Source organism: Vigna unguiculata, chromosome 10, assembly GCF_004118075.2.
Source record: "Vigna unguiculata cultivar IT97K-499-35 chromosome 10, ASM411807v1, whole genome shotgun sequence".
Classification (NCBI taxonomy): domain Eukaryota; kingdom Viridiplantae; phylum Streptophyta; class Magnoliopsida; order Fabales; family Fabaceae; genus Vigna; species Vigna unguiculata.
The window spans coordinates 13,713,880-13,785,968 of NC_040288.1; the positions used below are offsets into that span (position 1 = coordinate 13,713,880).

General features: G+C 35.4%; 2 protein-coding genes, 1 non-coding gene and 1 pseudogene across 4 annotated transcripts; all 4 read left to right on the top strand.

The window, feature by feature from the left end:
* Positions 1-2,173: 2,173 nt before the first annotated feature.
* LOC114165271 (glutamyl endopeptidase-like) lies at positions 2,174-2,530 on the top strand. The gene has a single exon (XM_028049929.1). The coding sequence runs from the start codon at positions 2,174-2,176 to the stop codon at positions 2,528-2,530; it is 357 nt and encodes a 118-aa protein (XP_027905730.1).
* An 18,347-nt stretch (positions 2,531-20,877) lies between these two features.
* LOC114166685 (disease resistance protein RPS6-like) lies at positions 20,878-25,341 on the top strand. Of its 2 annotated transcripts, XM_028051447.1 has the most exons (6): positions 20,878-21,484; positions 21,571-21,660; positions 21,747-21,833; positions 21,930-22,031; positions 25,018-25,122; positions 25,209-25,341. In XM_028051447.1, exons 1-6 carry the CDS (start codon positions 20,952-20,954, stop codon positions 25,312-25,314), a joined length of 1,023 nt encoding a protein of 340 aa, XP_027907248.1. In that variant the 5' UTR covers positions 20,878-20,951; the 3' UTR covers positions 25,315-25,341. The 2 variants fall into 2 exon arrangements, with proteins under 2 accessions (XP_027907248.1, XP_027907249.1); XM_028051448.1 differs by lacking the exon at positions 25,209-25,341 and having other exon boundaries at positions 24,815-25,100.
* TRNAW-CCA lies at positions 23,550-23,623 on the top strand. The gene has a single exon. It is a non-coding gene; the product is annotated as a tRNA-Trp (tRNA).
* A 152-nt stretch (positions 25,342-25,493) lies between the features above and the next one.
* On the top strand, positions 25,494-46,510 carry LOC114166684 (annotated as a pseudogene).
* The last annotated feature ends 25,579 nt before the right edge of the window (positions 46,511-72,089 follow it).

Sequence of the window (72,089 nt, forward strand, 5' to 3'; positions counted from 1 at the left end):
TATTTTGAGGTAGTCTTAGGCTTTTCTTATTCTAGCTAAATTATTGTTTTGGAGAGTGTGGGCATACTTGGCTTCAAAGGATTAAGAGTATTTTCTGTGTGTTGTAAAATTTGCACATAGTGATTTTTTTTCTGTATTTGGAGTTTCCACGTTATATTCTTATGTTTTTTGTGTTAATTTTATTTCTCTATTAATAGGGTGATTCTTGAGGGTAAAGACGGTAATGTTCTTACTTTTCCAATAGTTAGTATCACAGCCCAAGTCACGAGTTCGATTCTTGGTAGGCAATTGTTAAGGAGGAGATTATTGTGGGTTGTACAATTGTTCCGTGGCGGAGGCCAGGTGAACCAAGTCACAATCCAAGAGTGGGATTCCTAATAGGACAATTATATAAAAAAAGTTACATCCTGACTAATGACTATAGTTTTTGGTTTAGTGGTAAGCAATCCTAACACTAAGAATTTCTCTAATAACTTCATTTTCGCAGTTCTCTGGCAACAAAGAAGTTTCATCTCTTCCATGTATGTCTTAGGTGGCAATGATGACATGGAAATTGACTTTGTACGTGATCGGTACTAGGACAATAGAAGCTTTGAAGTCTTTCAGAATAACATTTTTGAAATTTCTAACATGAATGTAGCTTTGAAAGGGTAAACAAACCCTTGAAGCATTAGAAAACGACACTTTATGAGGTTGCTCAGATCACATAGGTTATAGATTTAGATCCAAGGTAATAGAAATGCTTCATAACTTTATGAATTTTTATTCAACATTGTCTCTCAAAATACTAATTATGATATTCATGACATGTATAAGGGAGAAGATGAAGATTGCTAACAGGATAGATTCACTCGCGAAGTAATGGGTGGTGGGAGTGCTAGAATCCCAGTTAATGTGTAGTAAACTATGGGTAATTGAGAAACATATCCTGCTTTCAGAGTTTTCGTGTACATTGTCTCTAAAAGGAACATTTACACAACATGTATGAATTAGAGAAATGGAGAACGATGATAAGATTTTCTTCCTTGCGAAGCAATGGAGGGAGGTATTTTGTTATCCTATATATTGGCATCTCGGAGGTTGCATTCTTAGATTCGTGGTAATTGAAACACTTTTTTCTTTCAGAGTTTTACTTAACACTATATCTTTCAGCCAATATAAAAATGTTATTACATCATTAGGAGTGTGCAAAAAATCTAATTTTCTTGATCCAATCCACTTTTGCTCCAATCCAATCCATTTATAATCCATTTTATTAAAAATCCAATCCATTTAAAATCCATTTAATGGATCTAGATTTCAATCTAATCTACATTTTATATATTTTATGGATTGGATATCCATTTTATAAATCAAGATTTTAAATATCGATAATCCAAAAAATCTAATCCAAATTGTCAATTTAAATTTTTAGTTGGGTTAGAAAGGTTGAGATGGACTATACTAAATTCAGACTCGGACGGACCTTGCTCGACGACCTATACGAATCGGGCAGGCTCGACGACCATAAGAGGTTGGAAGGGCCTAAAGATATGAACGAATTAGGCGGGACCGACAAACCGAACGAGACGATTGGGCCCAATGGTCCGAAAAATTCGAGTGAGTCTGATGACCCGAACGGGCCAAGCGGACCCAAAGACCCGACGAGCCAGGTGGGCCCGAAGACACGAATGAGCCAAACGGACCTGAAGACCCAAACGGGCCAAGTGGGTCTGAAGACCAGAATTGGCCAGGCAGGTTCGATGATCTGAACGGGCCAGGCAGGTTCGAAGATCCGACCGGGCCAAGCGGGCTCGAAGACCCGAACGGGCCAGGCGGGCCCAAAGATCCGAACGGGCCAGGCGGGCCCAAAGACTCGAATGGGTCAAGCGGGCCTGATGACCCGAACGAGTCTGACCCGAACGAGTCTGGCGAGCTCAAAGAATCGAACGGCTGAGGCGGGTCCGAAGACCCGAACAGGTCAAACGGACCTGAAGATCCGAACGGGTCAGGCGGACCTGAAGACCCGAACGGGCCAAGTAGGCCCAATGAACAAAACAGGTGAGGCAGACCCAAAGTCCCGAACGGGTCATGCAGGCCAAAAGACCCGAACGGGTCAGGCAGGCCCAAAGATCCAAACTGGCCAAACGTGCCCGATGACCTGAACGGGCCCGGCGAACCCGATGACCCGAACATGCATGACGACCCGGATGGGGCCGACTATCTAGATGGACCAGATGACCCAGACGAGCCCGATGACCCGGATGGGCCCGATGACTCGGACGGGCCCGATGCTCCAGACAGGCCTAACACCCCGGACGGGCCTGACGCCCCGAGTTGGCCCGACGATCCAGAAGGGCTCGACGACCCGGACAGGCCCGACGACCCAAACGACCCTGACGACCTACATTGGCCTTACGATCCAAATGGGCATGACAACACAAATGGGCCCGACGACCTGACGACTCGAACGACCCGGACGGGCCCGACGACCCGGACGAGCCTAACGACCCGAACAGGCTTGACGACCTACACCAGCCTTACGACCTAAATGGCATGATGACACGAACGGGCCCGACGACCCGGACGGGCCCTACGACCTAGAGGAGCTCGACGTCTCGGACGGACCCTACAACCAGAACGGGCTTGAGTCCCGTTCATGTCATCGAGCTCATTCGTGTCTTCGGGTTTGTCCGGATCATAAGGCCCGTGTAGGTCGTCGTGGCTGTCCAGGTCGTCGGGCCCGTCTGGGTCGTCTAAGTCATTGAGTTCGTCTGGGTCATCTGAGTTTTTGATCTCGTATGGGTTGTCGGGCCCGTTCGGGTCGTCTCGCTCATTCGGTTCGTTGGTCCCGTCCTGGTTGTCGCACCCGTTTGGGTCATCGGGCTAGTCCGGGTCGTCGTGCCCGTTTGGGTTGTCAGTCTCGTCTAGGTCTTCAGGTCCGTCTGGGTCGTCGGGCCCGTCGCATCGTCGAGCCCATGGGTTGGCCCTGACCCACAAGGATTTTGTAGGGTTTTTGGCCCTGTGGGCTTCTTTGATGAGGGCTTTTTTTCAGTGTGGGCTTTTTTGGCCCTAGCCCACATGGGTCAGGGCCAAGCCTTGTGGGCTAGGCCAAATTGACACCTCTTTGGGTCGGCCTGACAACTGAGACGGGTCATGCTTGACGACCTGTACTAACTGAATCATGTTGGCTTTAATGACACAAGTTTTAAAAAATTCAATTTAAATTTCTTTTATAAAAAATGGATTCTGGATTTTGAACTTGATCCAAATATTTGGATTAGATTTAAATCTTGATCCAAATATTTGGATCTGGATTTTAAAAAAAATCCAAACTAGTTTTGTTAAAAAAATGGATTTGAGTCCAAAATCTAATCCAATTATTTGGATCTAAAATGGATGTGGATTGGATCATTAGAAATCCAATCCATGCCCACCCATATACACCACTATACAGGTTATAATACTATGTTACATTAAAACCTGTTTCAATCAATCATATGCAACATTCTTCATATTATTAACAAATGTAACCAAACCAATTATACAACAATGGACATATCAGCTTTCAATTCTGCTACAACATTCCTTGTTCACTAGCCCATTTTTCCAACGTATTTAGTCGACTCTCCATTCTGTCTCTTCAATCAGATTTGATAAGTCGGACGAAACTGGATAAGAGTCTTCTAATGAAAAGACAAAACAATTATCCTTTTTTGTATTATTCAACAGTTATTTCCTTGCCCAACACAATGTAAGAATGGATGATATGTTTATGTGTTGATCTATGATGCTACTCAACTAACTTCATAAGTTGACTACTTCAGGATAAGTGATCAGTATAATTTCATGTAACAATGAAGTAGTCTCATGTAACAATGAGGGAAAGAAAGGAACAACTATAGTTTCACAATTCCTATTGAAGTCATCTGTACGGTCTAAAGAATAAAGGTCTTAGAAGTTAGTGTTGAGAAATAAAAGAGACTATATTTGAGAGAGTTTGAGAGATCTTGAACACTCCTCTCATATGTTCTCATATTTATATTGATAGAGTTTTGATACAATGAGTATAAGGAAGAGCATAGATCAACCTAGATTCTTAGGTACAAAGATAGGTATAACTTATTGGTGACATTTTCCAATACAACTACTTCCAACCTATACTTAATGAAACTACTTCCTACTTATATCTAATACTTATTCTAACATTCCACCTTGTTAGTGTATATACAGTCAACTATGGTCTAACTTGTAAACTTGGTCAAACTTGTACAACAATAGGTTTTTTTCTTTGTATATGTTATTTTCTCTCTACCACTGTTAATTTATAACAGTTTCTTAGACATTTGTGTCCATAAATACCTCTTGTACATATAACATTCAAATTATAAAAATAGTTAATAAAAAAGCTTCTAAGCTAAACTTGTATAAGATTGTTCCTTTAGGTCCTTGGATTGAAATCCGGTTTCCAAAGAAACAACTTCAAGATTCTAGGATTTATATTCAAAGATCCTGCTACAAGAATAATTCTGAAGTCCTCTTAAGATTTAGATTTGAACTAAAAAAAATTGGGTCCAAGCGAAATTGTGTACCATTCGAGAACATGAACCTAAAGAAGTGTGTAGCTTTAACACACATCCAATTTCATAGGCTTTTAACCTTTTTCCAAAAATGAATCTTCCATGAAGATTGAGTTTACATCTTGGAAAAAACTTCCTTCTTAGTATTAAATATAGTTAAAATATGTTCGGAATTAATCTCACGTAGAAAATACATATAAGGTGTTGTATTTACAATAAAGGAAGTATGGGCTAAATGTATTTCCAAATCTGGAAATGAATTTTGAAATGCCTGTTTTGGATTTTTTTTTCTACTTCGTAATGTATGTTTGAGTCTGGAATGTACTTTCAAATTAGGAAATACCTTTTGAAACTCCATTCTAGAATATAAAAAATATTTTTTCAGAATGGGATTTTGAAAGGTATTTTTAGATTCGAAAATATGTTCTGAAACACCTATTCCAGAAGTAATTTTCTTGATTCTTTTTCTCCCATGCCCGACTCAAGAGTCTTACTCCTTTTCTTCATCAATTTGGGTTGGATGTGAGCACACGCATCAAAGGATGGGTGTTGCGTGCAGGGGAATGTGGAAGAAGCAAGGTGTAGAGAGAGGGAGGTGCGGCAGAAACAAGTATTTCAAATTAGGGAAGAAGGGCAACGATGAAAGTCAACTTATATTACTAACTCAAAAGGGTATAGTGGATGGACACTTAAACAATTAGGAGGTTCATGAAGAAAAAAATGGGGCACAGGAAGTAGCATCCATCTAATTGTTATTTGAATTTTTTTTAAGATGTCCATTTGAATTTTTATTGGGCGATGCTTTTTAAACCCTTATAAGTTTCTCTTACACTCAATAGAAGTGTTTAAGAGACTAAACTATCCCTAAAGCTAATGTGTATATCATTGATGACTATTTAATAACAATCAATATAACAAGTGTACTGTTGTACTAAAATAGTATTCAAGAGTTGTATCACAAAGACTTGTCAAAGTTTACCAATATTTAGACTTATAAATTACTACGACTTGATTGATATCAAATTTTGGTCACAATAAAATAGGATGAATTATGATAAATTTAGCTAACAAGTTTGAATGCTTTTTTCCTTTCCCCAAATTATGTCTTAATTTCTCCTCTTTCTCCTAGAGCTTTATCATGAATTATAGCTCTGGAAGTACTCTTTTGGGTAGATCTAGACGCATCTCTGCCATCTAGAACCTAGGAAATTTTAGACCCAAGGTGATCCCTCAACTCTTGATAGAATAAATCCCTGCTTTACTTCCTTGGACCTTTCTATCTAACATCCCTTATGGCTACTGAATCAACACCACTATAGGTAGGACAAATTGTTTGGACCATAATTCAAACTAGCTTACCAACTCAATTTGAACCCGTTAAAGAAATACAACAAGAAGTAAAACAATTTGCAATCTAATAATTCAAGATAGCGATAGATATATCAGAGAACAAATCTCAACAAAAAAGGGGAAGTTTGATTAGATTCAACCTTGCCTTTGAGTTCTAGCCACTCATGATGGAGAGTGTATCCATAAATACACAAAAAGCCATTCACTCTCTCACACTTCTCCTAAATAATTTCTCTAAAGAGATTTACAAAAGAAATAGCCTATTCTCGATAGATCTAATGATTTTGCCTTGAGGGGTGGTATTATTTTATGGATTGAGTTGGGCGGTGCTCAGCCTGAATTTCTCAGCTCAACCTTAGGTCTTTCTTCTTGAGTTTTTCCACTATTGTGGTTGAGCTACTCTATTGTGGCTTAGGTAGGTGATTCATTTTCCCTCTTTATTCTACAAAACAGTGTTATTTTATTAGTTTCTTGGTTTATCTTTCTAAAAGGCATGATGCTTGATGATTTAACAAAATAAGGGTATTTTTCATGAAGAAAACAACTTTAAGCCTTAGATAAGTGTCTAAATTACTATGCATTTTGATGTCATGGAGATACTTATCAATCATCTTCTTAGTTTTTTTGCTACAAAAATAGAAAATTACAAACAAATATTTATTCTTATACAATTTTTACAAGACTAAAAAGAATCTCGAAATATTTCACACTCCAAATTAGTATAATCTTCTTCATTGAAGCTTCATCTTTTTTTGTCCTCTTAATGATGGATCTTGTAAAGGTCTAGTGTGTTCCTTCATAAATGATCCTTCATCAATCAACATGCTCGAAGAATGATGGGTTGTAAAACCCCTTAGGATACTACACAATCATTACTTGCTTAGTCGCCTAACAAAATAGTATAAATATATCATCTAATGTATCGTCTAGCATGTTTTCTACCCATTGTTTCACAACTATAGAAAACATATACACATATTAAATATTTACATTCCTTAGGGATTATTTTTTTCAAAACAAATTTACATTAACGCATTTCCCCTAGAAGATTTTAAGTTACAAAGTTATCTCAAGAATAATAGAGAATAAAATGATTCCCACTTACTTTATCTCATTATACACATTGAATATATATACATAAATCCTTTTGGACATTTTTGAAATCCTACAAACAATTTAGAAATAAAAATGAAATATACAAAATTAAAGCCTAATAAATGCAAAATTATAATAAATAAGCATAACGTCATAAATAAGTGTTTTCCATTCCTAACTTGGATATAATTCTTTCAAAGTTATTATTATTCAACCCTTTGGTAAGTATATATGCAAGTTGTCCTTCAGAAGAAACATGTGGTATGCAAATCATGTCGTTGCCAATCTTTTCTTTAATAAAATGTTTGTCCATTTCAATATGTTTGGTTGTATCATGTTGTACTGGATTGTGGGCAATTGCATATTTGTTATCATAATATAGCTTCATAGGGTCATCCCATTTTACCTTCAAGTCTTCCAGTATAATTTTTGCAACAATAGCTCACATATCCCTTGAGCCATTGTTCAAAATTCTGCTTTAGCCTTAGACCTAGCTACCACACTTTGCTTTTTACTCTTCCAAGTTACCAAGTTTCTTCCAAGGAAAGTGCAATAATCAGTACCTGATTTTGTAAGATCCTAGAAATTTTCATAATTAGAAAAATATACAAATATGGTTAAATATTTTAAGTAAAAGATAAAATGGTTTGTTAGTTATAATTTAAAAGATTTATTTTAATTTTTAAGATATTTTAGAAAATAAAAACAAAAAGTTAGAAAAAGATATATCAATGGGTGTTTTAAGAAAGATGATATTGTGATGAAAAAATATTGGCACATGTGTAGGTGTCTCTTAGTAAAAGGTGATGTTTTGGGTTCTTGGTAAACTCTTTATGGTGGTATAACTAGTGAACTATGCTTGTAAGTTTCTTCGAGAGAGCAGTGGGGATTGAACTTCGTCCATAAAATTCTATGAGCAGTAAGGAGTTCTAGTTGTAGTGGCGAGCGAATATCTAGTAGGCTATGTGCATGAGTTGTAGGTGGGAACTTGTAGACTAAGATCTTTGCACTAGAGACAACATATTTTGTGTTTGTTTGTATGATGTGTTGTTTGAGTTTTTGAGTTTTTTTTTATTGAGAAGCTATATGCCTTCTATTTTAGTAGTTGTGGTTTTCACCTATGATGATCATATTTTATACGGGAACAGATGATAGTACATGTGTTGAGAAAGATGTACAACAGTATGAAGAGTGGTCAATATCAAGAGATGTTTGGGATAATATTTTAGTCTTATGTTTTTTTATAAAGTTTGCTTATAAAACAATGTTTTTTCTTGTTGTTTATCGAGACTTTCAATAAAATACGAATGCAGTTTTGTTTCAAATTATGTAATTTGAGTTAATTATATATTTTATGTATTTTAGGAAGTGAAAAATTGGGATGTTATAGATCTTCTATCAACAATTAAACCTGCATAATCGACATCGGTATATGCTTCAAGAATAACATTCTTGTTTCTTCTGAAAAAAATTCGTCTTCTTGGTGTCCCTTTTCAAGTACTGAACAATCCTAAAAGCAGCTTGTAAATAGGCTTCCTTTAGTTGATGTAAGACCCATGAAATTTAATTAATTAAATAAATAAATAATTAATAAATATGGGTGGTGGGAGTCTTTATGACATTAAATATTGATTGATGTGATATGGAAAAGTACTAGCTCAAGTGATTGAGAGTACATTATTGTGTGAGAGGACTTGGGTTCAAGTCCTAAGTATGTCAATTGTGTGTTATTTAATTATTATTGTTTTTAATATTATGATTGATCATGTTGAATGATGAGATAGCTATAGAATTATATTAATCATCACGAAATAGGAAGTGGTTAAATGGTTGTGTAGTAATTTGGTATTGGCATGGTTGTGGGTTTAAGTCTTGGAGAACCTGAATTAAACTTTATTTTGGCTAAAATTAGTTTTGGCTTGAATATGAAAAGTTGAAGGAAACCCTAGCTAAATGGGCAGCCTAGAGGTGACTGAAAAACAATCCATAATGCACCCATGAATGGCAATAAACACCAACATTAAACCATTTTCGTTTTTATGTCATTAACTCACATTAAGACCCAATTAAAAGGCCAATTAGAGTTAAGAGAGAAGGTTTTGGTGGACTGCCATTGTGCTTGCAGAAGAGAGAATGAAATTAGAGAGTGGTTGTGAGGATTGAAGGAAGGAAGGAGCTATTTTGGGGATAAGGTCAAGAGAGGATCATTGGTGATCAAGAGGGAATTCACAACAACTCCAATTTAAGCTAAGGAAACCAGGTTAGAGGAGTTTTACACGTTCTAATTTATGTTAAGTTTGAATCATATATATATATATATATATATATATATATATATATATATATATATATTGTGAAATATATGAATGTCCTTTGTGGTGGCTCCTTTGCATACTATGGTGGTGGCTCCCTCTATTTGTGATTTTATCCCATTCAAGAAGATTCGCTTTTCCAGTTCATTGATACATATAAATTTTAGGTTAAATTACTTATTTGGTCCTTGTATTTGTCAAATAGTGTTAATTTGGTACTCAAGTTTATTTCTATCTCAATTTGGTCATTGCCATTACTTTGACCAGACAATGTTAAAGTCAACACCACGTGTCAATTTGTGATTTTTTTTATAATTTTTTTGATTTTTTTTTATTTTTTACACATGTCATTTCGTAGTTGTGTCCCGTGTCAAAATGATTCAATTTGGTCCCTATATTTCTTTTTAGCTTCAATTTAGTCCCAATTGTTGTCAAAATGGAGCAATGTTGTCCCTCCTTAAATTTAGACACAATTTACTTTCTGTATAAATCTTATGGTGGCATTCTTGTTGGCACAAGCTAGCTTGAAGCAAAGAATTGATAAATCCATGTGCATTAAGATCATAGGTGTTTGATGAAGATTCACTTGAAGATTAAGTTTTAGTGTGTTAAATATAAAAATAACATGTTAAATGTAATGTTTTAGTGTTACACCATATTGGTAGTGTGTCTCTTTTAATCTGTTAAAATGAGTTTTAACAAGTTAAAAGGCTTGCAGTATATAGTTTCTGGTATAAATGCATTCAGTCAGTTGAATTATTTTTCAATCGACCGATTTCACTTAAGTCAAGTGAAATCAGCTGACTATACGGAATATTCAATCGACTGATTACACTTAAACCATACTATATATGTTGTGTTTTCGAGAGCAGAGTTACGTTTTTGTGTTTTTAGCATGAAATTTTGTCATTTTTCTCTGGAAAACTCTCTATCTCTCTCTTTGAAATACACAATTGCAACTTGTTGTTTGAAGATCTTGGTTGATCTTGGAGGCATTTTGGCTTATGAGTAGCTTGAAGAACATATGTATGGCTGTAAGTGTGATTCTTGCAGGGTGTGTGTCTAGATTTTTGTGAGTCAAAAATCTTGTGAGTTTCTTTGTTCAAAAGTGTAATCTTGGTGTGTGATTTGTAAAACTTTTGAATATAGTGGAAACTAGGCTCATGTTGTCTTGGTAAACTGGATATAGCTTTCTGATTGAGTGAACCAATATAAAAACAATTGTTCAATTCCCTCTCCCTCATCTCACACACTTTGAATCTCTTTAAAAACTCAAGAAAACCAAGCAATTCATTCTTTGATGTGATTTAATGAGTTCTTGTGTAATTTAAGGTTGTATACTTATTGTTGGAACAAGTCTTGTATGTAAAAGATTGTTGTTTAAGTTAAATATGCGAATTCTGCATTCTGCATAAATCTCTAGTATTTTAGCCGATTGATTTGTCTTTTTAATTGACTGTTTCATAGCTCAAGAACAAATTAGTTTGCTATTTTATTTTTTAATCGATTGAAAATGTATGGGTCTGCTACTTTTACATCCTAACTTTCCAGATTATTTGATTCAATTGAAAAGAGGTTTAAACTTTCTAAAAAGTTTTAAAAACCCACTTCAACACCCCCCCCCCTTCTTGGCTTAAATCATCATATCAAAACTAACAATTCTTACTAAAATTAACATTTTTATTAAATATTTCTAGAAATATTTTTAAATTAACTTTAAATTCTATACAAAGCTTAAATTTTAGTTCCTAAACTTATGTGTGACAAGTTATTTGATTTTTAATCTTCACTAATTTTGTACAATATGGTACACTTGAGGCCTTTCTATATGATGAAAAAATGGTTAATTATTGAAATTAGGTTTGGGGTTTAACTTCGTTTAATAATAAAACTAAAAACAAAAAGTTTTTTTTTAAATATTTCTACAAATATTTAATAAAAATTTCAATTTTAGTAATAATATTATCATAAGATTTAAACAAAAAGTAAATTGAGTCTCAATTTAAAATTTAAGGAGGGACAATATTACTTCATTTTACAAATAATGGGACTAAATTGAAACTAAAAACAAATGTAGGGACCAAATTGAATTATTTTGACATATGACACAACTATGAAGTAAAATGTGTAAAAAATAAAATTCAAAATTCAAAACTTCAAAAAATCACAAATTAATATGTGACATTGACTTTAGCATCATTTGGTCAAAATTGACGGTAAGGACCATATTGAATCATTTTTAAAAAAATAAGGACAAAATTGAAACAAAAAAAAAAATTGGAAAGCCAATTTGACAGTATTTGACAAATATAAGGACCAAAGAGTAATTTAACCTAAATTTTAAGCAAGATTTCTTAAATTTCATTAATATATATATATATATATATATATATATGTGTGTGTGTGTGTGTGTGTGTGTGTGTGTGTGTGTGTGTGTGTGTGTGTGTGTGTGTGTGTGCGCGCGCGCGTGCGCGTGCACTAATAAGTTATTAAAAAATAATTATTTTTATTAAAATGTCAAACCGGACAATTCAAGATTCAATACATTTATTAGTACTCTCTCCTCTTATTTTAACTACAAAAAGTACATAAGTTGTTTCAAATTAGAGGTAGTACATAATTTTTGTAGTGAATCTCAAACAAGAAAATAAGGTTCACTCTATACAACTACAACTTAATCTCAACATTAAACAAACTAAATTCATGCATACAATAAACCAATAAAAGAAAAATTAAATTAACAAAAATGTTAAAAATTAAATAATCAAAATAATTCAAATAATATATAAATATTATCATACAATTTTTTAAATGAATTTAAAAATGAGAGTAGAGGAAGCAGACCAGGGTGTGCGTTATTCACAAGGTGAACAAGAAGAAAATCAACAGACCCCATAAACCTCCAGAAACATAGTGTCTTCACCACCAGGAGAGAGCACCACAATGTGGGTCAAGATGGCGCAAAACTAGAAGGTTAAGAACACGTACGAGTCATAAGTCAACATGAACAGAAAAGGAAGAAAATGAGGGTGAGGGAGAAGAAGTAGCAAGAAAAATTTGTATGCAACAAAGACATAAGGTTAGAGTACCTTTCGCGGGGAGTCAAAAAATGAAAAAAATTAACCTATTCAATGAAGAATAAGTGACGGTTGAGTTATACCATTGGTTATTCTTTCCTTATAATATCAAAATTGTTATTGTTTCAACATTTTAAATGAAACTGTCATTTATATTCGTTATTATGTTATGTTTTTAGACTAGTGTTTCAAGATATTTCTATAATACTCTCTATATTTATTTAAATTTGTTAAATCTGTTCTTGTCTTTATCAACTTGTATTTATGTTTGATGTTTTTTTTAGTTCTGGTCTCCTCCTTTTATCATTAATAATATAGTTTTTGTCATTAAACCTTGTTTATAAAGACAAAATATTTATTGCATTTAAAGATCAGGTGATAAGGGAGAATCTAAACAATTTGAGGACAACAAGATTTATTCTCTTCCTTTTTCTCCTCTTTCGGAGTAGAGTATAGTTTTTAAGTTCTATCTCATTCATTATTATCAAATTATATACACATATATAAGGATGTCAATGTGGTGGGGTGGCAACGAATAGTTCCTAAAGGCAGACCTTCGTAGTAGTGATTTAAGGATCTTCGCCCCCAACTTTTTTTATATTATATAAATTAATATATAATTGAAACTATTTTTTTAAATTTTAATATACTTTTATTTTATATATTTGGTATCCCAAAATTTTTTATACATCTATATAAAGATTGTACCACCCCTAACATATTTATTGAAGGGTAGCCAATAAACTTCCCACTAGATAAATATTTATCATATACTCGTCTTTATATTCGTACGGATATTCGTTATGCAAGTATCTGTTTATTTTTTTAATATATGCAGGTACTCACACATGCACACACACAAGTACGCACACCCACCCACCCACACACTCATACACACCCACACCCACACACCTACATTTGGTAAGTTAAAATTAGTAGATTCACGTATCCACATGTATGGATACTGTGATACTCGTGCTCCTCCAGTTAACATGCGGGTATAAAAAATACATATACCCATAATTTAGTAAATTTGACTACATCATCTCAAATCTCGCTATATATAGCGAGATGACATTCAGAAGGAATCCTGCTAATCATCACTCAACATTACCCTCTCTCACTTCCAAAGGAACATAAAACTTACCAGCTTCTTAATCTTTTTGTACGGTAAATGTAAGGCCCAATTTTCCTGTCCTAAAGCTTTAAGGGTTGCCCTTGAGCTATTGGGCCTTAGGGCTGGCCCAAAAGATAAAGCCACCCAAGTCTGACCTAATTCCACACTTTTTAGATTTCTGCTACCTTGGTGCTTAGAGCCGCAGCCGCTTTCTCTGTTAGGGTTCCGCTGTGTTTTCAGTTCGCTTTCAGTTTGGCCCCGTCCTTAGCTCATGTAAGTGCTCTCCAACTCGTAGTTTCCTTCTTTGGCCTATTTTCGTAGTTGTTGTTAGGGTTCCGTAATGACCCACTCTTACACACTATTTTCCAGCTCCGAGTCTATTCCTAGAAGCTGTTTGTGCTCCACAGTTTGGGTGTCCAGGTTTCCAGCTAGCTTTGCCCAGGTACGGGAAGCTAGACTATTCATTTGTGCATGATAAATCGTGTGGTTTGTTTATCTGTTGCGTGCTTAAGATATTATTAAATGTATATGGACTCGTTTTTGAATGATTGGCATGGGAGTGTGTTGTATTTGGAGTTGCAGATGTCGAACAGTGCGAGGAACCTGTTATTTTCGCCCAAGCGAGCTCATCTCGCCTAAGCGAGATTTATAGGTCCTCGCCCAGGAGTTTCCTCTCGAATACTCGCCTAGGCGAGTGGATTGTGTTTTGAGCGAAAGTCCATCTCGCCTTAGATGGTCTCGCCTAAGCGAGCCTTCGCGAAGCTCCCAGGTTCCTTGACGCAGTCTCGCCTAAGCGAGAGCCTGCTGCTTGAGCGAGGGCACTCCCCTCGCCTGAGCGAAGGTCTCTGGCTTGAGCGAGACCCGCTGCGGGGCGCGCTGTTTTTCTCTGTTTGGTGGCTGTGAACTGTTTGTGGTATGATTTTGCCCTAATTAAAGTATGAGACTTGTAAAGAGCATGGAAATCTGTAGATATTGAACTGTATGTATGATTTTGGTGTGAGATGGGTATGAAACTTAAACGAGATGGTTGGTACTAAAGGGACATGGTTGTGGTGTGATGATACAAATCTGTAATCGTGCTCCAGGAGGAGTGAGATGGTATTGATTCCGTTGGGGTATATGGATGAGTATGATTTATAAAGGTTGACCTGAGGTTATATGCATGATGAGTATTCCCTTATTGATTGATTATTGATGTAGTTCGTGTTAGTGCGTAATTCCTTGGAGTCTTTAGGTGAGACTTTTCATGGTCGTGCTTTAGTGGTCGTAGAGATGGCAAATAAACCCGTCCTCGTGGGTATTGCTCGAATCCATCCCCGTTTTGACGGGGAATCCCCGCATTGACTAGGTATGGGTATAGGTATGGGGAATCCCCGATTTTTTCAGTTGGGTATGGGGATGGGTATGGGGATGTACATATCCCCGCCATAATACTCGTCCCCACCATATCTTCATTCTTGTTTAAATTATTAAAATATTTACAATTAATTAAGTAACCATATATATATATATATATATATATATATATATATATATATATTCTATTTTTTATTTATTTTAATTATTTGGTTTGTCATAAAACTCATTTGCATCTCCAATATATTTTTTATCTTAGCATAACCTTTATGTAATTATGTTAAAATGATGTATGTTAATTAAAAAAAATTTATGCCTCACATTTGAATATTTCTATTATTTTTTAATATTTTTATTTATTATATATTTTCCTTTCACATGAGAATATTTATACTCTCAATTTAAGGTAATATAAAAAAAATTCTTTACTTATTATTATTATTATTATTAATTTTTGTTTAATTTGAAGAACTTTTTTGTTTCATTAAAATGATTTTTATTTTTATTTTTCAACCATTGAGTATATATGTTGATATTTGAAAAGTTTTCTTAGTTCTCTAAGATATTTTTCATCTTATCATACCTTAATTATACATTTGATTTCATTTGTGCGATTTCTTTCGATAGTCTCTCAAATTATTTCTAAAACACACATTTGTTAGTTTTTTATTATTTTTATTTTTTATTTTTATTTTCATCATGTAGAATAATATTTCGATATATTCTGTCTAATTATTTTTTATTTTATAACTCATTATTAATCATACTGTAATTTTTTCACTTTAAATTATGTTTGAAGTGGTTAAAATTATATATATATATATATATATATATATATATATATATATATATATATATATATATATATAATGATATTTAGGAATAGTATATGATAATTCACTACAAGAAAAACATGAAATAGTGACTGATTTAGTCAGTAACCCATATCAGTCACTATTTTTCGTCATTGGTGGTAGTAGTTGATTTATTGCCTGAATCATTGATTAAATTAGTAACCGATTCAATGATCGAATCGGTACTTGATTTAGTGACCAATCTAATTACTAATTTATTTGTAATTTAATGACAAATTTTTTTGTCACTAATGATATTTCTATTTAATTTTAACCACTTCAAGCATAATTTAATAATTAGTTTTCTAAGATATTTTTCATCTTATCATACCTTAATTATACATTTGATTTTCCTTGTGCGATTTCTTTTAATAGTCTCTCAAATTATTTCTAAAACACACATTTTTTAGTTTTTTAATATTTTTATTTATTGTTTATTTTCATCATGTAGAATAATATTTCGATATATTCTATCTAATTATTTGTTATTTTATAACTCATTATTAATCATATTGTAATTTTTTCACTTTAACTGTATAAATAACTTTTATTTACTACAATATAAAAATTTAATGTAATTGCTATGAATATTTTTGTCGCTATCCAACATATATTGAAGTTCAAAAGATACAAAATCTATGTCAAAACTTTATTATTATGTTTATTATTTGTTCTTTGTGTCATTTTGATCAAGTGATGTATTATAACTTTTATTAGTGTATAAAAAAGAGATTCATTAGAATTTAAAAAATTAAAGTAAACAAACATTTAAAATATATTTTAATTTGAATATTTGTTTTCCTTTTATATTTTTTTGAAATATTTTTAATTTTATCAACTAAGTTCATCAATATTGTAGTTTGCAAATTTAATAAGTGTTTTGGTTCTCATAAAATTTTATTTGGTATTCTAATCTAAAATGTAGATAATTATAATTTATTTCAAAGTATTTGATATGGAAGAAACAATCATCCTCCTAATATTGAATATTTGATAATATTATGTTTTCTTTACCGTAATTTTTTTTCTTTTATAAAAATTAATATTGAAGTAGTTAGAACATGGGTACGGGTATGGGTACGAGATTATACCCGTTACCCGGTGGGGATGGGGATGGGACAAAAGTCTGATACCCGTTGGATTTGGGTATGGGGATGAGGATGAATTTTTTATGCGGGGATGGGTATGGGATAGCGAAACTCGTCCCCGCCTCGCCCCGTTGCCATCCCTAAGTGGTTGGGACATAATTCCATGGCCCCTGTTAGCGGGTGCCCATGGCGGTGCCCCATCTGTATAACTAGGTAAGGATTCAAGGTAAGATTGCTTCCTGACGCTCTAAGGAGTCGGTTAGTCTCACCTAGAGCGGACTGACTCCTGTGGTGAGGGTAGCAGAAGGCCTGAAATTCATTAAGGGCTAACCTTGTGGTGAGGAAATGGATTCATTATAACACTTGTAACACATAGCTCGGGGGTGAGCAGAGGTATCCACCACAAGTGCAAGCATCCGCTGAATCCGACCAGGTTATACATATCCGGATGAGTCGAGTCATGTCGTAGTGTATTGCCTGAAAGTCATAACATGCTTGGTTGATTTGGGTATATGATTTGGTGAAATTATATCTGATTTGATGGATGAAATCTTTTGTGCTCTAGCTTACCCTACTTTCTTTGTTGTGTGTTCTGCTGTGTGGTACTCTCTTTTGCGATGATCATCAACTTGTTGGTGTGAGCAGATGCGCGGAACACCCGTGGGCAATAGGGAGGTGATGGTTCCGCCGCATAGTTCGCGTGGGCTGGTTTTTAGTTTCCTTATTGGGCTTTTCTTTAGGGCTAAGGCCCATGTACTTGTTTGTTCTTGGATCTACATACTTTCTTTGTAAACTAGTTATTTAGTTCTCTTTTGGGCATCGTGGTATGCCTTAGATTCTACGGAGTTGAGTTTTAAACTCTAGGACTGTGCTATTATGTTATCTTTTTGTAACGCTTCATTTAATTTCGTATATTTAAATTAAATGGGGTGTTACAGTACATTTGTGCAAAAGAACACAATGTTAAGGTTTCTTCCCATAATATTTAAAAATAATTAAGAAAAAAAAGTTAACTAATAAATTCAAATTAAAAGTTTTCAAAATGAAATGAAATGAAATTGAAAAAAAAAAAATCTAACTACTTAAATCCTCCTTATCAATTTACATTTTTATTACATTCAACTATTATAATATGCATAGTTTTATTACTTTCATAATTTTATTAACTTTATAAGTAATTAATTGGAAAATAAGAAATAATATATATACATCTATATAGTTATATAATTTTGTAAAATAGTATTAAAAAATACGCAATTTAAAAAAAACAAATTTATTAAAATATTTTAAAATAAAGACAATTTATTTATTTTATTATATAAATAAATGAAATAAATTATGTTTTATTTATTAAAAAGTAATATTATTCAATCTAAAAACTTGATAAATGGTATATATATATATATAAACTGTTATGCATAGATCTGATACGTGTATCGGATACGACATGTATCCGATATATCAATATGTTTATTTTGAAAATAATAGGATACAATACGTAATAGATACGCAATATATGAAAATTAAAAAAATGTACAATAATTCTTAAAAATATAATAAATATATGATTGTTATTATGTGAATCCAAATTAAAACTATATTACTAAAATTGTCAACGTAAAAAATATAAATTATTGTCATCATAAAAGTACTATTACAAGAAAATTCTTAAATAATGACCAATTTTAGTAACAAAAAATATGTTAGAGACCAATTTTTTAATTAGAGACCAATTATTTTGGTAGTCAAACCTTGGTAACTAATATTAGTGACCAATTTATAAACCAATTATTTCGATAGTTAAAACCTTGATAGCTAATGTTAGTGAACAATTTAGAAACAATTCATAATAAAGACTATTTTACTTTTCAATTTAGAAACCAATTATAATTTTTATAACTATTTTAGTTGTCAATAATTTTTAATTTTTAAATTGGTACACAAATTGGTCACTATATAGTGCCTAATTATTTGTTGTCACAAAAATTGATTATTATTCAAATATTTTATTGTAGTTTACTACGATATTATAAAGTAAAAACCTCATTGACAAGTATAGGTAAAGTAGACACAGATATGTGATCCAAATTGAACTATCAATGTATAATAGGATATAAATAAAGAAAGATATTAAATCTAAATTTAGATACTTCAACTATTTTTAAAAGAAAAATAGCTAAGTCAATGCGGTAACCGCAAATCCATCGGTCACGCTTCAAACTCATATCTTAAGTCTACAAAGCGCGTAGACTTGGATCCACACTTGTTAATGCATATGATGAATTTTTTTATTTTAAAGTTTTTTATATAATTTAAAATTAAAATTAAAATTCACAACGTTTTGTCAAATTAAATAATTCCTAATATTTCCAAATGCTTCTTCATTTAGTAGTCAATAGTGGCATTTCATATTACATGGGAAAATCAATCTAACGTGAACAAAAACACTTTTGGTCAAGGGAGAATTAATTTTAAAAAATCTGAAATTGAAAATAAATATTTCTCTCATTTAACTGTAATTTATATTCTAAATTAAATTAGATTACTCAATTAACAATATACAATAAACTGATATTTCAATTTGGGTTAAGTATTTATGTTTAACATGTATATGTGTATGATATTTTAAATACTTTACAATAAAATATTTAATCTACAAAATAATAGCATCTTTATAAATGATAATAATTTATAATTTTTATGTAAACAATTTTAATATATATGATTTTAATTTAAATTTATAGAATAACAATTATATACTTATCATGTTTTAAGAATTATTGTATATTTTTTTATATACATTTATCACATATTATGTTTTCTTATTTTCAAAATAAATGTATCAGTATACCAAATACGTATCGTATTCGATACACGTATTATATATGTGCATTATAGATTAATATTTATATATTTTAAAAAGTTCTATTCTATTATTTATACTATTTTTAATTTATTATATTTTTCAAAATTTCTAAAGCAAAATCATATTACACTATTTTAGTATTTATTTTCAAATTATATTTTTTTCTCTAGATTTTAAAATATAAAGATTTAGTTTGAAATTAACTTTTAAAAAGTCGAATTTTAAATGGTTTTCTAGTATCTCATTTGCTTATAATTCCACTCGGGAGTGTGTTCACTTACATTGGTTGAGCTTGAATCGATATGGGATGGGCTAAGCTTGAGCTGAGTGGGCCAGTTGATTCAATCAAGTTGTGTTGGTTTGGAACCAAATCAAGTTGAGTTGGTCTTAGTCCAAGACGAATTGATTATCAAGGTCAAGTCAAGGTAGGCCAATGCCCAAGTCAATATAGGCCCAAGTTAGCCGAGTCAGTCCAAATCTAGGTTTAGCTGAGTTAGAGCAAGCCCACATTTAGTTGAGTTTGGGTGAGTTCATGTTTAACCATGTTGGTCTAGGCTTAGGTCAGTCCTAATCTGATCAAGATCAGGATAGACTTAGCTCAATCAACACCAAGTCAAGTGAAGTTTACTTGAACCCAGGTAAAAAATATTTAAATTAACATATATGCATACCATCAAACTTTTGCTTCTATAACTATCATATACGATTTACGATTTCATAAAATAACTATTGACATATCTTTTATAATATAATAACAAAATAGTAATTTTAATATAAACATTTTAATTCTATTAATTTTATTTAAATTTAAGATTTTGTAATTTACAGTTATTATCGATATAAAATTAATCTTACTGTTATTAAAAATTTTAAACACCTATTTAACTATCCTAAATATTAACCATTAATAAAATTTAATTAAAGAGCATATTTAAAAATTTTGTATTAAAATAATTTTTTTATTATACCAACAATATATGAATATTTATTATTTTAAATTCACTAGTGATTTATATTTTTACTAGTAAAGGTTTAAAAACTTTAAAATAGATAAGATTCCAGAGTAAAATTTAACTACAATTATTTTATTTTTTAACTTTTAAAATATAACTTTAAAAGTTGACGTGGCAAAGTTGTCGGCAATGGTTTGTCGTCGACTTTATGGTGTTGTTACAACTTTGAACCAATGAGTAGAATGGTTGTGATTTGCTCCTAATCATTTCTATCTCTGAAGCTCCATTTTCGTTCTCTGGCAACAAAGAATTTTCATCTCTTCCATGTCTCTCTCAGGTGGCGATGATGACATGGAAATGGACTTTCTCCGTGATCGGTACCAGGACAGCAGAAACTTTGAAGTGTTTCTGAGTTTCAGAGGGGAAGACACGCGTGCTTCTTTCACTTCGCATCTCTATGCCGCTCTTCAGAATGCAGGAATCATTGTTTTCAAGGATGACGAGTCACTTCCACGGGGAAAGCAAATTTCATCCTCTCTGCGGCTAGCGATCGAAAACTCTCCAATTTCTATTGTTGTTTTCTCGAAAAATTATGCAGAGTCGTGGTGGTGTTTGAAAGAGTTAGAGAAAATAATGGAGTGTCACAGAACCACAGGGCAAGTGGTGATACCAGTGTTCTATGACGTTGATCCCTCTGAAGTACGTCATCAAAGAGGCGACTTTGGAAAAGCATTTCAACGTCTTTTGAGCAAGATTTCGAAAGAGGAAGAGGAAAAGGTGCTGGATTGGAAGCAGCGTTGGAGGAAGGCACTTGGTGAGATTGGTGGCTTCTCAGCGGTTGAAATCCTAAATTCCAGGCAATGAAGCGCTTCCTGTTTCCTCAGATTTTTACAGAATATTGTCTTTTAGAATAACATTTTTGAAATTCCTAACATGAATGTAGCTTTGGAAGGGTAAACAAACCCTTGGAGCATTGGAAAGAGGCACTTTCTAAGGTTGCTCAGATCCCAGGGGTTATAGACTTAGATCCAAGGTAATAGAAACGCTTCATACTTCATGAATTTTTACTCAACATTGTCTCTCAAAATACTAATTATGATATTCATGACATATATCAAGGGGGAAAATGAAGATAGCTGATATGATAGACTTCCTCGTGAATACGTGGATATGGGGACTTCATATAGGTGCTCAAATCCCAATTAGGTGTGTAGTAAACAATGGGTAATTGAAAATTTTCCCGCTTTCAGATATTTCGTGTACATTATCTCTAAAAATAACATTTACACATGTATTAATTAGAGAAATGGAGAGTGATGATAAGATATACTTCCTTTTGAAGCAATGGAGAAAGATATTTTGGGAGCCTGCTAGCTTTTCAGATGTTGCATTCTTAGATCCATGGTAATTGAAATACTTTATGATTTCAGAGTTTTACTTAACATATATTTTTTTAGCCAATATAAAAATGCTATTGCACCACTGTACAGGTTATAATACTAACTAGGTTACATTAAAACCTGTTTCAATCAATCATATGCAACATTAAAATGTGGTAGATAGCATCTATATATACAACGGACATATCAGCTTTCAATCTGCTCCAACATTTCCTTGTTCACTAGCCCATTTTTCCAACATACTTAGTCGACTCTCCATTCTAGTTTGGATCAAACTTGTTACGTGCCTTGTAATGAAAAGACTAAAGAATATAGAGATAACGTAGAAAATGGATCCCTTTTTGTATTATTCAACAATTATCTACTCAAAGGTCAAGCATCCGCTTTCGGAGGATAATTCTTCCTTTCACATAGGACATTTATCACAATCAAAATATAAAGTCTTTCTCAGAAAGTCTCACCCCTTGTTTCTATACACCCTCTCATTACTTCCTTGCCTAACACAATGTAAGAATGGATGATATGCTCATGTGTTGATCTGTGATGCTACTCAACTAACTTTCATAAGTTGACTACTTAGGGATAAGTGATCAGTAGTTTCATGTAACAATGAAGTAGTTTCATGTAACAATGAGGGAAAGAAAGGAACAACTATAATTCCACAATTCCTAATGAAGTCATCTGTAGGGTCCAAAGAATAAAGGTCTTAGAAGGAGGAGTTGAGAAATAAAAAAGACTACATTTGAGAGAGTTTTAGAGAGCTTGAACACCCCTCTCATGTTCTCATATTTATATTGATAGAGTTTTGATACAATGACTATTAGGAAGAGCAGATATCAACCTAGATTCTTAGGTACAAAGATAGGTATAACTCATTGGTACAACATATAGACATTTTCCAATACAACTACTTCCAACTTATATTTAATGAAACTACTTCCTACCTATATTTAATACCTATTCTAACACTCCCCTTGTTAGTGTATATACTATAGTCAACTATAGTCAACTATGGTCAACTTGTATAATTAGTCAAACTTGAACAACTGCAAGTTTCTTTCATTGTATATGTTATTTTCTATATACCACTGTCAGTTTATACCAGCTTCTAAATATTTGTGTCAATAAATACCTCTTGTATTCAAAATATAAAAATAGTTAATAATGCCGGAACCCACTCGTCGGAGTAACCAAAACTAGCACCCTTTGTCGGAACTGTGCCGCAACCCACGATGCAAAACCACCGTGCAAACCTTGCGAAACCATCGTTGACAAAATAGCTCCACGCGAAGCTTTCGAAACTCATTGAAGATCTCGCAGCCACGACACCTCGCAACCATTACACCTCCACGAGCCGCCACCACTACAGCTTCCTCCATGCACCTTCACCGACAGAGTTCCACCGGTCCTTTCTACACTTCACATGAGAAGAAGAACCTTTGAAGACGAATTCCAATTGAAAATACATACTGAATATCTATATGCAAAATGGATTTGGATTATATAATTTTATGAAAATAGAACGCTCTTAGTTTAGTTCGACAGAATGCAGGTCTCCAAAACCCGATGTCGTAGGTTCAAATCCTACAGAGCGTGATTTTAGTATTGTTCGCCTGATAATTACACTGAAATAATTGAACATTCAAAAGAAAGTTTGAATTTTTCGTTGTCAATTAGGATTAAACTAAATAAATATGAATAAAAAAAGAGAGACATTAATTAATCAAAGATCCAACTGATTACCTCGTCGGTATTGTAAATATGCAGTTACAAATAATCCAGCCAAAGTAATAGGAAACACCGTAGATCCACCTCCAAAACACATTAAAAAAAAACTGATGGGTCTTTTGAGAGAGGATCATTAGGGAGACACAACACAAATGAGACATGAGCCCAACCCACACACAAGAGATTGACAGTACCTCTAACCCAAAACTTTAAGAAAATGGGTTTACAGGTTTTCATTCTAGTAGTTGAATTGTGAATCGTATCGTGTATCAAAGAGCTTAAATTTTGAATCATGAATCGTATCGTATTGTGAATTGTACGATTCATACACATTAAAAAAAAGTGTAGTTTATACTTAAATATATAAGATATATAAATACGCAAAGAGACAATTAATAACAAAACATTTTTATAGTCAAATAGAGTGGTTGTATCTATGTGTATATACCACATTGTTTCACAATTTCAGCAACACAACCTTCAAAAAATAATGTGGTTGCTGCATAAGATTCCTTTAACTATGGCTATATGCTACTAAACAAAATGTGCATTATAGCCATCCAAAAAATAAGTGTTGTTGCTCTTTGTATCCTAAACAACCTTAAAAACATTCTATTATGGAATGCAAAACGTGTTTTCGAGCACATGTTTTCAAGCACAATAACGTTAATAAGTTTCAATGTGCGAAAAAATAAAGGGGGAAAAATTAGGGTTTCAATTTGGGGGTAAATTTGTAGGGGGAAAAATTTGGGTTCAAATTGGAGGTAAATCTGTAAAGGGAAAAATTAGGGTTTCAAATTGGAGGTAAATTCATATCATAAATCGAATCATGACTTGCATGGTTCAGACTTGTATCGTACCATACGAGTATGATACGAGAGTAAAAACGATACAACTCATGATTTGTATCGCTATAGACCCGAATTGTTTCGTATCGTACGATTCCTATCGTGAATCGTATGATGCTTACTACACTTTCATCCTTATATGGTGCTCGACTTTCTTATTTCTATCTAATGTGGGATTTTAGACTCATTTGGATTTCCAACAAAATTGAAGGCTGAGCCTTGGGAGGTATGTGACATTTTCAAGGACAAACATTAGGTTCCTCCAATTCCTAGCCAAAACCGGACATAATGGCTCAAGGATGAAGACTGATGTTGAAATGTTGGAGAGAAGATATTGCAATCTTGAATCTTGAAGACAAGACATTTGAACATTGTATCTAAACATCATTTATGAAATTGATTACATATATGCAGTGGGGAAATGGAGATTTCTAATGTGATAGAATTCCACATGAAGCATTGTAGGGAGGCACTCTTTGAGGCTGCCAGAATCACAGGGGGCGCAATTTTAAATTCATGGTAATGAAAACATTTAATGCATGATCATATTTTCACTAAAGTGTCTCTAAAAAATAACATTTATGAAATTCATCACATGTATGAAGCCGAGAAATGGAGATTACTAGTGCATTAGAACTCCACATGAAACATTGGAAGGACGCATTTTCTCAGGAAAATGGTGCAGTATCACATTCCGATAATTTCGAGTAACTGAAACACTTTCTGCTTTTAGATTGTTACGGTACAGTTTTCCTAAAAGTAACATTTATGAAATTTGTAACATATATCAAGTTTTGGAAAATGGGAGGTTCATCATGAGATACAAAACCTCCGGTATCATTGGAGGGAGAAACTTGATGAGGCTTATGGTATGTCTGAACTATACTCCAGGTAATTTAAACAGTTCCAACTTTCAGATTTTACTGTACATTAATTTTCCCAAAAATAACATTTATGAAATTCATAGCCTCTATCAAGGAGAGTAATTGACATAGAACACCACATTCAACATTGGACGATGGCACTATTTGAGACTATTGACATATTAACAAATGAAGTCTTTGAATCGAGGTAAGAGGACCTTTAGTAACTCTCTTAAAACTTTTTTTTTTCAACACTCTTCTATTGAAACTTGTTTTGTTTGTATCTTTTGTGTAACATCTCACTATCACACACACACATATTATTCCTGCGGAATCTGCGTACCTTTTATTGTTGGGGTCCACTCTTATTTATAAGAAATTAATCATATTTTACCAGTTTTAAGTTATAGGCTGGGCCTCCATTGGGCTCATATGGGCCTGATTAAGCCCAGGCCTTAGGTTCTACGTCAATATAGAATCTAAACATCTCAACATAGTTTTTCCTCTTTTAGTTTTTTCCTAAATGGAAATACCTATGTTTTGCAATACATCACATAATATATATTCTAAGTCATTATTCACAACTTACCATATAAACATAGATAGGCACACTCCTACAAAACTATTTGGACATATATCATTCCCAACTACATTATTTATACATTTATATAACCCTCAAATTCATTCAATTAAAGAAATACACCTTTTAAAACCAAAGAAGTTTCCTTATTCTTTATTGGAATGAAAATTGTACCGATATAACTCAAATTTCCATTTTAAATTTTGTTTAACAACAAATTTTTGCCACCCAACATCTACTCTCAACCTGGACCTCTAATGGTAGACTTAGATATGTGAAATGATGAACAACTATCAGAAATTTGGAGTGAAGGTAGAGGAATAGATTTTAAAGTGATGGTGAATTTTGTGAAATGAAGTTTGAGTAGTTAATTTTTTCTGTATGTAAGCTTTATAACTTAAATAATAAATTGTTCATATTTCATCTCATTTAAACCACTTCTACTCTTATTAGACAATTTAGCTTGGTCCTTACATGTTAACCTATCTAAAATTGCAAGTTCTAATAAATGTTAACAAATAGTAAAGAAGGTTAGAAAGCGTGTTAAAGAGAGTATCACTACAACTCCTCCTCTTTGAGAGATAATTGAAACACTTTGTGCTTTTTTCATGTTGTTACTTAACATTGTCTCTGATACTAACATCTATTAAATTCAAGACATTATGACAGTGTTCAAAAGCTGAAGGCTTACAATCGGATAGAGAGCCTTGTGAAACATTGGAAGATCGCACTCTCTGAGGCTGCTGGCATCTCGAGGTTGGTAGTCCAGCATTTCAGGTAATGAAACACCTACTTTCTCCCATTTTTACTGAACATTGTATCTAAAACTAACACATGAAATTCATAAAATGTATGAAGAGGAATAAAGGATAATGACTACGACGTGAAGCATGCTAGGGACACTCTTCGTGAGGCTGCTGGCATCTCCGGGGTTGTAATCCTCAATTCTAGGTAATGAAACACTTCTACTTTCAGGTTTTTTTTTTTTTCAATGAAATACCATTACTTTACGGTTCGGATTTTCATGTATCACAGTACCAAAAATGCACAAATTTTAAATTTACTAATAACCTTTTAAATCAACCTTTTCACTGTAATTGGTTTCCTCATTAATTTTATCATTCAGGGGTCATGTAGAAAGAATCTTGTAGAAAAATAAATATTCAAAAGATGAAACCAGAGGAAATATGAAGAAATATAAATGACAACGGTAAGAATAATTATGGTAATTGAGTGCTGCTAAAAGATATAAACTTAAAAATTCATTTTAAATAATATTTATAATTAATTATAAATTAATACTAATTGTTTGATGAAATAGTAGTTCTTATTTATTAACTGTGTTTTCAGGAATTCAAACAAATATTGGTTGAAGTACTAAGAACAAGAGCATGTTTGTGTCATGTTCATAAAAAGAAAATGGTTTTATAAAAAACAAAATAAGCAAAAAATGTTTCAGAGAAGTAATTTCTACGAACTATTCCAAAAATAATCTTTGTTTCATGATAGTTTTCATTTACTTGCGCACTCAGTTGTGTGGCTCCAGCTGCTTTCCCCACTAAATTTCTTTTGTCCCATTCTGAAGGATAGTTATTGACATATGTGCTACAAAATGGTTTTTACAAAAAAATAAAACTACATTGCATTAGATGAACTTAATGAAGTGACACAGATTTGTACAAGTATAACTTTTTACTCAAATTTTGCTTTTATTTTGATCCATATAGTGCGACTTTTATTGTAGGAATGAAAGCGAGGCTGTGAAAAATATTGTTAGAAATGTTACAAGTTTGTGACAAGACAGAGTTGTTTGTTACCAATAATCCCGTCGGAGTAGAATCTCGAGTCCAAGAAATGATTCAATTACTAGAGCAAAAATCAAAGGATGTTCTACTACTTGGGGTATGGGGGATGGGAGGCATTGGTAAAACAACTATTGCAAAAGCAATTTACAATAAGATTGGTCGCAATTTTGAGGGAAGGAGTTTCCTTGCAGATATTAGGGAGGTTTGGGGGCAAGAAGCTGGCCACGTTTGTTTACAAGAACAACTTCTATTTGATATTTTCAAAGAAAACAATACAAAGATACATAACATTGAAACAGGAAAAATTATATTAAGAGAAAGACTTCGCCATAAAAGGATACTTCTTATACTTGATGATGTAAATAAATTACAACAATTAAATGCTTTATGTGGATATCGTGAATGGTTTTGTTCAGGGAGTAGAATAATCATCACAACCAGAGATATACATTTACTTAGAGGGAAAAGAGTTGACCAAGTTTTCGCAATGACAGGAATGGATGTAGGTGAATCTATTGAGCTCTTTAGTTGGCATGCATTCAAGCAAGCAAGTCCCAAAGAAGATTTTATTGAACTTTCAAGAAACTTAGTTGCTTATGCTGGGGGATTGCCACTTGCTCTTGAAGTCCTTGGGGCTTATTTGTTTGATATGGAGGTATCAGAGTGGAAGAGTGTATTAGAAAAACTCAGGAAAATTCCTAATGATGAAGTACAGGAGAAGTTAAAAATAAGCTACGATGGTTTAACTGATGACACAAAGAAAGGAATATTTCTTGATATAGCATGTTTCTTTATAGGAAAGGATCGAAATGATGTTATACATATATTGAATGGTTGTGGACTTTTTGCGGAAAATGGAATACGTGTCTTGGTAGAGCGAAGTCTTGTAACTATAGATGGTAAGAACAAACTTGGAATGCATGATTTGCTTCGGGACATGGGAAGAGAAATTATTCGTTCAAAATCACCAATGGAGCTTGAGGAGCGTAGCAGGTTATGGTTTCTTGAGGATATACTTGATGTGTTATCAAAAGAAACTGTAAGACCTTCATTTATTATTTTAGTATTACAAATATATAAAGCTAATGCAAACAATATACACATTTTTGAGTTTGTTATTAGCATTCATTTGTTCAATTGATTGTCAAAAGAATTTTTAAAATGTTTTTGGTTGTGAATTGGTTGTTTCCTCTTTGCTCCTACAGAATAAAAGGTGGTCTTTTTCGTCAGAGTTTTTACTGCCATGTATCTTTTGCTATGTCTATTTTACCGTTCCTTTTTTCTGTGATAGGGAACAAAATTTATTGAGGGATTGACTTTGAAGTTACCAAGAAGTAATGCAAAATCTCTTAGCACTAAAGCTTTTATGAACATGAAGAAACTCAGGTTGCTACAACTTTCTAGTGTAGAACTTGTTGGAGATTTTGATCATCTTTCCAAAGACCTTAGATGGCTCTGTTGGCATGGATTTCCTTTGGCCTTCATACCAACCAGCTTGTATCAAGAAAGTCTAGTTTCTATTGAGTTAGAAAACAGCAAGATTACCATGGTGTGGAGAGGAACTCAGGTATTAATTCAGTTTTCCAAATTTCATGCACTGTTTTCTTTTTATTTATTTATTTAAATCATACTAGGCATTACTATAAAACATTAACATCCCAACTAGGTGGGCCTCTTAAAGTTTCACCAATCACATGTCACTACATGAAAAACCAATAGAAAAAAAGGAAAAAAGATACAAGGAGCATTAACCAAACAAAACTCATGCAAAGTGTTAGAATATAATCAGCTGTTACAAATTTTTAAGAAATCAATCATTACATAATCTCGTAAATTAAGATGATTAATTCCTAATTATTAGGTGTCTTATTGTAATTAATTTTATTCAATAGTATGAATACATATTGTGTGGTCTGCATTATACACAAAATACATTCAGAACATATACAATTCTATACAAAGAATAAACAACCTCCAAAGAGCTAACAAAGGCTTAAACGATTTCTAGAAAAATGAAAACACATACAAGGTTATCAAACTCGAGAGTCTACGTAGACTCGTGAGAGCTTCGTAGACTCGACTCGCAAACTCGACTCGTAGACTCGTAAGAGTCTACTTCATCTAAAAAGTTGTATATAGTACCATACAAATTCAAAATTTCATCGCCACAATTAATGCAAAAAGTAAACAATAGTTCAATAATTCTAAAATAACTTAGTTCAACACACATGCCCTAGTTATATAAGTTCAAAGTACACCAAATACATAAGTTAATACAAATCACAACATAAATAACTTCAAATTTCTGGCTCCAATCCTCTAATTATATCATCTCCAACATCATCTTCTTCATCATCTTCTCCACCACCATCAAGCTCTTCCTCATATGATAAGTGTGCATCATCAACATTGGCATCAAAAACTATATTATCAAGATCAAATGCTTCTAAAGTAGGATCAGCTGAACTTGGCCCAACTATGTCAACATTTCCCTCGTCACCTTCACCTTGAACAAGCTCAAACCCAACATTATCTCCATCTTCCATTATCCATTCATCATCAGACTCAATATCATCAAATGGGAGAGCAACCGTTTTCCTAATTTGTTTACTTTTGAGCTTCAAGTTGTACATGACATAAACCAAGTCATTCATCTTTTTTTTTTATGCAAACGGTTTCTTCTTTTTGTGTGCACCTATAAACAAATATGAATGTTTACAAGCCAAAAATTAGAAACAAAAAATAACTTAACAAAGTTGACTTACTATTTCAAATGAGCTCCAATTACGCTCACACCCAGAAGAACTGCAAGTTAAGTTCAAAACTTGAATAGCAAATCGCTTCAACTCTGGAGTTCCATCTCCAAATATCTCCCACCATTCTCTAGGAAGCATAACTTTCCTACAATCTTTTGCATTTTCCATTGAGAAAAGTCCTTTTGCATAATGAAACTCTATAAGCTGCAAATTAATTTTTTTCCTTTCTGCAACATCCTTGACCAATCTTTTCATGCATTCATACAACCCTTCCTTTACCTCAACATCATCATTTCTAAAATTAGGTTCATAGTGCATGTGAGGGTTAAGGTAATATGCAGTCGCATGCAAAGGTCTATGAAGTTGATTATTCCACCTCTCATCAATTATGTTCCAAACCGGTTCATAACTACAATTATGCAATCATGCAATGTTAGAAATAATTACACAAAATATGGATTGACAATTTAAAAGAGATAAGGTATATAAATATTACCTTTTCTTAATGTTATTGAAGTTAAATTTGATTTTCTCTTTTGCAGAATCCATTTCTTTATAAATGAAACCCATTGCGGGTTTTACATCTGAATCCACTAGTCGAAGGACCATCATCAAAGGAGCAGCAACTTTGAGACAAGTGGTTACATTCTTCCAGAATCGGCTATCTAATACCACATGCTCAATTTTTCTCCCTTCTATTGAAGTTCCAAATTTGCTTGATTTCCATTCATTAGAGCTAAAGAAGCTCATTAACGATGCTTTCAATTCATGGAGACATACCTAGCCTTATCAAGTCTCTACCTTTGGTGAACTTCTTCAGCATGCTAATTAGCATTGCTCTACCATAAATGTAGGTAGTGATTCTTCTCCCCTTCTTGATCGTAATTTGACGGACCTTTAAATGTTTCTCAAAATCTTCAAAGATCAAATCAATGCAATGGGCAGCACATGGAGTCCATTACAAATGCTCCCGTTGTTTTATCAATAACTCCCCAGCTGCCTTGAAATTTGCAGCATTATCGGTAACCACTTGAACCACATTCTCCTCTCCAACAAATTCCACTACATCATCCAACATCTTAAACACTTTATCTGCAGTTTTTGAGATATCTGATGTATCCAATGAATAAAGAAACACGGTCCCTAATAGACTATGACCACAAAAACAAATCAAAACAGCACAACAAATGATAGTGTATGGAAACTGTATTATTGAATGTGTGAAAATGAGCAAAACGGTGGTATGACAATATAGAATATCTCCAGAGTCTATGACTCCTCTAGAGAGATCACTCTCCTTACCCTATTTCATAACAAACTTCCCGTATATCCCTTCTCTCTTTCCTCCCTTCTCAAATACTTGTCTTCTTTTTTTGCCACGTCATTACCCTCCTAACTAATTAATATTCCCTGGGCCTGTTTTCTTCCTCCTAGAGTAAACCTTCCATATCTTGGGCCTTCCACTAACATGACCTTCTTCACCGTCTTTCTCACGTTGTATCAGCCCCTCCTCAAGTGTTCTATCATTATTCCCTCCTCCAAAAATCGCCTTGTCCTCAAGGTGAAGATGAGGAAATTGGCTCTGTAGCAACACTGTATCTGTCCAAGTGGTTTCTTCTGCAGATCTGCCCTTCCAACGCACCAGCCACTGCTCAATTAACTCGCCTTTTTTCATAATTTTTCGTGTTGCTAAAATTGACTCTGGTTCCTCCAAATCTCCTGGCTCCAATTCCAATTCTGCAGGCAATTCAGGTGTTGCAGAATAATCTCCAATTGCCCGTTTCAGCTGTGATACATGAAATATTGAATGCACTCTAGCTGTCTCGGGTAATTTCAACTTGTATGAAACAGCTCCCACCTTAGCCAACACAGGAAATGGTCCATAATAACGAGCTGCCAACTTCGGATTAATGCGTCGTGCCACTGTTTGTTGCCTATGTGGTCGTAATTTAACAAATACCCATTCTCCTACTTCAAACACCACTTGTTTACGTTTCTTATCTGCATACTTCTTAATCTGCTGTTGAGAACGCTGCAAATGATATTTTAATTGTCGCAGGGCTTCATCACGATCCACTAATTCTATTGCCACAGCCTCAACATTTTTTTCTCCTTGTGTAAAGCGAACCAAAGGAGGAGGTGCTCTCCCATATACCACTTCAAAGGGTGTTTTTCCCGTAGTCACATGAAAAGTGGTGTTGTACCATAATTCAGCCCATGGTATCCAATCCACCCAATATTTAGGTCGTTCCAAAACAAAACACCGCAAGTAAGTCTCTAAACACCTATTCACCACTTCTGTTTGACCATCTGTCTCAGGATGATAAGATGAACTCATCTTTAGCACAGTGCCTTGTATACGAAACAACTCTTGCCAAAATAAACTCATAAACAAGGGGTCTCGATCACTTACAATTGAATTGGGTATCCCATGGAGACGCACAATTTCCTTAGCAAATATTTCAGCCACTTTTCTTGCCGTATATGGATGCTTGAGAGGTATAAAGTGCCCATACTTTGACAATCGGTCTACTACCACAAACACAACATCAAATCCCTTTGATTTGGGTAACCCTGTTATAAAGTCAAGAGAAATATCCTTCCAAACACAATCAGGAATGGGTAATGGTTGTAAGAGCCCAGCTGGAGATGTTGTTGCATACTTTTGCCTTTGACATATATCACATTGCTTAACAAATTCTTGCACCCTTCTTTTCATGCCAACCCAATATAGATTCCCAGCAACCTGCTTATATGTCCTCAGAAAACCCGAATGTCCCCCCGTAGGAGATGCATGAAATTCTTCTAAGATGAGTGGAATCAAAGGAGACGATGCTGACAAAACTAATCGTCCCTTATGCAACAATATGCCCTGCTGCCAACTGAAACCCTGCTTAGGATTAACATCTTGTTGAATGTTGTCCACCACTCTTTTAAGGAACGAATCAGATTGTTGCTCCCCCTGTACCTGCTGTCCCTGCAACCATATAGGAAAAGAAATAATATTTCTTAATTCGCCATCTTCAAACACACGTGACAAAGCATCAGCAGCTTTATTATCGGGGCCCGGTTTATAAACCACTTCGAACTGATATCCCAACAATTTAGCTATCCAATTCTGCTGTTCCGCTGTAGTTATTCATTGTTGCAACAAATACCCCAAACTACGTTGATCAGAATAAACTTTGAAACTTCTGCCCAAAAGATATGGCCTCCAATGTTGTACAGCTAGCACTAAAGCCATTAATTCTTTCTCATAAGCGGATTTACTCAAATTATTTGGTGATAAAGCCTTGCTGAAGTAAGCAATAGGTCTACGATTTTGCATCAATACTGCACCAATTCCCGCTCTTGAAGCGTCACTTCAATCTCGAATGGTTGCGTAAAGTTTGGGAGAACTAAAACAGGAGCTTGTGTCATGACTTTCTTTAATTCTTCAAATGCTGTTAAAGTCGTTGAGTCCCATTTAAACCCATCCTTCTTAGTTAGTTCAGTCAAAGGCTTGGCAATCCTTCCATATCCTGCAATAAATTTTCGATAATATCCCGTCAACCCAAGAAAACCCTCACTCCCTTCACATTGCGAGGAATAGGCCATTCTACTACACTTCGAATTTTTTCAGGGTCAACTGCCACTCCCTGTTCTGAGATAACATGGCCTAAATATACCACTTGTCTACTGCCAAACACACACTTCTTTTGATTCACCACAAAAGCTTGTTGCTGTAACAGTTGCAACACTAGAGATAAATTCTCTAAGTGGTCTTGCCACCTTCGACTATACACTAAAATATCGTCAAAGAATACTAAGACAAACTTCCTTAGATAGGGCTTGAAAACTTGATTCATTATTGATTGAAAAGTGGCTGGGGCATTAGTTAACCCGAAGGGCATTACCAAGTACTCGTAATGGCCTTCATGAGTGCGAAAGCTGTCTTGTGCACATCTTCCTCTCTCATTCTAATTTGGTGATACCCGTACTTCAAGTCTAGTTTTGAAAAGTAAGCAACTCCATGCAACTCATCCAATAGCTCTTCCACCACAGGAATCGGGTATTTATCCGGCACTGTTACCTTGTTCAGTTCTCTATAATCCACACACATCCTCCATGAAGCATCCTTCTTCTTAACCAGAATGACTGGGCTTGAGAAAGCACTTGTGCTATGCCTAATAGTTCCTTGATGTAACAATTCACTCACCTGTTTTTCTATTTCTTCTTTGTGATGATACGGATATCTGTAAGGTCGCACACTCACAGGTCCGACCTCCTTATACAGTTCAATACCATGAGAAATCTTTCTAGCTGGAGGTAGTCCTTTCGGTTCCTTGAAAATTTCTTGAAAAGTGGACAACACTTGCTGCACTTCATTCAATTGTGTAATAGACAAGCCCCTGTCAATACCTAGATAATTTTTCTGTGTTCTTTGGGCCATTAAACTTTGCAAAGAAGCCACCATTTTTGTTTGACATCTCCTTTCTGTTTTCTGTCCCTGTAATTCCACTGGGTATCCCATCCAGTTAAAACTGATAACTCTGTTTTTCCAATCGAAAGTCACCTTACCAAATTCTTGTAACCAGGCTACTCCCAATATCATATCCAGCCCTCCTAATTCCAACACATGCGGTATTACAACAGTATGAAAATTTCCAAATTGGATTTTCACGGGCTTGCATCTACCCAAAGTGGGTATCTTATGGCCATCACCCAACTGCACTCCAATAGGATTTTCGTTCTCCATTTCCAATCCCAAAGCTGCCACTACATGAGGAGATATAAAGTTGTGGCTCGCCCCACTGTCAACCAACACCACCACAAAAACTCCATTAATAGAGGCTTCCAAGCGTAAGGTCGAAGGAATAATCCTTTCATTTCCACCTATCTCCACTCCTCCAAACATTCCCATAGCTCCGCAGTCCAATGCGGACTCTTCCTTTTGTTCCATCTCCTTACTAGCGATAATCTCTCCTTCCTCATTCACGGTTTCATCATCACCCAACACAAGTAGCCTCAACTGTCGTTCTGCACAATTGTGTAATGGATGATATTTTTCACCACATTTGAAACAGAGCCCTTGTGCCTTACGATTCATTAATTCGGAATAAGGGAGATGTTTAGTACCCCCATTTCGTTCTTATGGAGAAGATCGATCGCTATTAGCACGTTGTATGGTTGATCCAGCAGCTCTTGCCCCTCCTTGGGCCACACTTTCGTTTGAGAACCCTTTGGATTGGGCTCTAACACTTGGACCCACTCCTATACCCATCTTATTTGGGCTGTAACCCGACCCGATACCAGTTCTATCTGGATTATTCGAAACCCATCCTTGATTTCCTCTTCCCATGCGTCCTCCAACTCCTCTACCACTTTGTTCCCCATATAACTCAATTTCTACGTTCCTCGCGATTTGCATAGCCTCTAAGCGGTTGATAGGATTGAAAGTGCGAACACGTCTTCGAATCTCCGGTCGAAGACCACCGATGAAATATCCCAAATATTGTTCTTCCGACAATCGTGATACCTGGGACGAAATGAATTCAAACTCCGACAGGTATTCCTCTATGCTTCCTGTTTGATTCAAGTCCTTAAGTTCCTCATAGGGATTGTCACTTCGACCACCTCCGTATCTCCCAATCAGCTCCCGTTTTAACTTCGTCCAAGTCAACCCCTCACCAGAGTCGCGGAGAAGATTGAACCAATGGATAGTGGCCCCCTCCATGCTTAACTTAGCCAATCGCACCTTCATTTCCTCCTTCGACCCCTGAACCTCGAAATAAGTCTCTACGCGCGTAATCCATCCCACCGGGTCAGTTCCGTCGAATAAAGGCAATTCTACCTTCTTCGCTATCATCCTTTCCTCCAGTGACGCTTCCATTTCTGGAGACGATGAAACCCGCTCTTCACTTCTTGCAGTATGCAATCTAGCAAATTCCTCCAACATAGATTGACGAAACTCCACCAACGATTGTCGCATTGAAGCCTCCATTGCCGTCAAACGCTCCTCCAATGCTTCCACTCTATCTGACATCTTCGGTGGCATGGAAGAAGGGTAACTACGCTAGCTCTCCTCGCAGGTATCCGGCAGGTCGGACCAATGATAGACTATGACCACAAAAACAAATCAAAACAGCACAACAAATGATATGGAAACTGTATTATTGAATGTGTGAAAATGAGCAAAACGATGGTATGACAATATAGAATATCTCCAGAGTCTATGACTCTTCCAGAGAGATCACTCTCCTTACCCTATTTCATAACAAACTTCCCGTATATCCCCTCTCTCTTTCCTCCCTTCTCAAATACTTGTCTTCTTTTTTTGCCACGTCATTACCCTCCTAACTAATTAATATTCCCTGGGCCTGTTTTCTTCCTCCTAGAGTAAACCTTCCATATCTTGGGCCTTCCACTAACATGGCCTTCTTCACTATCTTTCTCACGTTGTATCAGCCCTTCCTCAAGTGTTCTATCAGTCCCTTTAGGACTATTCACTAGAAAGTTACAAATTGAACGTCTTTTCTTATCAGTCCACCCATCAGACATGATTGTGCAACTGGTTCTTTTCCACTCCTCTTTAAACTCTTCAAGGATTACATCGGTTTTTTGCATTGCTTGTTTCAAAAGTTTTTCTCTAATATCATGATATGATGGAGGTTTGTAGCCAACTCCATATCTTCCAATCATTTCACACATTTTTGCAAAAGCAGGATTTCTAATAACATTGAATGGAATAACACTTGTGTAAAAAAATTCAGCCACTTGAGCATCAACTTTTTCTTTATCCCCTTTCTTGTACAGCTGATTTAAAGTATTGAACAACTTGACTGAATTTTTCCATTCCTTTATTTTTGAACATCATACTACTGCTACTTTGATTGGTATCCACCTCTTCAATATGCTCATCATCAAACTCATCAAATGTATTTCGTCTTCTTTTCTTTTCTGAAACATCCTTAGCCTCTGCCACAACTTTCATCATTACAACTTTCACTTCTTTAGGAACTGAGACACATGGTTCAGAATCATATCTAGTACCAGCAATATGATGCTTAAATCTGAAAATTCCTCCATTGAATGTTTTTGAGCAATAGTTGCATCTAACTTTTTTTCCATTGCCCAAAACATCTGTTCCATGTTTCCATCCAATGTCAGTACGGTTTCCTGAAGCATTCTTACTTCTAGGTCTAGGAGGAATTTGAAGTTGTCCCACTTCCAGACATTGCAAAACAACAATCAACTAGAAATAAAATTATTTGTCTCTTTAGAAAACCAAAAATAAAAAAATATATTAAATAAAAAATAAACATATAAACATACGTAATAATAATAATTAAGAAACTAAGAAACAATAAATAAAAAGAATAAATTATATAAAAAAAATAAAGACCCATTTCAGTGGTACTGTGCGACCCATTTCAATATCATGATTCAAGACCCATTTAAATTTTAACACTTTTAAAATAACCACTATGACCCATTTCTTCAAATGAAATTATAAAATGCGAACTGCGAAATCAAAAAACCCATTTGTGAAGACCCATTTGCTTACCACTTAACTACGGGACGCAGAGATCAGAGAAGAGAAATGAGAAATGAGATATCACGAAGCAGGTCGGAGGTCGCGAGGCCACAATCGGAGGTTGCGAGGCTGCAATCGGAGGTCGCGAGGCTGGTCGGAGGTCACAAGGCTACAATCGGAAGTCGCGAGGTTGCGAAAATGTCGACGCTTTCACCTTCTATTCTCGTCGGGGTTGCTTTGATCTTTGCTTCTTTTTCGATTAGGGTTTGTGGGGTTTGCTATTTGGGCTTCAATCATTGATTTCAGATGGGTATTCAATTTCTGATGTTGGGGCTTTTGTTTGGGTTTAAAATCCGCATAGGAACGACATATTTTCATGTCGTTTTGTCCCCCATTACAAACTCGGTGACACGTTTCGAACTCGCGAGTCTGTTACGAGTCAACCGAGTTTATTCCGAGTCCACTCCAAGTCTGAAAAAAACGAGTTTACGAGCGAGTTAACTCGTGAACAGTGCATTGACTCGCAGACTCGTACGGGTTTACGAGTCAACCCACGAGTTCGATAACCAAGGTTACATATTGTTAAGATATTGTTAGATATTGTTAGATATTGTTAATTACAATATCAAATAGTATATTCTATTTACTCTATTTATTTTTAGTTACTGTTTTTATTTGTACCTTTCTCTCTCTATTATAAATAGATTACCCTATGTGTGGTTTGTACACAAGGGAGATTAATCTCAAACCTTATTTTCTCTATATTCAACATGGTATGTAGAGCTTAATTTTCTTTTGAAATTTTTTTCACCTCTGCCCACTGTCACCATTAAAGTCGCTGCCGTCGGCCGCCGTCAACACCTTCACCTTTATTTTCTCTATATTTCAGTTTCAACCGGCAACCATACGGTTTTGACCGTCTCGGCCTTGCGAAGACCTTTGGGACACAATTGATACTCAATTATGTGTGGTTCTCAAGGGTACTCTTGATCCTTCGTTAAAGTAGATTTTTCGTTCCTACGAAACGTGTGCTCAAATCTGGGAGCATGCCAAGTTATTATACACCAATGACACTCAACGTCTCTATGGTGTTTGTTCTCAATTTGCACATCTTATTGCCTCTAAACATCAAGACTCTATGACTAATTATATGGGCAAAATTCATGCTCTTTTTCATGAGTTCAATGAGTTATTGCCTCCTTCCCCCGACTCTGCCACAGAGATCGCGCAACGATCAAAGTTCTTCATGCTAGGGGCATTACACTGACTTACTGATAAATATTCACATTCTTGATCAGATCTTGGGTTCTTCGGTTGTCCCCACCTTGACTTCGATCTGCTATACTCTTTTGCGTGTACCAAAAAAACCTAACACTAATACACATGCTTTTGTTGATGATTCTTTTACATTGGCATCTCACCGTGATGACCTTTACTTGGCCTTGCAAACATGGAAAAAGGTGTCCTAAGTGTGAATATTGTGGCAAGCTAGGTCACAAAATTGACAAGTATTATGCATTACATGAGTGTGAACATTGTGGCAAGCCAGGTCACAAGATTGACAAGTGTTATGCATTACATGGTCATCCTCCTCGATTTGTTGTAGTTGTTCAGACCAATCTTTCCCCACCTTCGTCTGCTGGGGATCCTCCTTTTTCTGTTTCATCCGATACACCTGATATGTTCAGCAAATTTTTCAAATGGTATAAGGATTAACATTCTTCTAGTTCCACTATGTTTGTCACACACACAAGTACATGTTTTAATGGTCTGACCCAATCTTCTTCTCTTTGTCCTTGGGTTTTTGACTCAGGAGCTACTAATCATATTACTAGTAACAAATCTTTGTTCTCTTCTTTATCCTTTCCTAATTTTTTACCTTCTGTTACACTGGCTGATGGCTCTAGAGTATCATCTCATGGTGTTGGCACTGTTAAAATTTTCCCTTCATTAACCATTGATAAAGTTCTTTATGTCCCTGAGTCTCCTTTTAACTTGTTGTCCATTGGTCGTCTAACTTGTTTTCTTGATTGTGTTGTTTCTTTTACCAACAATTCTGTGTGTTTACAGGACCGGAGTTCGAAACAGGTGATTGGTAGAGAATGTGAGTCTCATGGTCTTTATCATCTCCGTCCCTCTACACATGTTGGTGTAGTTATGGAGTCTCTATCTCTTCTTCGTGCTTAGTTAGGTCATCCAAGCCTTGCCAAGTTTCTAGAACTTGTCTCTTCCTTGTCCAAGTTGTCTCGTTTGGTGTGAGTCGTGTTAATTGGGCAAGCATAGTCGTACTTCCTTTCCTCGTAGTGTCACACGTGGTGCTTCATCCTCTTTTGCCGTGGTTCACTCTGATATTTGGGGATCTAGCCGCGTTAAGTCTATTTTAGGTTTTCAATACTTTGTTACTTTCATTAATGATTATTCCATATGTACTTGGTTATTTCTAATGAAAAATCGTTCTGAATTATTTCATATCTTTCAATCTTTTTTTGATCAAATTAAAACTCATTTCGGTGTTTCTATTAGAGTTTTGTGCAGTGATAATGGCCGTGAATATCTTTCTCATTCTTTTAAACAATTTATGGCTTCTTACAGTATTCTGCATCAAACTTCTTGTGCTTATACATTTCAACAAAAATGGTGTAGCTGAACATAAAAATAGACATCCTATTGAAACAACTTGCACTCTTTTAATTCATGAAGAGGTTCCTCAACATTTTTAGGCTGATGTTATTCTTACTGCATGTTATCTCGTTAGTCCCATGCCTTCTTCGATTTTAGATAATAACATACCTCATTTCACTTTATTCCATCATGAACCTCTTCATCTCTTATCTCTAGGAGTTTTCGGGTCTACATGTTTTGTTCATAATTTTAGTCGTGGTCTTTGCAAACTTTCTCCTAGATCACATAAGTGTCTTTTCTTAGGGTTTACAAGATCACAAAAAGGATACAAATGTTTTCCTCATTCTCTTAACCTTTGTTTTGTGTTTATAGATGTCACATTTGATGAGTTCTCCCTTAATTTTAAGAGTCAATCTTCACCTCTGTCTCCATCCAATCTTGTCAACACTTCTAGTACATTTAATGTTCCTATTTTTTGTGACCCTTTTACTGTGTCTTCTTCACCATCAGTTCCCGTTCCGCAGTCAATTTCTTCTCCACCGCCCCTTCAGGTTTATAGTTGCTGAAACCGATCACAATCGCCACCATGTGACTCCAATCAAGTTCCAACTACTTTCTCTCTTTCGACTCTGACACCTGAGTCTGACCTTCCTATTGCCTCTGAAAAGGTATGTGTTCTACACGTAATCCCTCTCCCCATTTTGCTTTGAGTTATCATCGACTGTCATTACCTTTTTATACATGTCTTTCCTCTATTTCTTTTGTGACCATTCGAAAAACTGTCCGTGAAGCTTTAATCCATCCTGGTTGGCGTTAGGCTATGACAGATGAACTAAGTGCTCTTCATAATAGTGGAACTTGGGAACTTGTCCTGTTACCGTTTGGGAAATCTTTTGGTTGTTGGTGGGTGTTTGTTATCAAAGTTGGACCTAATGGTACTATTGATCGCCTCAAAGCTCGACTTGTAGCCAAAGGTTATACTCAAAATTTTGGGTTGGATTATGGAGATACCTTTTTCCCCGTGGCAAAGATGGCTCATATTCGTTTATTTATCGCCATGGCTGTTTTTCAATATTGGTCTCTTTATCAACTGGATGTTAAAAATGCTTTCCTCAATTGTGATTTGTAAGAAGAAATCTATATGGAGCAACCTCCTAAGTTTGTTGCTCAGGGGGAGTCTTCTGGAATGGTATGTTGTCTTCGCAAATCCCTATATGGCCTAAAACAATCTCCTAGGGCCTGGTTTGGAAAGTTTAGCAATGTTGTTCAACAATTTGGTATGACTTCGTGTGAATAATATCATTTTGTCTTTTATCAATACTCGAGTGGTGGATGTGTTTACTTGATAGTATATGTTGAGGACATCGCTCTTAAGGTAGTATACTCGAGGGGTTCAGTTACGCTTTAAGCCCACTTCTTAATATGGTATCTAGAGCTTAGGTTTGTCTATTGCAGCCACTATCCTAACACTCATTGCCACCGCTTCCGCAGTCATCGCTACTGCTTCCGCCGTAGCGGAGTTGTTGTTTAGACACGACCGAACAATTCTGTTCGTCTTGGCCATCGAGAAGACTCCAATGCCATTGAGATGGCCGCCATTGGAGCTCTCACGCACCTCTACGCGCCGCCGCAAGCTCTGCCAGCAACCACTTCTCTACGCGCATGATGGCACGTTGCCGGCCGTTTGCCATGCCGATCACCTTCGCCTAAGTCTCCTTCTTGAATTCTTTCTAGATCTGTGGTTGTTGTATTAATCAAAGGACCTTGATTTTTTAGGGTTTCTCCCTTAATGGCTTCTTCCATTGCCACTTCTGGTGTCTTGTCTTCAAGCACCCCTCTATCTAACCCCTCCGTTTATACCAATTATGTCAATGTGCATTTATCCATTGACAAGTTGGATGGCACGAATTATGCGACATGGGCATCCGACATCAAACTTTGGCTCAAGAGTCAAGGATATAAAGATCATCTCATCCAAAGTGTGACTACAGTTGTTGCAGATGAAGTTTCCCGCTGGACGAAAAATGATGCCCAATATGCATTGTTATTAAGTCCATCATTAACTCTTCGCTGAAACAAATGTTTTGTTCATATCCTCACAAAAGATATGAGAGACTTTAAAATCCATCAACACATCTATTATCCCCACAAAAGATATGAGAGACTTTAAAATCCACACCTTTGCAGATATTAAGAGCTTTTCTCCAACAAGCTATCGGCCTCCGCAAAACAAAACCAAAATTCTGGAAAGCACTACAGACCAAAAAGGAGTCACATTCAAGCTAGAAATATCTGTAATCAATAACTGTATTATACTTCCAAGTCTTCTCTTATTAGCAGAGCCATACATCTGAAATAGCTGTATTATACTTCCAAGTCTTCTCTTATTAGCCCTACAAAAGACAAAAACATCATCTGTATAGAGAGTATGAGAGGGAAACAAAGTACCTTTAAGATTCACCATAGGGAGGATGTTCTTCGAATCAAACAAAGGTGCAACCCCTATGCTTAAAGTTTCCTTGATAAAAGGACAATCGATCTCTAAGTGTTTGTCCTTTTATGAGAAATAGGATCGCAAGTAGTATGAAGGGTGACCTGATAATCACCATTCAACTTCATCTTATCAATTTCTCAAAATTCCAACTCTTGAGGCAGTTGTTTGGCTTCTATATTCAGCTTGGAGACAATATTCCTGTAATGAATACACAATCCCGTTGTGGATCTCTTGTCAATAGGACAACCAACCCAATCTGCATTACAATACCCTAGGAGAGACATGAAATAAATGATCATTTAGAAAAATATGGTATGAGGAATTTGATTTTCAAGAGGAATAAGACATTCTATTTATGAAAATACAAGCAACAAAAACTACATCTCTTTTAAGACAGTGACAATCAGACTCAAGTCTATACATTTTCCAGCAAGTCTACAGATTTGTCAACAAGTCACTCTAAGTTTAGATGATGCCAAATAATACAATTTTGTCAAGTGTAAATCAGCCTGAGATTTATTCTAGTCTAAACAGTCGTAATCTATTGTTTGCTAGAAAACTTATGAAGAATCATAGACAACCAAAGTCTAGATGACATGTGAATAGGCACTAGAAGTCTTATGACTTCTCCTCAAATGATCCAATCTTGGACGACTCATTAAGTAATATTAGAAGATTGAAGCATCATACAACTCCAATAGCATATTGAAGGAATATACTCACAAACTTCAAATAAAATCCTGACGCATAAAACCTATTTCTGAGTGATGTATGCTTATTTCAGTGTAGTCAGTGTGGTCAACTTAGCTACTTAGATAAAGCATGCCTTTTTTACTCGATTAGAAGGAGTATGAAGTGCCAACCAAAAGTCATGAGGATAGCCTTGTCTGCACAAAAGTAAAGCTAAACCAAAATTTAATAGCACTACAAAAAAACATCATGAGTAAATATTTCACATCCCACTTCACTATTCATGACATATTTTAATTGCTATCATTTATTTTTGTTGTTTTTTAATCCTATTTATTTCCATTCTATTTCTTTTTTTGTAGCTGATGGAGAAGTTGAAAATCCTTAATCTTAGCCATTCTCATTATTTAACAAAGACTCCAGACTTTTTGAATTTGCCTAATCTTGAAAAGCTTGTACTCATGGATTGTCCAAGGCTGTCAGAAATTTCATATACCATCATTGGTCATCTCACAAAAGTTCTACTAATAAACTTTCAAGATTGTATTAGCCTTCGTAACCTTCCAAGAAGTATCTATAAGTTGAAATCTCTTAAAACACATTCTTTCAGGTTGTCTAAAGATTGATAAGTTGGAAGAGGACATAGAACAGATGGTGTCTTTGACAACCCTTGTTGCTGATAACACTGCTATAACAAGGGTGCCTTTTTCAATAGCTAGATCAAAAAGTATTGGATATATCTCACTATGTGGTTATGAAGGATTTGCACGCAATGTGTTTCCCTCTATCATTTGGTCTTGGATGTCACCGGTAAATAGTTTCTCTTCTCGTGTTCAGACATTGGTGGACGTGTCTTCTCTTGTTTCTTTAGATGTACAAAATAGCAGTTCCAATCAGCTATCATATATATCTGAGGAGCTTCCAAAGCTTCAAAGTCTTTGGATAGAGTGTGGCTCAGATCTTCAACTTTCTTTTGATACAACGAGTATTTTGGATGCTTTAAATGCGACAAATTCTGAAGAATCCGAGTCATCTGCAACAGCATCACAAATGCAGAATGTATTTACATTAATTGAATGCATTTCAAGATCAAAATTGTTTGAGAAGACACTTTTAATTCAAATGGGAACGAGTTGGGAAATCACACATATTCTGAAACAGAGAATTTTACAGGTTCCTTTCTTTCTCTTTCTCTCTTAAATGCATCTAATTGTAATAATTTTATGATATAAATATTTGTCTAAAATTCTGGTTAGAAAATCTACTTACTTTCTGGGCAGTTGAATTTAATACGCTGTCAACATAAAAATTTAAAAGATGATATTTTAATCATACTACTTTAAAATTATCACACAACCCCATGGATTATTTTTAACTGCCTTCATATCTTCTGCTATTAAAAGTTGCCATCAGCTAAAAGAAAGAGAATAATGATATGATATTGTTATGCATAAGATTAAATTTTTTTAACAATTTACTTCTTTCATGCAAGTAGTCATCGTTTAGAATACTTTTTGACAAAAAGATCATGATTTTAATTCATGATAAAATGAGTTATTATATTGTGATATCATAAATTGATGAATTTATAAGTGGTATTAATGCATCGATTGATAAACTTACAGCATATATATCTTTACTTTTATAGAATATGACTACGAGTGATGGGGGTGATTGTTTGCTACCTGGAGATTGTTATCCAGATTGGTTAACCTTCAGCAGCGAAGGTTCTTCTGTGACTTTTGAAATTCCCCAAGTGAATGGGTGTAACTTGAAGACAATGATGTGCCATATACATTATTCTTCCTCTGAAAATATAACATCAGATGGCATGAAAAATTTGTTGGTGATAAATCACACAAAGAGCACCATTCAGCTTTACAAGAGAAATGCATTAGCGTCGTTTGATGATGAGGAGTGGCAGAGGGTACTATCAAACATTGTGGCTGGAAACAAGGTGCAAATTGTTGTTGTTTTCTGGAGCAGATTAACTGTAATCAAGACGTCAATTTATCTTATATATGAGGCAATTGATGAAAAAGAAGAGCACTACCATGCACCAAATATGACTATTCCTAGTTATGAATCTTCATGTGCTGTTGGGTCGATCTCTCCTCGAGTGGAATCCATGGAGGACTTAAGGGGTGCTTCCGTAATAAGCTTAACTAAACGCTTATTGAATAAATTCTTCTCATGTAAAGGAAAAGTGGAAAAGAAGAAAAATGAAGGTTAAAAAGATGGTGAACGAATGTTTGGTTTAAGTTGTTTATTATGGTGTCTGCAAAGCTTGTAAATGGTTCAGTCATGTACAACACTTATGTAAGGAGATGCTGAAGAGGACCTCATTGATGATTTGTCCACAAACGTATATGTAGGGTATTTACCTTTTTCACCCTATGTTTCTCTGAGTGTTAGAAAAGTGAAATATGCTATGCTTTAGATTTTTGGCCGGTGCAATTTGGAAATATATTACAAAACTCATCTATGGATGTTCAATGTAATTCAGAAATAAATTCCTAACTTGGAAAATATTTTTGGAATTTAATAATATGTAATCTGTATTTTTGAATTGTGAATCCGTAATACATTTTTGGCTTACTTAATTTAGAATATACTTTTGGATTCTATAATTTGGAAATACATTTCAGACCGTACAATTTAATGTATTTATGGATTACTTAATTTGGAAAGACATCCTGGGATGTATATTCTAAAATACATTTATGGATTATGCAAATTGAAAATATTTTTCATTATACACGGTAAAGACATTTGTAAAATCTAGAATACATTTTCTATTTTGCAAATGTATTATGGATTTACAAATCGTAATATGTTTGTTGTGCAATAAGAAATACATTATTTAAAATTTTGGATTGCACAGATCATAATAAATCTATAAATCTATGTATTATGTAATCCGAAATGTTTTCAACCTATAGATAATTTGGACTTTTTCCTCATCTATGGAGGTGCAAGAAGGTATAGAGCTACTACAAGAAATAACTTACAAATGGCCTTAGAAAGATCCAATTGTTATTTGAATCTAGTTTTTTCAAGAGTTCATTTAAAATTTTATTCTTGGGGCAATGCTTTTTGAACCGCTATAAGTTTCTCTTGCACCTAATAGAAATGTTTAAGAGGCCAAACTATCCCTAAAGCTAATGTGCATCATCTTCTTAGTTTTTTTCTCTCTACAAAAACATAAAATTACAAGCAAACATTTATAGCTATACAATTTTTACAAAACTAAGAAGAAGAAAACTTTCAGAATATTCCACTCCAAATTAGTAAAGTCCTCTTAATTGAGGTTTTATCTTCTTTTATCCTCTTGACAATTCCAGTGTGTTCCTACATAAAGGATTCTCCATCAATCAACGTGATCAAAGAATGATGGGTTGTAAAACAATCTCTACTTGTTTAATCGTTTAACAAAGTAATATAAACATAGTCGTTTAACAAAGCAATATCACATCTATAGAAAATTGAGACACATATTAAATATTTACAGTAGGAAGGGATTGATTTTTTCAAAACAAATGTACACTAAAGCATTTCCGAGTATAAATTAAAAATATAGATATACAACTTTTTCTACAACTAAGACAACTTTCTGCTCCATTACTATTGTGCACTTCCTCAAGCATTATCTTTTGCACTCGTGTATCACACATTCATAGTAGAAAACACAGGTTAACTTAACATTTATTAAATAAGCATGGAAGATTAAAACAACAACATATTCTCCACACAACACACATTCATAATGCATGTAATTAATCATCAATATGAATTTATCCATGATAATATGATCATTGATCTACTTTCGAAAGATTTTGTCCATTAAATCAGACATAGAGATTATACAATTGGCCTATGAACTCAATAGAAAAATATGGTTAAACACTACTTGAGCTCTACTCGGTCATAGCAGATTATAATTAACCAACACATGGGTTTTACTCGGCTCTAGGACTAACTCTTCTCTTATGATAAGGTAAATATAATAATATATATATATATATATATATATATATATATATATATATATATATATATATATATATATATATATATATATATATATCAAATTTAAAAAAAATATCAGCATCATAAGATTTATACAAAAAATAAATTTTATCTCAATTTAAAGCAGAAAAATATTGTTCCACTTTTACAAAAAATAGGACTAAATTGAATTTAAAAACAAATGTAAGGACCAAATTGAGATTTTGTCCACGTGCCACTATTACATCAAATTGTCATTGCCACGTTACTTTGATTGTGCCATGTGGCACAATTGTGAAGTCATACGTGTAAAAAATATAAATTAAAAAAAGTTAAAAGAATTCAAAAAAGCAACCATAAATTGACACGTAGGAGTGGCTTTAGCATTTTTGTGAAAAAAGAACGGCAAGGATTAAATTGAATCACTTTTAAAAAAATTAAGATCAAATCGAATTAGATTAAAAAAGTCAGGACCAAATTGATACCAAAAACAATTTGGAGAAGCAACTGGCACTTCTTGGAAAAAACAATGACCAATGGAGTAATTAAAGCCTTTAAGATAATTTTTTTTAACATGATGCTACCTTCAGCATAAGGCCAACTTGTCTCGAGTCGTCTTAACTGTGTGATCGAGATGAGTCGTCTTGACACGTGAGTTCGAAAACTGATCATCTTAACCGTCAATCAAGGATGACTTAACTTGACCTTCAGCTTGGATCGATTTGTCTCAACCTCAATGTGGGCCTACTCATCATGACTTATGATTTGGTTCATCACGACCTTCGACCTAACAAACACATCCTAACCTTCGACCCAAGCTAACTTATCATGGCATTAGTCTCAAGTCAAATTGGCTCAACTTTTGGCCGAAGTCGAATTGGCTTAACTTTGTTCTAAGTCGAATAAGCTCGACCTTTAGTTTGGATGGATTCGTCTTGACCTTTGACTCAAGTCAAATTTACTCAACATTCAGCACAAATTGAATTGGCTTAACTTTCAACCCTAATCAAATTTGGTCTACCTTTAGCATAGGCCAAATTTGCTCGACCTTTAGCCTGGGCTGAATCAGCTTGACATCCATTCAAGCATAATCGATTCAACCTTCAGTTCAAGCAAAAATTAGCTTGACCTTCAATCTTGTCCAAATTGGGTTGACCTTCTGCTCCGGGTCTAGCTAAGCTTCGGCCCGCACCAAATCAAATCGACCTTTGGTTAAGGTTGAATTGAGTCAACCTTTATCGTAACCGAATCAGCTCAACTTTCACCCCTAGTTGACTCGCCTCGACCATCCTTAGGTGACTTATCGCAACCTTCAGCCTGATTAACCTTCAGCCTGATCAACCCATCAAGACTTATACCCTAGGCCAACTGGCAAAAATTTCGATCCTAGCCTAGTTCACTCAAACCTCAGTCCGGACTGACCTGTTTTTACCTTTGGTTCAGCTCATCCTTTGGTTCAATGTGACTTGACTCGGCCTTCAAGTCTACTTGACTAAGCCTTTTGCTTAAACTAACTCGACTGGACTTTTAATTTGAACCGACTTTACTCGACCTTCGTTCTTATGAATAAAATAGTGTTTTAAAAAAAAATTCAAACATAAATGTTTAATTAGTAACAAATGAAAGGAGATAAAATGTTTCTCTTTAAAATAAATTGAATGTGTGCAAAAGAAAAAAGAAAAATAAAATGAAGAGAGTAAAAATTTAATATTTTATTTTATTAATTAATTAGACCAATTAATTAGAAATTGTTAAAAAAATAAGATAAAGAATAGATAAACAAATGATATAAGTAAAGAGAAAAAAAAAAAACAAGAAAAAGGGAGTGAAAGAAAGAAAAACGACTAAAGCAAAATAAAAGGAGCCTGGTGTTTTTTGTTGTTCTTTTGTCCAACTATAAAAAAGAAAAGTGAAAATGGATAGTTAATTATTTTACTTTTTACATCCCATTTCTTCCTCCCCTTCCGAGATTTCTTTTGTTCATAAAAAAATATTCAAATTTAAAAAATATTCTTTGAACATTTGACTAGAATAGTACGACTTCCGATAAAGGATATTTTAAATATATATATATATATATATATATATATATATATATATATATATATTTATTTTTGTTTTGTCTTTTTTAATTTAAATTTTAGCTTTTTTTAATTTTATTTATTTCTTAACGTGTTATATTAAAGGAAATTAAAATTAAAAAATTAAAAATAAATGTAACAAAAGATAACAAAATTAAAGAAAAAATAATTAAAATTAAAAAAAATAACTTTTAAATAAAAGTTAAAATAGAATAAAAAATTATATATATATATATATATATATATATATATATATATATATATATATGTATGTATAAATTATATATATGCTTTAAAAAATAAATAAAGTTAAAAATATATTGAATTAAAGAATAATTAAACTTTAAATTAAAAAATATATATTTATTCTGTTTTAACTTTTTTTAAAAGTAATTGTTTTAAAATTTATATATTTTACAATTTTTAATATCTATTTTAAAAATAAAATATTATATATATATATATATATATATATATATATATTAAAAAATAAATATAATTAAAAATAATTAAACATAAAAAAATGTAAGAACAAATATATATATATATATATATATATATATATATATATATATAAATTTTTCTCTTTTTGACATTTAGAAATCAATAACGTTCACTAGTTGTCGACATCTGGCGATGTTTGTAAGCCCCATTTTTCAGCTCATATGTATTTGGGTTTGGCCTTTTCATAGGTCCAAGGCCAGCCCATGAAAGGGACCCTCAATACTCTGTCTAGCCCCTCATATTCTCACTTTTCTTATTTTTAGAAAGTTATCCCTCTCTCTTTCCTCTCTCTACTGAAGCAGAAGCTATGCTAGGGCATAGAGAAGTTCTCTCATCTTCAAGCTAGCCAAGTCCACCCCCAACCCCAAGTAAGTTGAACGTTAGGTTCTCTGGTCTGTTTTTCCCTTTTCATCGTTTAGGTACGTTGGTTTGGATGGGGTTTAACCTCCTGCCCTTGTTTTGTCTTGGTTTTCATGTTTCAACTCACTATTCTAGCTCTTGGAGTTGTGGTGCTCTTTAGTTGTGGACTTGTTGCGTTTGCTAGCATCTAAAAAGGTAAGAGAAACTAGGTTTTCACGTTATTTCTATTTTATGTGATTAGTGTGTTGTGGAATATGAGACAAGATTAAGGAAAACGTTAAATTTTGGTGTATTTCCAAGTTAGGGGTTCAAATATTCATGAAATTGTGATATTTGACGTTATTTTTCGTATTCTGGAAGCGTTAATTGGTCATTGGGCAAGTGCCTTTGTCGCTGGGCGAGTGCCTTGGTCGTTGGGCGAGTGTGTATTTTTCTAATATGCGTAGTTTTAGTAAAATTGATTTTCCCTACTCATTAACCGTTGGATTGAGCTCAAATTTGTACATTTGGTTCATAGCATGCTATTTTGTGGTTTGACTGGTTGGATTGTCGATTAGATGTCTGTAGCATGAGAAATGTGTCACGCATTACTGTAGTGATTTTGGTTTTGTGATAATAAATTTTCTTAGGAATTTTGGTGTAAGAATTATGGTTGTGTGTTGTGCTTGATTGTATGGAATTGCAGGTACTTAAATATTGGCACTCATTTATTTGGGATGAATACTATTTTGTGATATATGTATGTCATGGTATGCATTTATAAAGTATGAGATTAAATGAAATCTTGTTATGTTGAGTATGAAATGGAAAGAATGACTTGTTTGGTTGGTGGTGGATTGGCATGAGACTTGAATGATTGAGATGGCATGTGAAAATTGTTGGTAAAAGAGTTTCAATGGAAACTCTTGGTGATGGTGGTTAGTGTATACTGTGATATAGGAGATATCTAGAAAAAGGAAGGTATCGTGAACTTTAATAATCATTCACGCTCACATAGAGCAGAATGATTTATGTGGTGAGAGTGACAAGAGGTCCTAGTCTTGGGACATATTGGGCCCAAGACATTAGAGGATTAACCCTGTGTCTGGTTAGGTGATAACCCCTTGCGTCTAGACTCTACAGAGTTTAGAAGCCAGCACAGGCGTATACTTCCTTTAGAATTCTATATCAAGAGTATGATCCGGATATTGAGTCATAGAGTCTTGAAATTGTTTGCTTTCACATGATTTGGGTGCCTACTACTTTGTCTGTGCATAATATGATATGACTATTGATTTGCTCTATAACATGATGAAAACAATTTTTGCTTTAGCTTACCATTTCTCTTGGTGTGTGTTTCTTTGCTTGGTTTTCCTTTTTGCAATGATCACCAATACTATTGGTGTGAGCAGATATGGAAATCCCTGGAGGTTCTCAAGGTGGTGTGTTTGCTTAGTCTGTGGGTTGTGTGTTTGCTTAGCTTTCGTTGTGCCTTCCTTGTCACGTTTTGGATGAGTTTCTAGTCTAACCAACTTAACTGATGGTTCCTTCTGTGTGTCCAGTGATATGGCACCCCAACGTGTGACTCCTCCTCCACCCCCTCAGGGCGATGGGCAATGATGAAGGATTATCTTGTTTTCTTTTAAAGTTATGAATATGGTGAAGTTGTTTAAGAAAGCTTTTTGAAAATTCCTACTGGACATTAAGATAGCAAGCTATTTAGATGTGAAGGTTCATTTCTCAAGCTCATGAAAGGAAGAAGAGAGTTGGATTCAAGTTATCACACACACGGATTCAACAACACTTAAAAAACAAAATGAAAGAAGAAACAATAAAAATGGAAAGCATAGAAGATAAGCAATGGATGAAGCACGCCACTCATAAGGGGGGATCTAAGCCAACCAAACCCTAGAGATGAGTGATGGTGCCGCCACTTGCAAGCAAGATAAGGCAAAGGTGAGTTCACTTCTAGGAAGGAGAGCTCACGGTAAAAAGATGGTTGAAACACAAAGTTTATAACAACAAATGATCAACCCTTTTACAAGACAAGGAGCACCCTTTAAATAGGAGTTCATAGGGGTCCTTTAGCAAATACAAAAACATGAAAAGGACTAACTAACAAACCCTAAAAACCTAAGCTAGGGTGATTCTCGGCCAAGTGAAGGAATGTGGTTGGTGGATGCATTTCTATGAGGATTCTAGGCCAAAAGAGGAAGGAGACCAAGTAGCCTCCTAAGGAATGAACCAAAAAGGCAAAAAGGAGAAAGATCACCCTCCCCTTCAATTCTTGGAGAGAATTTGACCATGAATTCTTAAACCCTACATCAAAAGGAGAAAGATCACAAACATTGAATGAGTTACTTATATTGTAGCTTGGGGGTAAGTCTAACTCATAAGCATTGTTGTTAATCCTCCTAATGACTTGAAAGGGGCCATCCTCTCTAGGGAGAAGTTTAGACTTCCTTTGAGTAGGGAATCTCTCCTTTCTCAAGTGAAGTCATACCTAATCTCCCTCTTGGAAGATGACTTCCTTTCTTCCCTTATTACCATCCTCTTGTTGTTTCTTAACTCTCCTCTCAATGTTTTCCTTGACTTGCGAATGCAAGTCTTGGATTTACTTGGCTTTGGCCTCACCATCCTTGCAAGTCCATGCCTCATGAGTGGGTAGGGGAAGGAGGTCTAAAGGAGTTAGGGGATTGAACCCATACACAATCTCAAAAGGGGAATAAGAAGTAGTGGAATGCACAACCCTATTGTAGGCAAACTCTATGTAGGTAAGAAGTTCCTCCCACTCTCTAATATTTTGCACTATCGTACACCTCAATATTTGCCCTAGGGTTCTATTAACCACCTCGGTTTGGCCATCACTTTATGGGTGGCAAGTGGTGGAGAAAAGAAGTTTGGTGCCAAGTTTACCCCACAAAGTTCTCCAAAAATGGCTTAGGAACTTGGAGTCCCTATCTGGTGGAGCTCCAAAGGTGCTTGAAGAACTCCATGGGCAGCGGAAATTGGATGAAGGAATGGAGGCAAGTTTTGAAGGCACTTGCAAACTATGGAAAGTGAAGAAGGTGATAGGATTTCCTAATCTATGCTAGCCTAAGGAAGGTGGCTAGAGGTAGAGAAAGGAAATCTCTAGAAATGGTGACTCTCAAAGGCAATAGAGGGAGGAGTGCTCTCAACTCAATTAGCATCTATTGCATAAAATTTCAAGAGTGTCTAAAAATGAGTAAATTTTTGGCTTTTATATGAAGCCATTTACACATGAGAAAGGAGAGCCATTGGATGGAGTGGGCCTTGATCTTGACCCTTAGATCAAGCTTGGAGAAGGAGGCAAGGTCACACCCCTTGGATCTTGGCTTGAAGAACAAGAAAGATCCTTAGCCTTTAGATGTGATGACCAACCTTAGTCAAACCATGAAACAAAGGATCCTCCTTACCTTGATAATCTCGGCCATGTATGAAGAAAATTGGGCCGAGCCCAATTTGAACCCCATCCTATGTTCCTTTCATGTCTTATGTATTATTGGAACGCAAAGCCTAAACAATGGCCCAATTTAAATCTACACTACTAGATTTACATGCACTTCTTCAAGTCTTTGTGATTTCTTTGGCCCATTTAAATAATGTGTGAAGCCCATTGAATTTGTGATCATCTAATGGGAGGCCCTTTTGAATCTTTTTCATCATTGATCTTGTAATTGGGCCTTTAAGTGGGCTTGCATTTGAAATGATGCTTGAAGGTGCACTTGGGCTTGTTGGGGTCACATCACTATCACTCACAATGGACCTAGGTAGGCCACATAGTCTCACCACTTCCTTGAAGAAACGATTTGCAATATAAGTTGCATCATCAATCTTATGGCAAGGAATGAAATGGGCCTTCTTAGAGAACCTATCCACAACCACAAAAATGGAATCCCTACCCTTTTTTTTTTCTTGGGAGGCCTAAGACAAAATCCATAGAAATGTCAACCCAAGGCTTGGAAGGGATGGGCAAGGGGGTATAAAGACCATGGGGGTTGGACTCTAGACTTGGCTTTCATGCATGCTAGGCAACTTTTGCAATGCTTATCTACATGCTTCCTCATGTGAGGCCAATAGAAATGCTACTTTAAGACTTCCAAAGTCTTATTTGGCCCAAAATGCCCCATTAAACCTTTCTCATGTGCCTCTCTAATGAGTGATGCTCTTAAAGAACCTTGGGGAATGCAAAGTCTCTTACCCTTGAAAAGATATTGATTGAGAAGGTAAAAGTCTTTGTAAGCCCCTTAGTGGCATTCACTAAGAATGGGGGAGAAATCAACATCCTTTGGATACAATTCCTTAATATGATCAAAACTAAGAAATTTAGTTTCAAGAATGGAAAGGAGGGAATGCCTTCTTGAAAGTGCATCGACCACAATATTAGTCTTTCCTTGCTTATGTTTAATCACATATGGGAATTGCTCTAAGAACTCTACCCACCTAGCATGTCTCCTGTTTAACTTGCCTTGGCTTTTCAACAATTTGAGTGACTCATGGTCACTATGTATCACAAACTCCTTTGAAAGAAGATAGTGTTGCCAAGTTTGCAAAGTCCTCACAAGAGCATAAAGCTCTTTGTCATAGGTGGAGTAGTTAATGTGACTCCTCTTGAGTTTCTCACTAAAATAGGCTATAGGGTGTCCTTCTTGGAGAAGCACGACCCCAATTCCTACATTGGATGCATCACACTCAATTTCAAAAGTTTTGGAGAAATTAGGGAGGGCTAAGAGTGGTGCATTGATCAATTTTTGTTTCAAAGCTTCAAAAGCCCTTTCTTAATCTTTGCCCCACTTATAGACCACACCTTTGTTGACCAATTCATTGAGAAAGGCGACTATGGTGCTAAAGTTTGGCACAAATCTCTATAAAAACTATCCAACCCATGGAAGGACCTAAGCTTACTCACATTCTTTGGGAGAGGCCAATCCTTGATGGCCATCACCTTTTCTTGGTCCACATGGACCCCATGTTGATTTATTTTGAAACCTAGGAAAATCACATGATCCATCCCAAACACACATTTTTCCATGTTAGCATACAAGGATGTCTTCCTTAAGGTCTCTAACACACTCCTCAAATGATGCAAGTGGTCATCTTGAGACATACTATGAATGTGAATGTCATCAAAGTACACCACAACAAACTTTCCTAAGAACTCTCTAAGAACATGGTGCATGAGTCTCATGAATGTACTAGGTGCATTGGTCAAGCCAAAAGACATGACTAGCCACTCATATAATCCAAACTTAGTCTTGAAAGAGGTTTTCCATTCATCACCTTCTTTGATTCTAATTTGATTGTACCCACTCTTGAAGTCTATTTTGGAAAATATGGTTGCACCATGTAACTCATCAATTAAATCATCTAACCTAGGAATGGGATGCCTATACTTGATGGCTATGTTGTTGATAGCCCTACAATGCATGCATATTCTCCATGTTCCATCCTTTTTGGGGACAAGAATCACGAGCATTGCACAAGGACTCATGCTATGTTGCACCCACCCATTTTCTAACAACTCATTCACTTGTTTTTGGATTTCCTTAGCCTCCTCGGGACTAGTCCTATAGGTTGGCCTATTAGGCAAAGATGAGCGTTGTATAAAATCAATTTGGTGTTCTATACCTCTTAAGGGTGGGAGACCCTTTGGAGGTTCTTGAAAAACATCTTTGAACTTATCTAAGACTAATGACAAGTCTAGGGGACATCTAGAGTGAGGGTTTTGGAAGGAGGGGGAAGATTCACTAGGATAAGCTAAGAAGATAGGTTTTTGGGCAAGCATTACCTTTTTCACCCCTTTGAGGGAGATCATGCTCTTCTTGGACTTATTGCCATGCCCTTGCGCCTTCTCTTCTTTTCTTTTCTTTAACATTTGAATTTGGTCCTCATTGACTTCTCTTTGTGAAAGAGGTAGTAATGTAATCTTTTTGCCTTGGAAGCTAGAGGAAAACTTGTTAGCATTGCCATCATGAAAAGCTTTTCTATCAAATTGCCATGGCCTTCCTAGTAAAATGTGAGTTGCTTCCATAGGCACTAAGTCACATAACACCTCATCCTTGTAATTTCCAATGGAGAAGTTAATAAGGACTTGTTTGTCAACTTTGATCTCACCTTCCTCACTAAGCCAAGATAGCTTATATGGCTTGGCATGAGGGATGATTTTCAAGCCAAGCTTTTCCACAACCTTTGTGCTAGCCACATTGACACAACTTCCACTATCAATTATGAGGAGCAAGTTTTGTTGTTGATTTGGCACCTTGAGTGAAAAATACTTTTTCTTCGATTTTCAAATTCTTTAGGCACTTGGCCTAGCATGCGCCTAACCACCAACAAACCTCCTTCATTGGGTTTGATTTCATCTTCACTTGAAGATTGGGAAGTAGTGCGGGAGGAAGAACTTTTTGGGGAGGGGGGAGAAGAATGTTCACTTTCAACATCTCCTTTAGGATTCAAGATCATGTTCCTTTTTGTTGGGCAATTTGAAGAAATGTGATCATATCCCAAACATTTAAAACATTTTATGGAACTAGTTCTTGAACCTTGGGGAGAGTTTGCACTTTCATGGGAGTTTCTAGACGCATTGGTCCTAGGTGGGTGGTCTTTGGAAGAAGGTTTCTCATCTTTTCTTTCTTTTCCTTTCCAAGTCCTAGAGTAGTAGTCATTGTAAAGAGTACTCTTCTTGGCCTCTTGTTTCTTTTTCAATTGACTTTCAACTTTTAAGGCCAAATGTAAAATTTTTGTCAATAGTAGAGTACTCATACAACTCAACTACATCTTGAACTTATCTTCTAAGACCACTCACAAATCTAACTACATTTTCTTCTTCACTTTCAAATTGGAGTCCTACTTTGAGAAGCATGGACTCCATCATTTTAAAATACTCATTCACACACATGGACCCTTGGTGAAGCCTTTGGAGCCTTAAAAGAGTCTCCCTCCTATAGTAGGAAGGAATAAATCTAGCGCGCATCAAAGTTTTAATGTCCATCCAAGAGGTCGTGGGTGGCTCTTAGTTAATATTGTCCATACACAATTGATGCCACCATGTCATGACATAATCCTAAAATTCTAAAACTACTAAGTCTACTTGGTCTTGATCACTAACTAAATGAATATTAAAGATTTGGTCCACTTTTTGCTCTCATTCAATGTAGAGGTTTGGATCATTCTCCCCTTTGAACTTTGGAATTTTGATTGTTGGAGGTTGTCTTTGTGGGAGTTGATTGCGCCTTCCCCCACCATCATGGTCGTGCCTTCTTCTTCTTCCACCATGGCTAGAGTCCTCAGAAGAATATCTCCTCTTTCTCCTCTCATCTTCTCTAAGCTCAAGTCGTTGGATGTGCTCTTGAAGGAAGATCTCACTTTGTCTCCTATCCGCCCTCAATTGATCAAAAGTTTCCCTTTTACTAACTTCCATCTCACGTAGGATGTTAGCAAGGGTGATTTGTTCACTTTCTTGGGCCATAGGAGTCACCATGGGAGGGGAATAAAGTGAGGCCGATTCCTCCTCCTCTTCTACCTCCAAGATTGGATCCATATTCATGTTCCTACACAAAAACTCACCAAAAATCGAGACAAGAAAGATGTTAGACAATAAAACAAGCTAAACCCGAGACCAAGTGTGGTCTTCACAAGCACCCAAGTGTGTTTTGATCACACTCCCAAAGCACACAAGCAAGGCTAGCACTCAAAATCCTTCCAAACAAGTGAAAACACCTTAAAATTGATGAAAACCTTTCAAAAGCAAACAAGTGGCTCGGCCACAACACTCTAGGAAAAACAAGGTGATGAGTGCGTATTTTTGTCCTCATTCAATGTTTAATTCTAAGTATTTAATTGAATTTGTGTGCTTAAAGAATGATTTAATTTATAGTTCTGATAATTAAGCGGTTTGAGCTTGTGTAATAAAAATATCTTAAAAAGTGATTTTTAGCTGCATAAATTATTTTTGGATATTTTAACATTTGTTGATGTAGTTGAAGTTAATTTTTAAACTCATTTAAAGGTGGGAAAATAAATTGATTGAAGTTACAAAACACCTTTGAATAAGGCTAAAATCAGCAAGTTCTGGAAAAATCACTTTTGCACCCCATACATTACTTATACACTCCCCTATTTCCAAATGGGTCTCACAAAACCTACTTTTGCACCCCTGTCTTTGTCTATTTGCACCCATTTTTCCACTCATAAAATAGATGCATTCAGAATTAATATCAGCCGGGGAAGACAGACGTAGTGGCAGATGCATTGAGTAGGAAGACGATGCACGTGGCACACTTGATGATGAAGGAGTTGGAATTGCTTGAGAGTTTCAGGGATATGAAGCTTCAGATCGAGTTGGAGCCAAAATTCATTAGATTTAGTACCTTAACTATATCTAATGACTTCTTGAGCTTGATTAAGGAAAAGCAAGCAGAAGATGCTAGTTTGCAGAAGGTGAAAAAGCTACTTGAATCAGATCAAGCCAAGGAGTTTGCCTTGAGTGATGATGATGATGTGTTGAGGTTCAGAGGCAGAGTTTGTGTGCTTAGTGATGCTGAGGTGAGAAGGTTGATTCTTAAGGAAGGGCACAAGAGTCGCCTTAGTCTGCATCCTGGCATGACTAAGATGTACCAAGACCTCAAGGAAAACTTTTGGGCACAAGATTCTTAAATAATTAATTAATTAGTAAATGCGGGTAGGAAAAACCTTCATGGCATTAAATTCTAATTTGTATGACGTGGAATAGTACTAGCTCAAATGGTTAAGAGTACTTTAATTATGGGAGAGGACTAAGGTTCAAGTCTTGTGTATGCCAATTGTATGTTATTTATTTGTTATTGTTTTAAATATATGTTAATCATGTTGTGGAATAATATAATATTTGAATTATATTAGTTAGCAAGAAACAAGATTGGTTGAAATGGTTTAGCATTGATTTGGCTTTGACATGGTTGTGGTTTCGAGCTTTGGAGAACCTAAATTAAACTTCATTTTTGCTATTTTTGGCTTTGGCTTGAACTTGAAGGGTTAAAGGAAAACCCTAATGGACATGGCAGCCAAGGGTGGCAAAAAACAGAATTGAATTAGGACATTGAATGGTAATTAACCTAGGATTAATGCCATTTTCGTTTTTTCAAATTTAACCCACATTAAGACCATTTAAAAGGCCATTTTGAGGTAAGAGAAAAGGTTTGGTTGGGCTGTCATTGTGGTTGCAGAAGAGAGCACCAATTTTTGAGTTTTGGTGAGTTTTGAGTGAGGTTTTGAGGGTTAAGTTGAGAGAAAGAAAAAGGAGGTCATTGGTGATCAAGGGAGAGCTTGTAAGAGTCAAAGCTAAGCTAAGGAAACCAGGTTAGGGGAGCTGAAACACGTTCTATCTGTGTTTTTATGCGTAATTCTATGATTATAGAATGTATAAGTTTGGTTTTATTTATAATTGCATTGGAATCTGCGTTTTTGGAATTTTTCCAGAAATCGCCTAGCGGTCTGCTCAAAGCCGCCATGCGGCACATGCAAGTTTAGGGTGTTCCTAGGTTCCCTTGAGGAACTGCCTGGTGGTGAGTCTCTGTACCGCTAGGCGACGTAAACTTGCAGCCCAGTTTTTAGGTTTTGTTGATGAACTGCTTAGCGGTGATGAACAACCGCTAGGCGATGCGAGTTTAATTGACTCAGTTTTGATGTTTTGTGTGCCCTAGGGTGATTTTGATCAGGGGAAATGAAGTTCTACTCAATTAATGATTATGTGAGGTGTTTCATTGTCGAATTATGTATGTTTGGAAGGTTTAGTTTGATAAATTACTATGAACGCCTTTATGGGTTGCATGATGTCTTGTTTTTTTATGATTTGAGGATGAATATCATGAATGGGCGTTGGAAATTATTGATTCATGTGATTAGGTTGTGGATTGTTATGGATGTGAATGAATTCGGGTAGGAATTGATAGAAACTGCAAAATAGGGAGAATGGTGAAGGTTTGGAGTCACGCGGCCTAGGGAAAAAAATCTGGAAATGCCCAGATATTATGCACCGCTTGGCGGCACGGAGGTTGTCGCCAGGCGCCAACGCAGAAGCATTTACGTTGAGGGTGATTTTGGGCACTACGGGTTGATATGAGAATGTTTGGGTCAACTAGGTTATGGCTAAATGCGAAGTTGGGAATAATAGTTCATGAAGAGCTTTGGTGATAAGGAGTGTAGTTATACATATGATAATTGAGGGTTGCTAATCGGAAGAAAAAGTCATGATAATACAGTTGGAGATGTAGATGAATGAAAATAGTTGGTGCAGAGACTGATTTAAGGGATTATAGGAAAAATAGCAATGTTTCCAATTTTACTTTATAATCCAGTTGATGTAAGCGGGTTAGATGTGGTAATGGAATGGTAATGAGTAACTTAATGGGTAGGGTATGGTTGTGGGATTAAGGTGCTATCATAATCATATGTAGAAAACATATAGTCATTGGTTTGGAAAAGTATATGGTTGTTATCTGGTAGTTTGTGGTTATTGGAGTGAAATGATTCAATGATCAAATTGTTGAAATGGTATGGTGGGAGTTGTGAATTCGATTGAGAAATTCTAGAGGTGGTGGGTATGATAGTAGTAAAATAGGGGACCTTGTTACTAATCTAAGGTATACTAATTAAACTTGTCCAATGAATATGTGAGTAAGAGGGTGGAATACAGTGCTTGAAACCAAGCCAGAACCTGTACTATGAGAGTACTGGTGCAGCGCCTGGCGGCATTATGGGAGCCGCTAGGCAATAGAGGTGTCACAAGAAGAAATCTCCACTTGTCGCACCTGGCGACGGGGAGTTTCTGCTAGGCGATCACTGGCCAACAGAGGGTACTACTACGTGGGCGCCTAGCAGTGAGGGTCTTCCCGCTAGGTGGTATCGACAACGTGGGATTTTGTTAAGGCGTTTGGCGCCTGGTGGTACGCGACACCCGCCAGGCAGTCTGGAAGCTGGCAGCGCCTGGCGGTACGTGTCCCCCGCCAAGTGATTTTGCTGCTGCAGCTTTAGGTTGTTAATTTCCTAGGCGTGATCTACGAGGCTTTTAGTGATGCTTCAAAGGTGGGCTTAACAGATAAAGCATATAAAATGGCATATACATATACAACACATTTATATAAGCAAAATATCATCCCAAAGAATCCCATTCTTTTAACTCATAACACTGGCCGCCACTAGGTTATTCATGTTCTACATCTTTTAGTGAGTACTCCAAGGTAACTTGCTGCCATACCTATCGACCACAACCGATAGAGCACGTGCGGGAACCATTGCTACGGATCATACACCGTAACGCCAGGTGGAGTTCCCAAATGCGAACATAGTTCGCAACGTCCCAAGACTACCAAACTCATTAGTCAACTACTGAGGAGGGCAATCTATTTGGACCCATCTGTACTGGCAACAACCAACACACTCACACCGGCAACACTCGCCAACCTGAGCCAACACTCAAGAGTTCCTCGTGTTCATCCGCCATCCCGAGCCATAACTCAAAAGATGTCATTTTGAGCCATAACTCAAGGAATGCCATGTGCTAAACCCCTATCCCGTGCCACAACTCTAGGGATACGTTCCGAGCCACAACTCAAGGAACATCGGCAAGCCAATCTTCGAGATATCACCAAAGCCTTGTAGACCACACACTTCCAAAACAAGCAAAGTTGCGGCCACAACGTTATCGCCTAGCATTGCTCTAGAGCCGCCAGGCAAAACCCGCTTCCAGACCGCCTGACGGGGAACACGTGTCGCTAAGCCTAAGCGTCTCTGATGCCATTGTCAGTAGGTGTCGGTTGGCAGGACGACCCTCACCACCAAGCGCCACGCGTCCATGTGACCTTCTGGAATCTCCGTTGTCGCCTGGAAGTTCAAAACCACCACGAGGCACCTCACTAGTACTCGAGCTGACTGGTTTTGACAAACTTGAATGTCTAAGACAACTAACCACTACCAATCACCAACCTGGTTACATCTCAAATTACTAGTTATTTTCACTTCATGCCTATTCATCACAGATAAATCGCAACTCCAAGTCATATTCCAAGTAATAACTACATATCCAATCTTTCCATTGACGACTACCTAAGTGTTTACTAATAATTACCTCATAATCTGAACTCGTCCAAAGAATAGAGTCAAGTTTCTGGAACTCCACCTCATAGCGTGTCCAAACTATAATTTACACTATATCATACATACCTTCAAGTTGTAACCTTAAGAGTTATATTCCTTAAACCCTTAAAACCACATCATGCTTTACTGTTACGTCTTAAATCATACCAATTACCGTAGTTCCAATTTAACATATTTTCCCCTTATTCCATTCCACTTGAACTCCTAAGTACACCCTTCAACTCAAGCCACACTGCACCAACCACCAAAAGCCACTGACACCATTAGCGCCTGGCGGCAAGCTACCAGCCGCCAGGCGGTGCATCATTTTCTATGCAATTCCAGATTTGGTCATGTACCCTACGTGAATTCTAATCACCAATAACTTATACTAGTGTACCAATTTTCCATTCAATCCATTTCCATTATACGCTTATGATTACCAATCATATGTTAGGCCTCTAATACACAAAGTTACATTATGTTTGTCTATGTAATTTAGTCCAAGACCCCAACCCCAAATGTTCAAACCCTAATATACATATCTATCATTTTCCTCCAATTAATCTCAAATCCCCTTGCAATTCATCAATTATTTACCATCAGAATTCCAATATCTCGAAAAATAATCATTTTCCTACACTCTGAATCAGGCAGGAACTCACAAAAACACCAAATTGTGCCAAACCGGCTCGCGTCGCCTAGCGGGTGTTCATCACCGCCAGGCCGTTGATACAAACCTAGAAAACTGGGTGAATCAGCATGCTTGCCTGGCGGCCCAGTTCGTCCGCCAGGCGGTTCCTCTCAAGAACCCAGAAATGTATAGAAAATGGTATGAGTCCCTTGACGACTTTGAAGGCCCGTCAGGCGATTTCTGGAAAAGTTCCAAAAACATTCCAGAAACATGCAATTTCGCAGAATTATCACATTTTATGCTTTTAATTACTCAATCATCAACTAAAATAAAGGCACATAATAAAATAACAGAGTCCAGCTCCCCTACCTGGATTCCTTGCTACACTTCATGAATTCTAGAGTTCCCTTCTTGGTCAACAATGGTCTCGCTTGCTTTCATTTCCTTTCAGCTCCTTATCTTAGTCACTAATACAATGTGTACTCTAAAACCTCTCTACTATACGTATGCACCAATGGCAGCCCCAATAAAACCTTCGCTCACCCTTAATTGGTCACTTAACCATGTTGGATTAGCCTTAATGATAATAAAACCAAATTCCATTAAAATTAACTTAATGGTCATTCAATATTGGTTCTATGGTGGTTTCACAATCCCTTTTAGTTGCCCTCTTAGACGACTAGCGTTTTTGCTCTTTCACAGTTATGCCAAAAAAAATTTTTGGCAAAAAGAAACTTTAACTTGTGTTTACCAAGACTCGAACCCACAACCTTGCCAATGTCAAGTTTATGCATAACTAATCAACCAATTAATGTTTCGTGATAATTCTTATGATTCTAGGATTATATTATCACTCATCATGATCAAGCATATTATTAAAATAACAATCAATTAAATAACTCATAGTTGGCATAAATAAGACTTGAACCCAAGTTCCCTCACACAAACAAGTACTTTTTACCATTTGAGCTAGTACTTTTCCACATCATAATAATTAAGATTTAATACCATAAGGGCTCCCAATACCCGCATATATTAATTACTTAATTATTTAATTAATTAAATTTAGCAAATCTTACAATAAGTGTTGTGTCATTTATTTGGGACAATATGTAAGGCAATTCACGCACACCGACAAAAACGAAGGAAACCACATTCACAATCACCCAGGAAATCGTTGCCCACGTACACAACGATACAGTGGACGCACAATACACCCACAAAAATCAAACCCAAATCATGAAGAAAGAGATGAAATCCACACTCAAACAACATATCAATGCTTCCAATTTCATGAAGAACTCAATACCCTAAAACACACCACAGTCCAACAACAATCCAATGCTTTCAATTTTTGAAGGAAGACGAAGACAATACAATGAACCAACAACGAAAGAAGGTTAACATTTTCATTCTAATCATTCTAACATTTTCATTTGTTTGAATTATTTGTTACTAGGTCCCATAACTAACACTTGGTCTTCGTACTTTTATTCTCTCTTTGATACATGATGAAATTTCGTGAACCAAATCTATAAAAACTTTATTCTGAATGGAAGCTCTTACCTTTCCCTTTGGCATATACTTTTGACTCATTGTAATTTAAATATTTTATCTTGGTGAAAATTAAAGCGGTCTTAAATTAGCTTTTGTATTAATTTTTGCTCCTACTCCAATATGATAATATACCTTGAAATATAATGGTTTTTCTAGTAGACAAATTTACTATTTATGTTAGTTTTCTTTTCAATTGTGGAAGATGTTATGGGGATATGAGCTACCTTAGAGTTACGTTTTTGCTGTAAATATGCATGTGATATGAGTAAAGGTAATTATTACTTTCAAATGCAATAGATTAGGGTATTACATTCCCTTTTTATATGTGTAGACTATGTGGTTTTCTTAGATAGAGTTTGACTTCTATAATGTAAAATACATTAACCTAGTATTTTAAACGGGGTTCCCTTAAAGGTAGAAAAGTAACATAGAAAATTGACTTTTTTCCTTCTTTCTTCTTATAGTATCCAAAAGAACCACCTTCTATTGAGCTTGTGGACTGTAAGGATCTAGATAAACAGAGATAGTAAACATTTATTAATATTAAATTACATACAAAAGTAAAGCCTTTGGGGTAACAAATGCATCATTAGTTTAGCAACATATTTTAAAAAAATAATGATGATTTTACTTCATACATGTATGTCCCTTGTTTGTGGATAATCTTATAAGCATTTTGTTAGTAAACTCTATAGCATCGACTTCGCATTTTTTCTTTGTTCCTGGTTAAGATGAAAATATTTGATAAAAATAAGATCCTTTCCCCAAACTATTTTAGTCTCGTGATATTTATTAGTAAATGAGTTTCATATGCACTCATTGATATTGAGGAAGACTATTGAATTTAAATGCTTTAAAGTAATGTTAAGACATCAATCTAGGAGGTATGAGAACACATTTGTTAAGCATCGATTAAACTATAAGAGGAAAGTGTGAATGTGGAAAGATGCTTTGAAAAAATTTGTTGATCTATTCATAATTGAATCATCCAAATTTAGGTAAGCTCTTTTTTTCCATAATTGTTCTATTAATAAGTAGGCTTTAAGTCTAACTCAACCTCAAAAAATGGCTTGTAAAGTGAGGTTTGCACCCACATATATACTCTAAATTGGCCTTATCTCTTGTCGAAGTGGGACTTCCAACACACCCCCTCACGTCGAGGTATATACATTTGGTGTGTGGGACTAGACATTAATGGGTGATTCGATAATAGCTTGACAGCAGGTAGAATTATATACCAAACAAACATCAAAATTCGCCAAAATAGACTCTAAACAATAGCTCTGATAACATGTTTATCATAAATATCTTTCCAACAAAACTCTTGACCATTATCTATTCTAATAATTTTGATATCATTTCCAAACTTATTTTTTACAAACATAACGAAATTGCTCATTATGTCCCTAGTTTCAATTTTACTTCTCATCAAATAAATCCATGCGTGCCTTGTGAAATCACTCAACAATGGTAAGAAAGAATTTATGTTTGTGTAAAGTAGAGGTGTCAATTTGGTCAGCCCACAAGGTTTGGTCCTAGCCCATGTGGGCTAGGGTCAAAAAAGCTCACATTGACAAAAAGCCCCCATCAAAGAAGCCCACAAGGCCAAAAATCCTACAAAAGCCCTATGGGTCAAGGCCAACCCATGAGCTTTCATCTTCAACATGAAAATTATTTTTTAAAATATATTATTATCTGTGAAACAAGCCCAACGACCCGAATGGGCCCGACGACCTAGATGGGTCCGACGACCTAGATGGGTCCGACGCCCCGAACAACCCCAACGACCCGGATAGGCCTAACGATCCGGACAGGCCCGGCGATAAGAATGAGCCCGACGACCCAGACGAGATCCATGACACGAACAAGCCTGACGACCGGGACGGGCCCAACGACTCAAATGGGCCCGACGACCTGGACAATCCTGATGATTCGGACGGGTACGATGACCCGAACGGGCCCGATGACTCGGACTGTCCAACTATCCAAGCAGGCCCGACGAACCCGGACGGACCAGACGATATGTCAAGCCCGTCCAAACCGTTGGACCCGTCCGTATTAGTTCTATCAAAATGTATATTATTGCATTTCTTGGATAAATGTTCTAACACCTTATTCGAGGGGTGACCAAGTCTACAATGGCAAACATCTAGATTGCTAACTTATTTAAACATATCACTATTATGCATAAAAAAATTACATTCTCATGAACACGAAAATGGTAAAGCCCATTACATATCTCAACTTATTCAATCGTCTTTTATGTATTCTTCTCTTGTATTTGACAAACACCATGAGAAAAAACAAGTTAAAAATCCAAAGCCTTGGTAATGTCAATTGTCAAACAAACAGTTCTTGCACGTTTAGCAAAATTATGACTATTATTGGGCAGTGTGATATTCATAGGCTTAATTTCATAATGACTAATGAAGAGGGAAATAGAACATGCTACATGATTTGTAGCACCAATATCAAGGATCCAAGATTTCATTCTAGTTTTACCTTTATCAGATTGTTGTGCACAGTATCCTTCAAATGTGTTGTTGATGGCCTTTTTAGGTTGAGTGATCTTCTCATATTGAATGATGTTGGTTATCTATTGTAATTGCTTTTGACTTAGATTTTTAAAAACTTAGTCTCAAGCGAATCCTTTTTCTGAACATTCTTCACCATTAGCAATTTGATCTTAATTCTTTTCAATAGTATTTGTGGTGTGATTATATCTTTGTTTCATCCAAGGAGGAAACCCATGTTTTGAATAAAACTCATCTACAGTATGATTCCTTTTATTACAATATGAATATTGTTTTCCATAATTCTAATCGCTTCCTCTTCCATAGATTTTTCATCCTAGGGTCTCGTTATTGTTCTTCTTGTTTCTTTCATTTTGCTAACCGTCATTGTGGATAAAAACTTTTTCAACATTGATATTCTTGTTCAGTTGCCTTTCTTGTTTAAGGACCAAGGAGAAAACACGATTAATGCTCAACAGTGGCTTCATAAGCATGATTTGGGTCTTGACAATATTGTATATTTCTCCCAATCCTTTCAAGAAGCACATAATTTGCTCTGAGTCTCTACAATCAGTAATGGTCTTGAGGAGATTACAACTGCATTTTTCATTACAAATGCTTATTGGGACAGTGCGCAAGGAATCAAGTTCTTTCTATAAGATTTTGGAGTCGTGTAGTAATTTGGTATTGTCCTTTCTCTTTGTTTGATCAAGTTGGTTTCTTGAAAAAGATTTGAGATGTGAAAATGCTTGCTTTTTGAAAATCTTTCTTGAACCTCATTCCGTAAATTTTTAGCATTATCAATATACATTGTACTCTAGGCTATCTGGGTCATTAACGTGCGTATAATCCAAGAAACAATCATTTTGCATTCGCTCCCAAGCTTCATACGGATTGTCACAATGTGCAGGTTCTTGAATTTCTCCGTTCACAAACTTGATTTTTTTTTTACAAAAGTGTTTGTTTCATCGATCTGCTCTATGCATGATAGTTGGATCCATCAAGTTAAGACGTGATAAGAATCACCCTAGGATTCTCGCCCATGTGTAGATAAAGTAGACTAGAAGGTTTTTGTGATGCATCTAAGAAAAAAGAGAGGAATAAATGGAAGGAGAAAAAAATGAAAGAAAAAGAAAGACAATGAAAGAAGTAATGACTGAGAGGAGGAATCAGCAACAAAGCAAGGCGAGATAAACCTGATCTAATGCCATAATGACTTTATGGCTATCCGTCAAAGAAGGCTAATCGAAGAAGGAAAACAGAGAGAAAAGAAAACTTGCATAAACTCTATAAACTTGTATATCATCATTCAAAATGAAAATGAACGTGCCCATTCAATACAAATAAGCAAAGGAAAAAAACAAATAAAGGGGATAAAACGTATGGGCCAAAATAGAGGCCCGGATAACAAGGCCCAAAAAAAGTGTAAAATGTAACACCTTCCCTCAAGTTGGAGTGTGTATACAAAGAACACTAAACTTGGACATGAGTTTGTCGAAATTTTAATGATCGAGAGCTTTTGTAAACACATGAATAGATTGTTCAAAGGACTGGATGGGAAGAAGATTGAAATGATGTTGTTGAAGCTTTTATTTACCCACATTACAATCTATGTTAATGCGTTTGGTACATTCATGGGAATTGTTGTTGTGAGCTATATATATGCTTGGCTGTCACAATAGAGATTAGCAGTGCTAGAAGGATTGACTTGCAAATCTTCAAGCAAATACACCATCCATTGAATCTCACAGCATGTAGAAGCCAGTGCTTATCAAGGAGTCTCTAAGATAAATCCAATAGTCAGTGGTTGATCGTCGTGTCATAGAGCATGAAGCCTAGTCAGAGTCACTAAGAGCTTTTAAATGTATGACATAATTTTTGGGGTAAAAAATACCTTGTGAAGGTGAAGATTTTATGTATCTAAGTATGTGATGGATGGCTTGATGATGATGTTTGGATGGAGCTTGGACGAACTAGCAGAGAAACTGGACGACAAAGCTGATATTGGGTCTTGTATTCACTAGATATAGTATTCACGAGATATAGTAGTCATCTGATGGTTCTTCAATAGATGGAAGCATCATGAATGCTGATATTTTCTTCAAACAAAATCTCATTTTTCTTGACCATAGGGTTGGATGCCTGTTTGGCATTGAGCATCCTAATGTCTACTAAAATGTCCATAACATACTTTCTCTGGCATATGTGCATGCCTTCATGAGTTCTGGCAACTTCTAATCCAAGAAAGAATTTGAATTGCCCAAGATCTTTAATTTTAAAAGTTGCATTCGAGGATTCTTTCACACCTACAATGTTAGTCATATTATCTCCTGCTAATACAATATCATATATGTATATTAGTAGAATGGTAATGGAGTGTTTCATTTTTTGGTAAAAAGGGAATTATCTCCTGCTAATATAATATCTTATTTGGATTGATGGTATTCATACCTTGTGGTAGGGTCATATAAACTTCTTCACTCAAGTCACCATGTAGAAAAGCATTATCTACATCAAGTTCATCCAAAAACCAATCTTTGATGGCAACAACAACAAGTACAATGCGAACAATAGTAACCCTTGCCACTGATGAGTATATGTCAAGGTAATCTATGCCCTCACGTTGTATGTATCCTTTTGCTACTAGGCGGGCCTTATAATGTTCCACTTTCCCATCAGCTTTATTTTAATCTTATAGACCATCTTGCAATCGATTTAAGTTTTCCCAAGAGGAAGATCAATGATTTCCCAAGTTTTGTTGGTTTCAAGGGCTTCAGTTCCTGCTTTCATGGCCTTTATCCATTATGAATTTTGTGTTGCTTTATAGGATTGTGGCTTAGTTTGAGATGCAAGAGAAAAAGTATAATTAAGTTGTTTATTTAATAACTTTTCATATGAAAGCACAAAATTGAGAGGGTGATGTACCTTGTTAGATTTTTGTAGACTTTCATCAAAAAGGGACATTTGCAATTGATGATAGTCTTCCAGGAAAGTTGGAGCTTTGTGAATCCTTGTAGAATGTCTCAAATTTTCAGCATTTTCAGAATGAGTATTATCATCAACATTTCCATTCTGAATGGTGTCTTGATTAACATCATGTGTGTAATTGTACATACGTTCAAGAAAAGTGCCATCATGATCCAAATCCTTTTCAGCAACTTCGTTAGAAACTTGACAAAAAGGTGTCCTCATGAAAAACAACATTTCTTGATATAAAAATTTCTCTATTATGTGTCTCGATAACAATGTAACCTTTAGTTCCAATTTTAAAGCCAAGAAAAACGCACTTCCTAGCACTAGGGTCCAGTTTATTCTTATTATGTTCAAGTGTAGAAACGAAACACAAACATCTAAAGGTTTTTAAATCAGAGAAATCAGGCTCACAATTTTAAAGCATTTCAAAAGGACTTTTATTGTTCATTACACCACTACCATATTAAGAAGTGCACTTTTAGCCTAACTCAACCCCACAAAATTGGTTTGTAAGGTGAGGTTTTATTCCCACTATGTATTTGTTTTGTAGTTATATGCATGTTGTTATAATAACATGGTTTGTTAAATTGAAAAATATAGTGTGCAACACATATATCCTCCATGACATTTCATAATAAGTTCCCTTATGATCCTTTCCTATGGAAAATTCATATGTGAACATTTTCTGCCAACTGATGAGTCTTCAATTGTAGATACTTTTGTAGGCTAATTGCATTTTCATTCACTCAATTTAGAATTGAAGTAGTCATTTAAAGAATAACTTACCAGTTTTTGCAACCTAGGATAGAGCTTCACTAATGGAAGCTTGAATAGTCACGTTAAGTAGCAAGTAAGCTTAGTTAAAGCTAGTTTTTAACTAAACTTCGTAATGTAAATTTATGGTATCTATCTGACATGGAATTTTTCTAATTGTGTGTTTGGTTCGGGGTTTGATGACTTGGGCCCAACCATAGGTCCAATTAAAGGCCTAGTCACAAGAAGCATGCTAAAGAAGATACATGAGAAGAGAGACCTACAAGAAGCCATTGACATTCATGGACTCCAAATGTTATTTTCTTGGGCCAAAGAAGATGTAAAGATATTGTGAGACCCGAGAAATTTAAATAATTAAATAAATAATTTTTTAATAAATGCGGGTAGTGGCAACCTTTATGGCCTTTAATATGAAGAATTATGGTGTGGAATAGTACTAACTTAAATGGTGGAGAGTACTTGGTTGTTATGAAAGGACTTGAGTTCGAGTCTTGTGTATGCCATTAGTATGCTTATTTAATTGTTTTATCACTATGCTTGATCATGGTGAGTGATTGTATATTCTTAGATGAGTAAGAATTGTCATGAAACATGAGTTGGTTGAATTGGTTGTGCATTGCTTTGAAATTGGATGGTTATGTGTTC

Coding starts and splice junctions, on each gene's coding strand:
- LOC114165271 (XM_028049929.1), top strand. CDS start 2,174: ATGCATGACGACCCGGATGGGGCCGACTATCTAGATGGACCAGATGAC.
- LOC114166685 (XM_028051447.1), top strand. CDS start 20,952: ATGTCTCTCTCAGGTGGCGATGATGACATGGAAATGGACTTTCTCCGT. Junction 21,661..21,746: donor GTTATAGACTTAGATCCAAG/GTAATAGAAACG, acceptor ACATATATCAAG/GGGGAAAATGAAGATAGCTG. Junction 25,123..25,208: donor GGCGCAATTTTAAATTCATG/GTAATGAAAACA, acceptor ACATGTATGAAG/CCGAGAAATGGAGATTACTA.